At 46.5% G+C, this 71,104-nt stretch overlaps 5 protein-coding genes and 1 non-coding gene across 6 annotated transcripts; 4 read left to right on the forward strand and 2 right to left on the reverse strand.

Annotated features, from left to right (window-relative positions):
• The first annotated feature begins 3,062 nt into the window (after positions 1-3,062).
• LOC109734784 (20 kDa chaperonin, chloroplastic-like) lies at positions 3,063-5,565 on the forward strand. The gene is made up of 6 exons (XM_073503790.1): positions 3,063-3,140; positions 3,264-3,341; positions 3,415-3,458; positions 3,615-3,646; positions 4,761-4,864; positions 5,398-5,565. Exons 1-6 carry the CDS (start codon positions 3,063-3,065, stop codon positions 5,563-5,565), a joined length of 504 nt encoding a protein of 167 aa, XP_073359891.1.
• A 1,008-nt stretch (positions 5,566-6,573) lies between these two features.
• On the forward strand, positions 6,574-6,712 carry LOC120970106 (small nucleolar RNA Z247). Its single transcript, XR_005764852.1, has one exon. It is a non-coding gene; the product is annotated as a small nucleolar RNA Z247 (small nucleolar RNA).
• Positions 6,713-15,360: 8,648 nt separating this feature from the next.
• On the forward strand, positions 15,361-16,237 carry LOC141026913 (uncharacterized). Its single transcript, XM_073503792.1, has one exon. It carries the CDS (start codon positions 15,362-15,364, stop codon positions 16,235-16,237), a length of 876 nt encoding a protein of 291 aa, XP_073359893.1. The 5' UTR covers position 15,361.
• Positions 16,238-28,804: 12,567 nt separating this feature from the next.
• LOC109734778 (uncharacterized) lies at positions 28,805-31,377 on the reverse strand. The gene is made up of 3 exons (XM_020293967.2): positions 31,142-31,377; positions 29,413-29,534; positions 28,805-29,329 (listed from the first exon to the last, which is right to left on the reverse strand). Exons 1-3 carry the CDS (start codon positions 31,284-31,286, stop codon positions 29,009-29,011), a joined length of 588 nt encoding a protein of 195 aa, XP_020149556.1. The 5' UTR covers positions 31,287-31,377; the 3' UTR covers positions 28,805-29,008.
• Positions 31,378-31,415: 38 nt separating this feature from the next.
• Positions 31,416-34,242, forward strand: LOC109734773 (protein GET1). Its single transcript, XM_020293965.3, has 7 exons — positions 31,416-31,641; positions 31,849-31,928; positions 32,044-32,114; positions 32,315-32,385; positions 32,471-32,552; positions 33,598-33,647; positions 33,994-34,242. The coding sequence occupies exons 1-7, from the start codon at positions 31,561-31,563 to the stop codon at positions 34,075-34,077; spliced, it is 519 nt and encodes a 172-aa protein (XP_020149554.1). The 5' UTR covers positions 31,416-31,560; the 3' UTR covers positions 34,078-34,242.
• Positions 34,243-35,548: 1,306 nt separating this feature from the next.
• Positions 35,549-37,034, reverse strand: LOC109734757 (cell number regulator 9). The gene is made up of 5 exons (XM_020293953.2): positions 36,850-37,034; positions 36,588-36,684; positions 36,375-36,498; positions 35,999-36,280; positions 35,549-35,908 (listed from the first exon to the last, which is right to left on the reverse strand). The coding sequence occupies exons 1-5, from the start codon at positions 37,032-37,034 to the stop codon at positions 35,826-35,828; spliced, it is 771 nt and encodes a 256-aa protein (XP_020149542.2). The 3' UTR covers positions 35,549-35,825.
• Between the last annotated feature and the right edge of the window lie 34,070 nt (positions 37,035-71,104).

The raw sequence follows: 71,104 nt of genomic DNA on the forward strand, positions 1-71,104 counted from the left end.
CGCCCCATGCGGGGACCCGGCTCCGCCCGCGTCGCCGCCTCCCCTGCCCAACGCCACTACACCGACAACTGGCGTCAGCACCGACCGTTCCGTGCCGTGGTCAGCAATTCAAGACACATGAAGAAAAACACGAGACATACCCGCGCGGCAGGCGGACGCCGTCGTCCGTCTCCCGCGGCAGACGCCGCGTCGCCCGGAGTTGGGTGATGTCCTCGGAGGTGACATTCGAACCCATCCAGGAGCCCGATGGCAGCGACATGATCGAAGGAAGAAGAAGGAAGATGGACGGCGAAGGAGTTCTGCTCGGAGCAGCGGGCGCCGCAGTGCGTCAGTTGCAAAGAGCGGAGCGAGAGCAAAGGGACAGGAGGGCGCGAGCGAGAATAATGTCCGCCGCCCCCCTGCCCCCCGATTTATAACCCTCGGTTTGAACGAGGGGAAGTGGGGAAGTGGGATCATCTGCATGCGCCCGTTCCACTACCCCGCAATAAGTGCGCACGTACACGCGCAGTAACTGCCCGGGGAAGAGCAACCGGCTCCCGGACGCCGCAATAAATCCGCGCGCTTGGGCCGAGGGCGCGCGGCGGTGGGCCCCAGCCCGTCGCCCGGTCCCATCACGCGCGTGGCCTGTCAGGCCCCTCCGACTTCCGGGCACCACGTGGCGCCCGCGCAAAGCCCGAGGGATTGCCCCAAGATTCGGCGGACTTCTCGATCCCCGCCACGGCCGAGATGCCGCGATCCGGTTTCCGAGAAAACCATCACAAAGTGGGTGTTGCCGGACCCGGCGCTCGCAGAATCCACGTTGCTTAAGGGGGAAACTGCGAAGGCCCACTCATCCGAAGACGGCAGACCTTCACAGCTTCAGGGACTACTGTCTGGGGGATGGACCCCGGGCAGGCAACGGAACCCGGATCCTCTTCAAAAACAACGGGGCTGGCACCGCCCCTCTATACCGGCACGCGCTTGGCCAGGTCGCTCGACCCGGCCAAGCCCCGCAAGCCGGCCAGACTAGCCTACCCAGCAAGACACGTCGACTCGGCCTCAACAACTGGCGCAAGACAGCCGAACCCGGCACGGCCAAAGCCTCCTCAACAAGCCAGCGCCACCCATGGCGTGCTATGCAATCCAGGCGCGGGACAACTCCCGTCCCATCCAGGCCGTATGATGGGGACGAGACTTCAATCAACGATGACCGAGGCAACAGTGCCCCGCCCATGCCTCTGGTCAGCAGGAACGTGGCAACAGCGCCCCTCACCTACCCGCTAACCAGGGCCGGCGAGGCAACAGTGCCCCCGCCCTCGCCGCTGACGACAGCAAGCAGCAACCTGACGGAGAGCACTGTACGCGACTCAACTCGGCCACGCCCTGACGACCGACAAGACGGCGCACAGTCCCCCTAGGCTTGCGGGGCCCGCACCTAGGGGAACCCGGCGAACCACAAGCCCTCAGAGGGACCCAGCCCGGGTCCACGGACACCGACAACACGGACCCACCGACTTATAACATTACCATTGTACCCCCGGGGGGTTGGACTATAAAACCCCCGGGAGCCCACGATCATTGAGGGGCGAGCGAGAGGACTAGCCACAAAACAGCAACACCGGAGAGAAGGAGCAGCCCAAGCCTTGGCCAGCTTCCTTCCTCCTCCATACAGCTCCAGGAGCAACATTGTACTATCGATCATCCAACTATACTCGGCAGGACTAGGGGTATATCTCTCCGGAGAGCCCCAAACCTGGGTATGTCTGGCGTCCCGCGCCCGCTCATGCCAACCTCGCCTCCGGAGCCCACCAGCGCCCTCGAGCCTCCTCCTCTCTTTAGCCATCCCTTGGCATCTGCCGTGCGCCCACCACGATACCCCTCCAAGTCCAATTCGGACCAGAGGGAGAGGGGGCGCGCGGCCTGCCCTGGTCTCCTCTCTCTCTCTCTCCACTATGGCCCAATAAGGCCCATACACTTACCGGGGGGTTCTGGTAACCTCCCGGTACTCCGGTAAAATCCCGATTTCACCCGGAACCATTCCGATGTCCAAATATAGTCGTCCAATATATCGATCTTTATGTCTCGACCATTTCGAGACTCCTCGTCATGTCCTTGATCATATCCGGGACTTCGAACTACCTGCGGTACATCAAAACACATAAACTCATAATACCGATCGTCACCGAACGTTAAGCGTGCGGACCCTAAGGGTTCGAGAACTATGTAGACATGACCGAGACACATCTCCGGTCAACAATCAATAGCACCTGGATGCTCATATTGGTCCCTACATATTCTACGAAGATCTTTATCGGTCAAACCGCATAACTACATACGTTGTTCCCTTTGTCATCGGTATGTTACTTGGCCGAGATTCGATCGTCGGTATCTCAATACCTAGCTCAATCTCATTACCGGCAAGTCTCTTTACTCGTTCCGTAATGCATCATCCCGCAACTAACTCATTAGTCGCATTGCTTGCAAGGCTTATAGTGATGTGCATTACCGAGAGGGCCCAGAGATACCTCTCCGACAATCGGAGTGACAAATCCTAGTCTCGAACTATGCCAACTCAACAAGTACCATCGGAGACACCTCTAGAGCACCTTTATAATCACCCAGTTACGTTGTGACGTTTGGTAGCACACAAAGTGTTCCTCCGGTAATCGGGAGTTGCATAATCTCATAGTCATAGGAACATGTATAAGTCATGGAGAAAGCAATAGTAGTAAACTAAAACGATCAAGTGCTAAGCTAACGGAATGGGTCAAGTCAGTCACATCATTCTCCTAATGATGTGATCCCGTTTATCAAATGACAACTCATGTCTATGGTTTGGAAACTTAACCATCTTTGATCAACAAGCTAGTCAAGTAGAGGCATACTAGTGACACTCTATTTGTCTATGTATTCACACATGTGTTATGTTTCCGGTTAATACAATTCTAGCATGAATAATAAACAGTTATCATAAAATAAGGAAATAAATAATAACTTTATTATTGCCTCTAGGGCATATTTCCTTCAGTATGTTGGGACTGAGGTTGAATACAACAATTCCAAGCATCCCATAATGAAAGAGGATGACATCAAATATATGTATTCTTGAATCTTATGATGTCAAAGACATGAAGCCTCTGAATGATCGCGTTCTCATCAAGGTATTTATATTGAATGTCATGTCACTAGTCAGTAGTGTATATTTAAGGAATTTCTAGTCGATCTTGTACTGGTTGAATGTGCATAACGGTTAACAGTGCGTATCTGTCCGGCATTTGTGCTAGGTTGCCGAGGCTTCAGATAAGACTGAAGCTGATCTTATCCTCACCCAGACAACCAAGGAGAGGCCATCCATTGGAACAGTAGGTTAATTATCATTACGTAGAAATCCATGCTGAACTAGCATGTGTTTAATCAATTCACCTCTAAATGCAGGTTGTAGCTGTTGGTCCAGGCTCCCTCGACGAGGAAGGCAAGAGGTAGCCATTGTCGGTGTCACCAGGCAGCATCGTGCCGTACTCTAAGTACGCAGGCGGCGAGTTCAAGGGAGCTGATGGCACAAACTACATTGTGTTGAGAGTGTCAGATGTGATGGCTGACCTCTCTTAAGTGTGTGGTTTACTGCTTTGTTTCAGTTTTGAGTTCACGATAGAGGCTAGCATGAGTGGTAAGATTGCTATGTGATAACCACTTGATGCTATTTCAGATGATTATAGAATTGTATGAGCAAACAATTACCGAATTTGTTTACAAAGGGAGCTTGATGTGGGTTTCCCCCTACTTCTGCATTATGTATGTACATTAGTGCTTGGCTGATTGCCTATTGTTGTGGCACTATCTATGTGAAATGTTCCTACACACCTATCTTCCTGTGAGTGGGCTAAACATTAAGCAAACCTGGAGGATCTTGCTTATCAGAATGATTGCTCATTCTTCAGTGTTGCTTCTTCGAACCATCTAACAACTATGCAACTTTATTTCCCTACGTGAACCAAACCTAGTATGCTGGTTGCCCAGGAAGACAGGAGAATTTGCTGTATAGGACAGAGGGGTCATGAGCAACTGATGTTTAGTGGAGAGATGAGGCAATCTGTGACCTTTCGTCAGAGGATGAGGACCTTTTAAAGCAGCGGAGTAAGAGGATGATGCGCCTTAGGTGAGTAAGATGTGGAGGCCCCGTGACCTTGTCACCAAAGAGTGCATGTTGTAATTCTAGCTATTCATAGATAATTCCTGGTGCCTTCTATGCCTGTACTATCAAATTCAAATCCCTAGTGAATAGAGAAGTGACAAATGATACACTAGATGTGATTCAAATCCCTATGGAGAACAGAGATGCCTTGCACCTTATAAAAGAGTTGTGTGGCAGACTTGTTCCTTATAAAGAGTTGTGCGGTAGTGGCGTGAAGTCATCATGCCTCTGGTAGGTCAATGGCTAACAATCCTTTGGTTATGAACTAGGTCCTCTGGTTGGTCAGCCACTGTGAGCTTTATAAATCTTTTAAACAAAATGATGAATTTACTCGAAAGTACCCTTTTGCGCCCGAGCTCAAATGAGCTTGGATGAACAGTAAAATCGAAAAAATACAAAAAAAACCAAAACATTTTGATTTTTTTGTGGTAAACTTTGACAAATGTTGTAAGTGTTTGCAAATTTTCGTCATGAGATCACATTCATGAAAGGCGTGGAAAAAAAGAGAAAATCAGTGCTCCAAAATGCTTTCGAAAGTAGCATTTCGGTAATGTAACGTCAACTAATTCAGTTTTTTTTGCGGGTGAAGATTCAGTTAATCCAGCAAAACTCCAAACGTGTGGACTGATGAAATCTTTCCGTCTGTTTGCTCAAGGTGTAACCGGCACCTTGGGTGAGATGGGGATCAGGGAGGTGGTTGTGTTGTAGCCTCGAGATGGACAGGAACGCGAAGGAGAGCCGTTATGGGGGGAAAAGCGCTTACGGATGAAGATGTCGCTTTCCCTTTACACCGGGCACTGAGCGTAATCAATTTTCTAAGCGTATCCCATTACGTTCCTGTCAATCCAAACAGAATTTGAGGTAATTTGTCTTACAAACTGACCAACCAAACACATATATGTATTCTTGAATCTGATGGTGTCAAAGACATGAATCCTTTCAATGACCGGGTTCTCATCAAGGTATTTTTATGGATTGTGATGTCACTAATCTGTAGCTTATATTGAAGGAATTTCTGGTCGATCTTGTACTAGTTGTATGTTCATAACAATTAACAGACCTTATCTCTCCTGCATTTTTGCTAGGTTGCCGAGACTTCAGATAAGACTGCAGCTGGTCACCAAGATAACCAAGGAGAAGACATCTATTGGAACAGAAAGTTGTTACCATTGCTTAGAATCTGCGCCAAACTAGTAGGTGTTTAACCAGTTCACCTCTTAATGCAGGTCGTAGCTTTTGGTCCGGGCTCACTCGACAATGAAGGCAAGAGGAAGCCATTTTCTGTGTTACCAGGCAGTACTGTGATGTACTCCACGTACGCCGGCGACGAGTTCAAGGGCACCGCAAACTACATTGTGTTGAGAGTGTCAGATATGATGGCTGAGCTTTCTTAAGTGTGCGGTTTGTTACTTTGTTTAAGTTTTGAGTTCATAATGGAGGCGAGCATGAGGGTTGAGATTGCTCTGTGGTAATCACTTGATGCTATTCCGGATGGTTATAGAATTGTATGAGCAAACCACTTGTCCGTGTTAAGAACATTTACCGAATATGTTTACAAAGGAAGTTTGATGCCTATTTCCCCTCACTTCTACATTAGGTATGTACATTAGTGCTTAGCTAATGGCCTATTGTTCTGGCATTACTTGTGTGTGTTAAACATAGTGCAATAGGCCCATAGGGCGCACCGGCCGAACCTGGCCTGGCTAGATAGATAGAGTCCATCTTGTTGTAACTTCTTATCTCTCTAGATCTTCCTTGTTTCTCAAGATGTAATCCCAACAACTTTGTATGCTTATCAGGGAGATGCCCCTGCCTATATAACACGCAACCGTCGCCTCTAACGAGGTACGACGTTCTCCGCTCGTTTACATGGTAATCAGAGCCTCCTCTATCCACTACATCTAGCAAAACCTACCACCAGCCATGTCGTCCTCCTCAAGCTCCGCTCAGATCGCCTCCATGGGGCAGGTCGCCGAGAAGCTTACCGCACCAACTATGTTCTGTGGCATGCCCAGGTGACGCCTCAGCTGAGAGGTGCTGGTTACTTCGGCTACGTCGACGGGACGATGCCGCAGCCCGCCCAGTTCATCATCACGAAGGACAAGGACGGGAAGGAGGAGAAAACACCCAACCCTCTCTATCCGATCTGGTTCAGAGAAGGGCAGCAGGTACTTGGATACTTGCTCAATAACCTCACCAAGGAAGTCCTCGTGTAGGTCACATCTATAGCCACGACGCACGAGCTCTGGGCAGCCCTTGCCCACATGTTCTCGTCGCAGTCCAGGGCGCGCGTCAACAACATCAGAGTCGCGCTCTCCACGGCGCAGAAGGGGACGCGGTCGGTAGCCGCCTACTTCGCCCACATGAGGTCCCTGGCGGATGAGCTCGCAGCTGCCGGCAAGCCCATCGATGATGATGAGCTGATCTCCTACATCACCTCCGGCCTCGACATGGAGTACCAACCTCTCGTCTCCGCCAACGACGCCCGCACCGAGCCCATCAGCATCGACGATCTCTACGCCCAGATGAGTAACTTCGATCAGCATCTCGCCCTTTACAGCTCGGCGGGGTCCGGTGGAGGTTTCAAATCCTCTGCTAACGCGGCTGCTCGCGGCCGCAGTGGCGGTGGACGCGGCGGTGGCAGCTCATCTCGCTATCGTGGGCCGCAGCGCACCAAGGGCAAGCCATCAGGCGGCGATGGCAACCCTCCTCCACGCAGCGGCAACGGCGGCGGTGGTCGGCCCTACAACAACAGCAACAAGGGTCGCCGCAGAGGCCGCCCACGAGCTGCTCCTGACGTGCCGCGCTGCCAAATCTGTGGCAAGCCAGGCCACACCGCGCAGGACTACTGGTACCGCTACGAGGAAGATGAAGAATCTTCCCAAGATGAGAAGGTTGCGGGGGCAGCCGACGGCTCCTACGGCGTCGACACGAACTGGTACGTGGACAGCGGCGCGACAGATCACATCACAGGGGAGTTGGAGAAGGTGACCATGCGCGAAAAGTATCGTGGGCAAGACCAAGTCCATACCGCCAATGGAGAAGGTATGAGTATTAGTCATATTGGTCATTCAGTAATAAAAACTCCCCACAAAAATATTCGTCTCAGAAAAATTTTGCATGTCCCTAGTGCATCAAAGAATCTCCTTTCCTTTCATCGCATTGCTCTCGATAATCATGTATTCCTTGAGTTTCATCCATTTTTCTTTTTGATCAAGGATCAGGTCACGAGCAAAATCCTCTATCGAGGTAGATGCGTTCGAGGGCTCTACCCGTTGATTCCGGAGCTTAGGAGATTGAATAAACAAGCCTATGGTGTTACCAAAGTGTCTTCAACACGATGGCACGATAGATTAGGGCATGCATCATTTCCTTTGATTGAGAAATTACTTAGAAAGAATAAGCTCCCGTTTGTTGGTGAGCGTGATTGTGAAACTATTTGTGACTCATGCCAGCGTGCTAAAAGTCACCAGTTAGCTTATCCTATATCTACAAGTGTTTCTACCAAGCCTCTTGAACTCATTTTCTCTGATGTTTGGGGTCCCGCGCCTACTTCAGTTGGGCGCCACACTTATTATGTAAGCTTCATCGATGATTTTAGTAAGTACACGTGGATTTATCTCCTCAAAAAGAGATCTGATGTGTTTCAAGTTTTTCACAACTTTCAAGCACTTGTAGAAAGAAAGTTCAACTGCAAAATTCTAGCTATCCAATCTGATTGGGGAGGGGAATACAGAAACCTCAATTCCTTCTTCCAACAGATTGGCATATCTCACCACATATCGTGCCCTCATGCTCACCAGCAGAACGGGTCTGCTGAGCGTAAGCACAGGCATATCGTCGAAGTAGGTCTAGCTCTTCTTGCAGCTGCCTCTATGCCATTAAAATTCTGGGATGAAGCCTTTCTCACCGTAGTTCATCTTATTAATATTCTTCCTAGTAGAGTCATCAACAATGAAACTCCGGTAGAACGCCTTCTTCACACCAAACCCGATTACAAATCCCTCCGAGTGTTTGGCTGTGCGTGCTGGCCAAATCTTCGTCCCTACAACAATCGCAAGCTCCTTTTCCGGTCAAAACAATGTGTCTTCATTGGTTATAGTCCACAACATAAAGGTGTTAAGTGCCTTGATGTATCCACGGGTCGTGTCTATATATCCCGTGATGTTGTGTTCAACGAGACAGTTTTTCCTTTTGCACATCTCCACCCAAACGCCGGCGCTCTCCTTCAAAAGGAAATTCTTCTTCTTCCATCTCATCTCACCGGTTCTGATAATGGGGATGGTTTTACTACGAGTGATCAATTATTGACTAATCCTCCTACTAATGGTGGTGATGAGTTTTGTGATGAAGCAGAAAAAAATGGGACAGAAAATGATGAAGAAATTGGCCAAAACTGTCATTTTATGCCTCCTGGATGCAGCAGCAGCGCCATCGAGGCAGATCCGCCTCGGGATCGGGGCGCATCAGCCGCAGGATCCGAGCGTGACGGGACAGACGAATCTGCACCGAGCCCCGCGCCACGCCACGACAGCCGCGGTCCGGCCAATCACGGCGCGCCCGCGCGGGTGGACCACGCGCCGCCTGCGTCCGGTCGGTTCGGCCCCGAACCGCGTCACTACACGCGGCGCGCGCCTCGGCAGGATCCGGGCGTGGAGTCCCGCGCCGCATCTGCGGGGGCCCACTCATCATCGCCCCATCATGAGCCGGACGCTGCGGCTGGCGCAGCTGCGGGATCCTTTGTGCCGCCATCCTCCAGTACGTCATGCCCTTTGGCCGCAGAAGATCCCGCCTCGTCACCCGCGCCTGACGCACCCGACAGGTCGTCTTCGGGACCTGCAGCTGATCCAGGCGCTGGATCTTCTGTGCCTGCCCCTTCGCCATCTCGGACCAGACTTCAAAGGGGAGTAATCCAACCGAAAAACTACAAACATATAGCAAAATTTGGCTATGCTTGTAATACACATGATGCAGATACTGTTCCACGTACTGTAGCAGAAGCTTTGAATGATCCACGATGGAAAAGGGCCATGGAAGAAGAGTGTAAGGCGCTTGACAAAAATAAAACCTGGCATTTAGTCTCTGCACATCAAGGGAAAGGTAAAAATGTGATAGATTGTAAATGGGTTTTCAGAGTAAAGAAGAAGTCTGATGGAACCATTGATCGCTACAAAGCCAGACTAGTTGCGAAAGGTTTTAAGCAAAGGTATGGCTTAGACTATGAGGACACATTTAGTCCTGTTGTAAAGGCTGCCACTATTCGCCTTGTTTTGTCTATTGCCATGTCTAGGGGATGGAGTCTCCGTCAGCTAGATGTACAGAACGCGTTTCTCCATGGTGTTCTGGAAGAGGAAGTGTTCATGCGACAACCTCCTGGGTTTGAGGACAAAAGTAAACCCCTTCACATTTGCAAGCTTGATAAGGCTTTGTATGGATTAAAACAAGCTCCCAGAGCATGGTATTCCAGGTTGAGCTCAAAACTTCAGGCACTTGGTTTTGCTCCTTCCAAATCTGACACCTCATTATTTATTTATAATAAGTCAAATACCTCCATATTTGTACTTATATATGTTGATGATATTATAGTCACAAGTTCATCAGATGAGGCTGTCACAGGATTGTTAAAAGATTTAAATTCTGAATTTGCTCTCAAGGATCTGGGAGACCTGCATTATTTTCTTGGTATTGAAGTAAAGAGAGCAGGAAATGACCTCTATCTTACCCAAGAAAAGTATGCAACTGATCTTGTAGCCAAATCAGGGTTGAAAGGTTGCAAGCCAGCATTGACACCTTTGTCCAGCTCAGAAAAATTGTCCTTGTCAGAGGGAGAACTCTTGAACCAAGAGGATAGCACCAGGTACAGAAGTATGGTTGGTGCATTACAATATTTAACCTTGACTAGGCCTGATATTTCTTTTGCTGTGAACAAAGTATGTCAGTTCCTTCATGCACCTACTACAGTACATTTGACAGCTGCAAAACGCATACTTAGATATGTTAAAAATACTTTGAGCATTGGACTGACTTTCAGCAAGTCACCATCAACACTTGTCAGTGCATTCTCTGACTCTGATTGGGCAGGCTGTCTAGATGGCAGACGACCAACTGGTGGCTTTGCAGTGTTCTTTGGTCCAAATCTGATTTCTTGGTGTGCTAAAAAGCAAGCTACTGTGTCTAGATCTAGCACAGAAGCAGAATACAAGGCACTAGCAAATGCTACTGCTGAAATTATCTGGGTTCAGTCTCTGCTTAAGGAACTTGGCATACGCTGCAAACAAGCTCCATGCTTATGGTGTGATAACCTTGGTGCTACATACCTTTCTGCTAATCCAGTTTTTCATGCATGAACTAAACATATCGAAATAGACTTTCACTTTGTCAGAGAAAGGGTTGCTGCCAAGAAATTGGATGTTCGGTTTATTCACTCTCAAGATCAAGTTGCTGATGGGTTTACCAAGGCCTTGCCTACAAGAAGTTTTGAGGAATTTAAGCGTAATCTCAACATGTCCAAGTTGTGATTATGGGAGGATGTTAAACATAGTGCAATAGGCCCATAGGACGCACCGGCCGAACCTGGCCTGGCTAGATAGATAGAGTCCATCTTGTTGTAACTTCTTATCTCTCTATCTCTCTAGATCTTCCTTGTTTCTCAAGATGTAATCCCAACAACTTTGTATGCTTATCAGGGAGATGCCCCTGCCTATATAACACGCAACCGTCGCCTCTAACGAGGTACGACGTTCTCCGCTCGTTTACAGTGTGAAAGGTTCCTAGGCATGTCTCTTCCTGTGAGTGAGCTAAAAAGTAAGCAAACCTGGAAGGTCTGGTCTGTAGGCAAGTCTGATTGCTCATTTTTCAATGTTGCTTCTTCGAACCATCTAGCGACCAAATATATGATGTTGGTTGCTCATGATGGCAGGAGAATTTGCCGTATAGGACAACGTGGTGATGCTGAGCTGATGTTTAGCAGTGAGATGAGGCAAATTGGGACCTTTGGTCAACAGCTGAGTAGTAAGACGTTGACCTTTTGAAGCAGCAGAATAGTGGATGATGCAGGTCAGCAAAGTAAGATGCGGAGGCCGAGCACCATTGCGACCAGCGAGTTGTTGGGAATCGTTGCATGGAAAAAAAAAATTATACGCACACGCAATGATCTATCCATGGAGATGCATAGCAACGAGGAGGAAAGTGTGTCTACGTATCCTCGTAGACTGTAAGCGGAAGCATTTCTCAATGCGATTGATGTAGTCAAACTTCTTTGCGCTTAAACCGATCAAGTACCGAACGCACGGTACCTCCGCGTTCTGCACACGTTCAGCTCGGTGACGTCACTCGCCTTCTTGATCCAGCAAGATGTCGAGGTAGTAGATGAGTTCCGTCAGCACGACGGCGTGATGACGATGATGGTGAATTGATCCTCGCAGGGCTTCGCCTAAGCACTACGAAAATATGACCGAGGGTGTAAACGATGGAGGGGGGCACTGCACACGGCTAGGCAATTGTCTGGTGTGTGCTAGGGGCGCCCCGCCCCCACATATATATAGGTGGGAAGGAGAGGAGAGAGGCCAAGTAGGACCGAATCCTACTTGGGTTCCTCCTAGGGCGCCCCCCCCCCCCCCCCCCCCTCCTTATTTACCGGAGGAGGAAGGAAAGAGGAGGGAGGAGGGAAGGAAGGGGGAGGCCGAATCCCCCCTTTCCTTCTCCCTTCCCCTCTTTCCTTCTCCTCTAGTTCGGCCCATATGGGGGGCGCACCAGCCCCATGTGGCTTGTGTGTTTCCCCTATTGGCCAATAAGGCCCATATCTTTTGCCGGGGGTGCCCGCAACCCCTTCCGGTGACCCGATATGTACCTTGTACCCTCCGGAACACTTCCCATGTCCGAATACTATCGTCCTATATATCAATCTTTACCTCTCGACCATTTCGAGACCCCTCATCATGTCCGTGATCTCATCCGGGACTCCGAACAACATTCGGTCACCAAATCACATAACTCATATAATACAATGTCGTCATCGAACGTTAAGCGTGCGGACCCTGCGGGTTCGAGAACTATGTAGACATGACCGAGACACCTCTCCGGTCAATAACCAATAGCGGAACCTGGATGCCCATATTGGCTCATACATATTCTACGAAGATCTTTATCGGTTGAACCGTTATGACAGCATACGTTATTCCCTTTGTCTATCGGTATGTTACTTGACCGAGATTCGATCGTCGGTATCTTCATACCTAATTCAATCTCGTTACCTGCAAGTCTCTTTACTCATTCTGTAATACATCACTTCGTGACCGACTCCTTAGTCATTTTCTTGCAAGCTTATGATGTGTATTACCGAGAGGGCCCAGAGATACCTCTCTGATACTCGGAGTGACAAACCCTAATCTTGATCTATGCCAACTCAACAAATACCTTTGAACATACCTGTAGAGCATCTTTATAATCACCCAGTTACCTTGTGACGTTTGATAGCACACAAGGCATTCCTCTGGTATTCGGGAGTTGCATAATCTCATAGTCGAAGGAATATGTATTTGACATGAAGAAAGCAATAGCAATAAAACTTAACGATCATAATGCTAAGCTAACGGATGGGTCTTGTCCATCACATCCTAATGATGTGATCCCGTTATCAAATGACAACTCATGTCCATGGTCAAGAAACCTTAACCATCTTTGATCAAAGAGCTAGTCAAGTAGAGGATCACTAGGGACACGGTGTTTGTTTATATATTCACACATGTATTTAGGTTTCCGATCGATATAATTCTAGCATGAATAATAAACCTTTATCATGAATAAGGAAATATAAAATAACAACTTTATTATTGCCTCTAGGGCTTATTTCCTTCACGAGTGCATGTTGTAACTCCAGCTACTCATAGGTAATTCCTGGTGACTTCTATGCCTATGATCCGCTCGTGCTCAAGAAGCAGCATGCAATGCAGAGCCGGCGCAGCCAGATGTGAAGGCGGCGTTGGATACTCATGCGATCAAGGACGAGAATGCCGCTAGCTGTGCATCCTATGCACCGCCACCAAACTATCAGGGGCGCATGTGGCAGGAGGATAGTGCCGCATATCCATCATCGATCCCACTTCCACTAGCGATGGACATGTCACGGACTCCAACAAGAAGGAGTAGACCATGGGAGGCGGCGGGGCATTGTGTCTTAAGTGGGCCGGTTTGTCTCCCATGTTCTACTATTCTTCGCTGGCGACTGCATCTTCACTTCACAATCTTATCCCTGCCGCTCATGGAGACAAGAGATGGAGGATGTGGTCACCATAAGGGAACAACAAGGATTTGGATGATGGGTATCACCGTATGCTAGGTTTAGGTCCAGTCCCTTTTTAAATGAAAACTGTCCAGAATTTAATGAATGTTCTTTAGTTTGTATGAAAATCATCAGGTTTGCGTGTAACTCGTCCATTGAAAGCCTATTTGAAATGCACGTGGATAGCTTTGGATGGTCGACTCCTGCGGCGTCCAGTTTATGGGCCAGCGTTGCAGATGCCCTTAGTAACTAACACATATCAGCAATGACTAGACGGTACACTTACACTAGCCAATTATGAAGGTTTTGATTGCATGGTCTTGAAAAGTATTTCCGGTTTTGCACAAGATAATGCCTATCACCATATCCCAAAAAGGCTCTTGCCTTGCTTGATATATAAAAACAACAACCACCAAACAACCTAGCACATATAACATGGCATGACACCACACCACACGTAGACATAGAAGGATACAACGGTACTGAAACGCAACTACACTACCCCTATACAACTCCAAGCAAATGGCAAGTAGGAAGAATGAGCATCACTTGATGCCTTTGAAGCCCTCAACCTTGAACGAGTCGCCGCAAAGAGACGAAGTCATATGCGATGGACGATGGGCTCCAAGCTGACGCCTTCAGAAAGGGCACGACACACTAGAGCGTCGCCACCGCTCAATCTAGGATCAAAGTTTCTCCTAGAGCAACATGACGGGCCAATGAGTAACCACGATGCCGCCTTCACTAAGGGGACGACGCCAAAGACGTCTCCTCCGCCGGTGGCTTGGCCGAAGCCAGAACGGATTTTCACCCCAGCAAGAAGCCAAGAACTCACCGCCACCAAAACAGGATACGATTGATCTTTCGTACCACCATCACTGAACGCTGTACCCCCGCCACCACACGGCCTGCATGGTCATGGACATCAGCCACCACCCGAGCCACAGGCTTAGCCCACAAGCACCGCAGCTCCCAGGCACGACGAGTTCACTCTCTCCAGATCGACCTCCCCTGTCACACCATGCATCGAACGTAGCCATCGGCCGCGGTGCCCCGCGCGCCTATATATACAGCACGCATCGATCGCACGGTGTCGCCGCCTGCCAGAGTACACTAGCGCTACTCCTAGCACAAGTTCTCAGCTGTGATCACGTAGTACAGGGAAAATAGTTGACGAAGGGCGCCATGGAGCTGGAGCTGGGGCTTGCGCCGCCCAACCACGCGGGCTCGTGTGGGAAGAGGGGATCGGCGGGGGCGTTTGGGATCAAGAAGCCCACGCTGCCACTCTTCCTGCGCGGCAGCGGCGACGATGACGACGGTGACCACGGCAACGGCGACGACGGCACTGGCGACGCCCGCGACCGCGGGAGGAGCAACAAGTGTTAGACAAATAAACCGTGGCTCGGCCAGGGCGAGGCAGGCGCGCGTGCGTGCGGGTGCCAGACGAGCCGGGCATAGTCAGGGCCGTAGCTGCGTGTGTGTAGCAGCACGTGTACGTGCGCGTGTGTGAGCTTGTTGCCGATGGAGCCGGAGGAGAACGCGTCCAGGGCTGTTGGTGGCCGCGTCGTCCGCGTACGGGCGCGACGGGAGCGCAGGTCAGGTATGGCGTGGGACGCGGGATGTGGGCAACTGGGAGCGCCGTATGGAGCGGCGTGGCGTGCGTACGAGCGCACGTATAAAGGCTCGCTAGCCTCTGTGTATCGGCAGGTGGTTTTGCAGCTGAGTTCGTGCTCAGGAAAGAAAGTAAGTGGCCGTTCGTGCGGCCGGCGGCGTTCGTGCGCCGGGCAAAATCCCGCTGTGTCCTTCTCGTTCTTCTTTCTTCTACCTCCGTCCAGCTGTGAGAGAGAGCTAGCTAGGGCTGCGCCAACAATTGATATACAGAGCTTCGGTTCGGGCGATCACCGGCGACCATGGCGCTCGTCCCACATGGCGGAGGCGCGGGCGGATCGGCGTCGATGGCGATGCCGATGCTCACGGTGGACAACTACACCATCTGGGCGATCAAGGCGCAGGCCATCCTCGATGTGCACACCGTGTGGGAGGCGGTGGCGCCGGGCGATGCGGCGGTGAACGCGCGGAAGGACAAGACGGCGCGCGCGTTGCTGCTCGGAGCGCTACCGGAGGACGTGTTGCTGCAGGTGTCGACGAAGCTCACCGCCAAGGAGGTATGGGACTCCTTGAAGGTGAGGTTCGTCGGCGCCGATCGGGTCCGCGCGGCGAGGCTGGCGACGCTGCGCGGCGAATTCGACCGCCTGAAGATGGCGGATGGCGAGGAGCTTGACGTGTACGGCGGGAGGCTCGCGGCGATGGCGGCGAGGTACGCCAACCTCGGGGAGACGCTGGGCGACGCAGCACCTGTCGAGAAGTTGCTGGATACGGTGCCGGATCGCCTCTTCCCCGTCGTCGCCGGCATCGAGCAATTCCACGACGTGACGACGATGGCGTTCGACGAGGCGCTCGGGCGGCTGCGCGCGTTCGACGAGCGTGTTCGGCGCCGTGGACAAGACGGCGGCGAGCGCGGCGGGGAGAAGCTTCTCATGACGGCGACGCAGTGGGCAGCGCGGGAGCGTCGGCACGGCGGAGCTCGGGACGACGACGACATGCCGAGCCGGGCGTCGGGCTTCGGCGGCAATCGGCGCGGGCGCTGTTACAAGTGCGGCGAGCGCGGGCACTTCAAGCGCGACTGCCCCAGCTGCGGAGGGAACCGGCGGCGGAGCGCGCGCTGCTGGCGGACGTCGTCGGGGTCGAAGACGGCGGACTCCTCTGAGCCACGGCTTAGGGGGTGAATGTTAGACAAATAAACCGTGGCTCGGCCAGGGCGAGTCAGGCGCGCGTGCGTGTGGGTGCCAGACGAGCCGGGCATAGTCAGGCCGTAGCTGCGTGTGTGTGTAGCAGCACGTGTACGTGCGCGTGTGTGAGCTTGTTGCCGACGGAGCCGGAGGAGAACGCGTCCAGGGCTGTTGGTGGCCGCGTCGTCCGCGTACGGGCGCGACGGGAGCGCAGGCCAGGTATGGCGTGGGACGCGGGATGTGGGCGACTGGGAGCGCCGTATGGAGCGGCGTGGCGTGCGTACGAGCGCACGTATAAAGGCTCGCTAGCCTCTGTGTATCGGCAGGTGGTTTTGCAGCTGAGTTCGTGCTCAGGAAAGAAACTAAGTGGCCGTTCGTGCGGCCGGCGGCGTTCGTGCGCCGGGCAAAATCCTGCTGTGTCCTTCTCGTTCTTCTTTCTTCTACCTCCGTCCAGCTGTGAGAGAGAGTTAGCTAGGGCTGCGCCAGCAACAAGTGAGTGTTTATCGATGGTGTTCAACGCGATGCACGTAGGTGCGCGCCCTTCTCCTTCGTGAAACTGACCTGGCCGAGCAGGGGCGGAGACGGGGGGGGGGGGGGGGGGGGGGGCGGGGGGGGCGGGGCGAGCAGGGTAAACCGTCTCGCCTCCACCGCACCCATGCGCCATCACTAGCGCCAGTGTGACACCGCGTTGTGGCGCGCCATAACTAGGTTTGGAGCAGCCAGCCCGCGCCAACCCCGGTAGGCAGCGACGAAGGAGCCCTACCACCGCTGGCGGTGACGAGGGAGGAGGTGTAGTTTGGTGGCGGTGGCTAGGTCGCCCTCCCCATCACATGCAGGGCGAAGCAGGAGGGGATGCGGTCACCTGTTCACTTGGAAGAAAGGGGATGTGGCCTACCATCATATGCATGAGCGTCTAAGCTATTTGGTTTGTTTGATGGTTTGTTTCTTGTAACATTTGAAAGTTAGTGCAGTTAGGGCTCATAGGCACAAGGATGCTAAATCCTTTGAATGTTGATGTGCGTGGTAATAGCCCAAAACTCACAAGTTGCAGTACAATTATAGCACAAAGCTTGCTAAGCAGAGTCATGTAACAATAGAATACCATAAAATATGATAGGTTGATGTCGCCAAGTCGCAGATTTTAATGGCATATGTTGGACATAACCAACGTTTTGGCTTGGCATTAACATGCGTAATTTACTTGGCTGGTAAAAGTGCGGCAGGATAAAAGATAGAGAAACATCTCATCATAAGTTTATTGATTAATGTTCATAAATCAGCAGCTCCGCCTTCAAGGTTCAGAAAACCAGGACTAACAGACGAATTTTTCGACAAGAAAAAACAGATGGATTAAAATATTTCCTGGGGACACCAAAGAAGGTTTTCATTTAGAAACATGTAGGCATTAGGTAATCCCATAACTATAAGTTGTAATTTGTAAATGACATATGCCAAGTCTGGGCCATGTTCATGTTATTTCTACAATTTATATTGGAGAAAAGTATGTTTTTGGTCCCTCAAGTTCCCACAAAGTATAGACTTGGTCCCTCAAGATTTTTTGGTATACATTTGGTCCCTCGAGTCTCAAAACCGGATAAGTTTGGTCCGAAACCAGATTTTGAGCACGTTGACCGGTTTTGACCGCCACAAACCCGCTTGATGAACAGTAATTTAAAAAGAAACTTCAAAAAAATCTGAAATTTTTTGGGGTCGAATATGCTTACATGCGCAAGATGGGAACAAAATTTCGGGCTCTTTCAGCACTCGAGGAGCTCGTGGAAAAAAAACAAAAATATCTGCCTGATGAATAATAAATTAAAAAAATCAAAACAAAATCAAAAATTCTGAAATTTTTTGGGGTCCAATATGCTTACGTGCGCAAGGTGCGACCAAAATTTTGTCATGAAATGACATCGGACGGGCTCTAGTAAAATTTTGTCATTTTTTTGAAGTTTTTTTTAAATATAGTATTCATCGAGCGGTTTTGTGGCGGTCAAACCCGGTCAACGTGCTCAAAATCTGGTTTAGGACCAAACTTATCCGGTTTTGAGAATTGAGGGACCAAATGTATATTAAAAAATCTTGAGGGACCAAGTCTATACTTTATGAGAACTTGAGGGACCAAAAACATACTTTTCTCTTTATATTACTACATGGACTACATCACCAAATCTAAATAGCAAGTCTGCTTATATTTTCTCGAGCAAGAATTTATAAGGCATAATAGTACTGGGGTTTGCACATACAAAGGAGTTTGGATCACCCCGAGTCCCTGGTTTATCATTATTGTAGAATATCTTCAGTGTGCATAACTCAAAAATAATGACATGAATAGTTTTTTGAATTAGCACATGAACAACATTTTTTTAACTAGGGGTAATTAAGGGGCAAAAGGTATAGAAGTGGTCAGTGGTGAGTTTCATTTTTCCGCACAACCATTTGATGGAGAAGCATGAAACTGAATTAAACATTTCGAAAGGCTCAGATTTGAGGACTAGCCGCAATTTTCTAGCCAATAAAATGTTGAATTTGTTATCTTCAGTGGATTATACAAGTATACCAGGTAAGAAGGATATCAATGGTAACATTTCACGAGAACCAAGCAATCATGCATCACTCACAAATTTTGGCGCTATTTCCTAATCCAAATCAGATTAATTGCCATCAATTAATCTGAAACCCACTTAACAAAATGGATTCTAGCTGATAACAATCATCGAAAACTCGTGGACTAGTTTCTGCCATTCTTGAAGCTCTTGTCGGAGTGGTCTAACCGAGGAGCACAAAACCCAACGCGAGATCAAAAATCTATGAAAGCGCCTAGAGCCGCAGTGAGGCTAGCTTGCAACAGGATGGGATCGCAGACATGGGGAGCACAACGAAGGGCCCCATTTTCCCATCAGAAAGGCATTATGCTCGCTACATGTGCACGCACCCATGGAGGCATCACCACAAGCTGTCACCAATTGACAAGGTGAAACCTACGGCTAGCAACGTGTGCGTTGTACCGCAAATCTGCAACTATTCGAGGAGGAGAGTCAGAGCACGTGAGGCCATAATAGGCGATAGCTATAAAGCTCATTCATCGTTGCTCTAATTTTTGGTTCACTAGTTATAATATCGAGGAACGTAATAAAAAATTGTTGAAGAAATTATACGCCCTCAGGGCCCAGTCATGTAACTTTTCCCTGAGTTGCTAATTGGTGCCATTTCGACAAGCTGGGCTAAAAAGCAAACAAATCCGGAGGCTCTATTTTGCAACAAACCGATCGCAAATTTGTTGCCCTACTGCAAGGCTTTGAAGTTCTTTCCATCGAGTGACCATGCTGCTTGTTTCTCTCGGCCCTCATCTCCTTCTGACTCTTCTCCCCATACTTATTGACGCAAAACTGATATGAGTGCTGGTTCATCTGAGATGGCATGCAAATGGGGTGTATTGCACAACTGTAGCATGTTGGTCCACTGTTAATTAGAGGGACACCATGCGTAAGGAACACATGAGCCGGCGGAGCAAGAGGAGGAGGCTCGGAGCTAACAACCAGTAAGTGGGTGTTGTTGTTTGAGTTATCCATCCATAATTCCCGTTGCCTTCTATGCCTATGTCTATTGAATTCATTCCCTTTAGTGCGGAGACGCAACAAACAATGCACGAAACAGAGTTCTAAACACAAGTAAACCGAGGAATGAGTTATTCCTTCGGAAGCCTCGCTCTTTATAAAATAGTTGTGCGGGAGACAGTGGGTTGAAATCATTGCTCCACTTGTAGGTCAATAGCTAAGAATCATTTGGTTATGAGCATGGTCCTTTGGTAGGTTAGCCACTATGAGAGCTTCATCAATCTTTTAAACAAATTTGATTAATATTTTCAACCTATACATCTATTGCACATAGCCAACCAACAATTTATAATTAAAAAGTTCATGGAAAATAAATCCTGACAACTTACATTCCATCATCAAAAGAAAAATGCGAGCTAAGTAGGAGTAGGACCGCCTCAGCCCGACCCCCTCAGCACCGCCACCACTGGGCGGCGCCAGGGGGATTAGATCCCAGCGCCATCAGCCCCCCACCCCACAGCGAAAGATCCTGCCGCCGCTACCGGTGGCATTGGCCGCGGTGGCGGTGGCGCCCGGTGCCAAGGCGCTGAGGCAGGAGGAGGCGTTGGCAAACACTCCTGGCGCTGGGGTGCCTCGGGCTGGGGGCTTCGCACCGCGGGCAGGGCGGCTCCCTGGCCGTGTGGCGACAACCGACGACCCCATGGCTGGTGGTGCTAGCGATGGTGGGCATGGAGGCGACTGCGGATCTGGATGCCACCCAGATCCGTCGTCGATTCTTCATGTGGATGGTCGGCGACGCGATTAGGGCTCTGATGAGGGGGTGGAGGATCTCCGCTATAGTACCGGCGGCGGCATCCTTCTTCATGGCGAAGCTCCGCGCGATTCTAGCCAGCCGCGAGATCGGGACGACGCGGCATCTGGTGAAAACCGCACCTGACTGCGGTCTTGGCGGATGATGGTGGCGTCTCTGACGTTGTTTCCTTCTCGAGGCATCATTGTTATAGGTCAAGTCAACTCGATCGAGATGTTCCGGGGGAAACCCTAGATTTGGGTCTACCGGATCGGACGACGACGTCGCCTTCGATGTCGCTCTCCCTCCGCGGGGCGTTGTTTTGGAGGAAGTACTGGCTATAGTGGACAAGAGGAGGAGCGGCATGCTACTTGTGAGCTGTGTTTGGATTTCCTCGAAGAGGAGAGGATGATGAGTACAGTAGAGATGAGTATTTCCCTTAATTATGAAACCTAGGTTATCAATTCAGTAGGAGAACCAAGCAACAGTATGTAACCAGCACCTGCACGCAAACAACAAATACTTACAACCCAACGCATAGAGGGGTTGTCAATGCCTCAATGGTTACGAGCAAGATTAAATTGTATAGGTTTTGATATAGATCTGACAAAAATGCAAAATAAAATAAATAAAAGAAAATTACAGCAAGGTATTTTTAGTTTTAATATATGATAAAAGATAGACCCGGGGGCCATAGTTTTCACTAGAGACTTCTCTCGAAAAAATAGCATACAGTGGGTAAACAAATTACTGTTGGGCAATTGATAGAAAAGCAAATAATTATGACAATATCCAAGGTAATGATCATACATAGGCATCACGTCCGAGATTAGTAGACCAAAAGGATTCTGCGTCTACTACTATTACTTCACACATCGACCGCTATCCAGTATGCATCTAGTGTATTAAGTTTATGGAAAAATGGAGTAATGCTTTAAGCAAGATGACATGATGTAGATAAGATAAACTCACGTATGAATAAACCCCATCTTGTTACCCTTATTAGCAACAATACATATGTGTCATGTCCCTTTCTATTACTGGGATTGAGCACTGCAAGATCGAATCCATTACAAAGCACCTCTTTCCATGGCAAGATAAATCAATCTAGTTGGCCAAACCAAACAAATAAATTGGAGAAGAAATACGAAGCTATATTAATCATGCATAAAAGAGTTCAGAGAAAACCCAAATAATATTTATGGATAGGTCTGATCATAAACTCACAATTCATCGGATCCCAACAAACACAACGCAAAAAAGAATTACATCGGATAGTTCTCCAAGAACATCAAGGAGAACATTGTATTGAAGATCATTGAGAGAGAAGAAGCCATGTAGCTACTAACTATGGATCCGCAGGTCTATGGTAAACTACTCACGCATCATCCGAGAGGCTGCAAAGATGATGAAGAACCCCTCCGTGAAACATTTCCCTCTCCGGCAGAGTGCCAGAAATGGTTCCCAGATGGAATCTCTCGAGAACGGAGGCTTGCCGGCAGTGGTAAAAATATTTCATGGACTCCCTGGTAGGTTCCTGATTTTAGGGTATTTATAGAGGCGGAGTTAGGTCAGACGGAGGCTTGTGGGCCCCACTAGTCCCCAGGGCGCGCTCTGGTGCCTAGTGGGCCACTCATTCGTCTTCTCCTTCCTTCCCGAAGCTTCCAGGGTCTCTTATTGCCAGAAAAAATCTCCAAAAAATTTCATGACATTTGGACTTTGTTTGGTACTGATATTCTGCAAAGTAAAAAACAAGCAAAAAACAATAACTGACATTGGGCACTAAGTTAGTAGGTTAGTCCCAAAAAATGATATAAAGTTGCTTGTAAATGTATATAAAACATCCAAGATTGATACTATAATTGCATGGAATAATCAAAAATTATAGATACGTTGGAGATGTATCACGGTGTTACATCTACCGCAAGGTCGACGGCGGACCCCGGCAGATGGCGCTGCGGTGTTTCGGCGACGGGCACCTGTGGATGGATACGTGCAAGATGTTGGCGTTGTCTGGCGCCATGGTAGTGTCGACGACAGGCCTGGCAAGGTCGGTGCGTTAGTACCTATTCTGGAGATGGATTGGTGGAAGAAGATGGCGGCATCCTCTGAGAGTGCGTCGGACCGGTGTGTGACCCAGTCCCGACATTGTGGCTTGGTTGGGGCATCCGGCTTAAGATGTTAGGCTTTCGTGCGATGTCTGTTTGGTATTCGATTCGGACGTTCGGCACCCTTTCATCAAGGGAATAGGAGTAGCGATAGATGTTGCCAAGATGTTGGCTTAAAGCTTACTGATGTATTACTTTGTAAGAACTTTGTGAATAAATAATAAATGGCTGCATGCATCGTCCAGATGTAGAGGCTGAGGATATATCCTCCTTTTCTATTAAAAAGTAGGAGTAGAACAAACATCACTTGGCAACTTATCATGCGGTGATCACATCAACCATATTTGGGAGTGACGTGAAGGATTCCATTTAAATGTAGGTAGTCCGTGATTCTGTAGAGCAGCACTACTTCATGTCACCAGTCCCATGCTCTTCAGTTTGAAATTAAAAAAGCCACCTACTGAACATAAACTACTCAGAAGAAACAAGAGCAAACCACACTGAACTTCCATACATAGCTAGAGCAACATGATTGCATGAACATCAACTCCCATACTAGGGTATTCTAAGAAGTCAAACAATTGGACATCATATCATACCGCAAGCTAATTTTCAATTATAAGCAGAAAGACGTTGTTCATCACAAACAACACAATGCCTTTTCCAAAAATCACAAACACCACAAGCTACTTGCAGCAGCAATGCACTAAGTCCGAACAAGGCAATTGATGAAAGCTTCCGCGTTAGAGCCAAGATTTTCATGCCGCCGCTTGTGGCCATCACATCGTCCTCGAACTGGAACGCCAGAGAGCATAAAGAATGGTGCAGGTTAGGGTCCCGTCTGGGTGTCTTGACAGGATGCCGTTATCCGTGAAGGACTCCGATGTCGTGGGTCAAGAAGGTGCCAAACCGCATGTTCGGACATGCTCCATCCACCTGCAGCAGGGTACTACATATTCTATTCGGTGGAAATTCACCTCAGACGGATCCTATTCTGCCACCACGGCCTACAACATGCAATTTGTGGACCTCATTGACTCTGCTATGCGACCCGTCGTGTGGAAGATATGAGCCCCTAAAAAATGCAAGCACTTTGCCTGGCTCGCCCTTCGGGGTCGGCTTTGGATGGTGGAGAGGCTTCAGTGTAGAGGGTGGCCTAGTTGTGGCCCTTAAACTGCAAAAGAGAACCAGGGTCCATTTCCCACCTCCTCTCAAGTGTAGACACATTATCAGAGTTTGGAAGATGACACTATCCTAGCTTGGCATTCACGATGTACAACACCCTGAAGATTGGTACATTTCGAGCTCTCGGAAAGCGTGGTGGACGAGTCTCAACTGCCGGCGCCAAGAACTTGAGCTATCCGATGCCAGGAGAGCAATCCTACATGGAAAGTCCTAGTGTGTCATGTTGATGTTCTTTTCATGTTGTCTAGCCATTTTGGCTGATGTGTAGAGACATCCCCTTCCTTTGTCATGCAAATGGATAGAAACATTTTTTCCCCCTCTTGCTTAATTAATGAAAAAGGCAAAGATTTTTTCTTTCTTAATAAAAGAAAAAACAAAGGGAGCTACTAGACCGGAGGCGATGTGGTGATGGAGATGGAGATGTGTGAGTGTGATGGCCCGAGTGGGCTTTATCGGTCGAGTATTTATTATGCCAATTGAATACATTGGGGGATTCTTGTTTCAAAAAATACATTGGGAGATTGGCTTGTAGGCATGTCCTACATACGCAATTTTCGCTAAACCTCTGTATGCCATCTGGCTGTCTAATTTTTGTTTCTATAGTCTAACCTCAATAATTCTAGGAAAACATCTTTCGTGGATTTCACGAGAATACCGCAGACCTCACAAGAAGGAAATCGATTTGCTCACTTCGCAAGTGCCCCCCTAAACCAAAGCAATCATGCATCACTAACAAACATTGGTGTTGTTTCCTCCTCTAAATTGAACTAATCACCACCAGTTAATCGAACCCCACTTCAGTAAATGGATTGCAACTACAAACAAACACTGAAAAGTCCCAGGACTAGTTCATGTTTCTACCGTTCATGAAGCTCGATGCAAGATCAAAGGATCTAGCCGAGCGCCTAAAACGGCAGTGATTGGAGGCGAGCTTTACAGCACAGACATGGGAATGGGATGATGGAAACACAATGGAGGGCCCGTTTATCCATCTGGGCGACACTATGCTCCTGACGCTCCCGGATACCTTGGCTAGCTAGCAGGCACCACCACAAGCTGTCACCAATTGACGTGACGCCACTAACAGCCGTACCGCAAGTACGCAAGTATTCGAGGATTACACGAGGCTGAAGTAGGCAATAGCTACGAACGGCATTCATGTGTGCTCTAATTGCTGGCTCACTAGTTACAGGATTATTCCCGATGCCTTAGAGCTGGCTCAATAGTTACAAGATAATTCCCGATGCCTTCTACGCCTATGTCTATCAAATTCAAATCCTCTTTGAACAGAGAGCCACAACAAATTTGGCATGAAATGGGATTCTAAGATGGACGTAATTGTGGAACGAGTTATTCCTTAGGGAAGCCTTGCGCCTTATAAAGAGTTGTGTGGTAGACAGTGGCAAGAAATCATTGCTCCTCCAGTAGGTCAATAGTAAGAATCCTTTGGTTATGAGTTTGTTCCTTTGGTAGGTTAAGCCACTACAATGAGAGTTTTATCGATATTTTAAACAAAATTGTTTAGCCTTTTCAACCTAAACTTCTTGAGTTGCACCTAGCCAAAGAAATAATGCGTTGTTAGAAAGTTCATGAAAAATGCCCAACAACTAACATTCCATCATCAAAGAGAAAACTCAGGATAAGTAGAACCAACATCGCTTAACAACTTCTCATGCGGTGATCAACCGAACGCTAAATTGGGAGTCACATGAATGATTCCATTCAAATTTTGGTAGTTTACCTTATGTTTCTTCTTATGAGGATCACTAGTTCATGCCTCTTTGTTGTTAAGAGCACCATCCACTGGACATAAACTCAAACAAATATCACCAATGGATGGTATATATTGGGGAAAAACAAGAGCAAACCTTACTGAACTTCCATACTGAACTACTCTCTAAAGTAAAATAACTGGACGTCATATCATACACACTAGTTTTCAATAACTAGCAGATAGAAGATGTTCAACAAGCTACTTGCAGCAGCAATGCACTAAGCTAACAAGGTAATTAATGAAAGCTTCCGCGTTACGAGCCAAAGTTTTCATGTTGTCTCGTCTAGCCATTTCATCATCCTCGAACTGGTAGGACGGAGCACAGGGCACTCCAAAGAAAGAATAGCGCGTGTCAGGGACCTGTCCGGGTGTCTTGACAAAAACATTGCCGTCAGCAGTGGACTCAATGTCGTGGGTCAGGAAGGCGCCAAACCACACATACGGAGAGACCATGTACTGCGGTCTCTGCCCTTTTCGTAGATCGGGACCAACTACTATCATCTTGACTTGCCCATCATCATGCACCTCAAATACCTGAAATGAGTATTATTGGGTAGATGGGCAGTATGCTTAGAGAATGATCAGAGATTTTGTTTTCTGGTAAGTATGCAGACCGTGAGAGGTTCCCCCATGTAGTAATGCCATGTCTCAGCGCGGATGCGGTGCAGCCGAGCGATCTCCCCAGCAGGCAGCCAGAAATAGATTGCCCTACTCACAACACGGTCCACCTTATCTACAACAATTAGACACAAAGTAACGAACTAGGAAAGTACTATTGCTTAACACAGTAGCTTCTTCAGAAACCTCAGCAACCAAGTGATCAACACATAGGTTTCCTGGTGCCAACTTAAGAAACTAACACACATCAGAAATGAAGACACTGCATTCTAGTAGCCAATTATGAAAGTTTTGCATGCATGGTGCTTGAAAAGTATTTATGGATATGTTCAAGATAAGGCTTACTACCATAGGTTTGAGTGTCTATGCTATTCAATCTGTTTCATGGTCTGTTTGTTGTAACATCTGAATGCTAAGGTAGTGATGGCTCATGTGATCTGAGAGATAATTCAATGTCTCTTTGTTCTGACAGTGGGGCTCATAAGCACAAGGATGACAAATCCTTTGAATGTTTATGTGTCTTGTCATAGCCCCAAACTCACAAGTTAAAGCAAAATTATACCACAAAATTGGCTAAGCAGAGTTGTATGACAACACAAGACCATAAACAATTTAATGTTTTAGGCTGATGTCACCAAGTCACAGATTTTGATGGTACTCCCTCCGTTTCTTTTTACTCCACGTATAAGAATTCTCCAAAGTCAAACTTCATAAAGTTTGACCAAATTTATATTAAAAAGTATCAACACCTACAATATTAAAGTTATACAATATGAAAATTAATTCCATGATGCATCTAATGATATTGATTTCATATTGTGAATGTTGATTTTTTTTCTAACAACATGGTCAAACTTTTACAAAGTTTGACTTCGAACAAATCTTATATGCTAAGTAAAAAGAAACATAGGGAGTATATGTTGGAGACAACAAACATTTTGATTTGGTTATGACATGCATAATTTACTTCGCCAGCAAAAAAGCAGAAGTATAAAAGATATAGAAACCTCTCAACATAATTTTATTGATTAATGCTCATAAACCAGCAGATCCGAGGGCAAGCTTCAGAAAAACAAGCACTAACTGATGGATACTTACAAGAAAAAAACTAATGGATTAAAAATATTTGTTGGAGATCCTAGAGAAGATTTTCATTTTACAAACCTGTCATTTGTGACTTACCATTGATGAGAATTCCTAAATGCTCCACATGCGCGGGCACCCACGGTTAGCAGGCATCACCACAAGCAGTCACAAATCGACAGGGCGCCACCTACGGCTAGCAACGTGTGTGCCGTCTCACAAGTCTGCAAGTATTCGAGGAGGAGTGTCAGAGCACACGAGGCAATACTAGGCAATAGCTACAAAGCGCATTAATCGGTGCTTTGATTTTTTGGTTCACTAGTTATAACATCGTGGAACGCGATCAAGAATTGTTGATGAAATTAGACGGCCTTGGGGCCAGTCTTGTAACTTTTGCCTGAGTTAGTGATTGGTGCCATTCCGACAAGTCGGGCTAAAAAGCAAACAAATCTGGAAGCTCTACTTTAAAACAGACTGATCGCAAATGTGTTGCCCTGCTGTAAGGCTGAATGATTAAATCCATCAAGCCATGTTGCATTTTGTATGGCAGGCCCCCCTCTCTCATGCCTCTTCTCTCCATACTTACTGAACTAGAAGCAACGCGAGTGCTGGTACATTAAAGATGGCATGATAATGTGGTGCGTAGCCCAACTGCAGCATGTTGGTCTAATGGCATACACAAAGATATAGCACTGAGGATCCGAGTGCTGGTACGTAAACAATGGCTGCGCCGACAGGCCCGGATCCGAGTGCTGGTACGTAAACAATGGCTGCGCCGACAGGCCCGTAGGATGAGGCTCGGAGCTAAGCACGACTGAGTGGATGTTGCAATTCGAGTTATTCATCAATAATTCTTGGTGCCTTCTATGCCCATGTCTATCAAATTCAAACGCCTTTAGCACAGAGGCACGACAAATATTGCACAAAATTGAATTCTAAAGCAGAAGTAAACTGAGGAACGAGTTATTCCTTAGGGAAGACTTGCTCCTTATAAAAGAGTTATGTGGTAGACAGTGGTATGAAATTATTGGTCCTCTGGTAGGTCAATAGCCATGAATCCTTTGGTTATGAGCTTGTTCCTTTGGTAGGTTATAAGCCACTATAAGAGCTTTATCGATCTTTTAAACAAATTCTCTTAGCCTTTTCAACCTATACATCTAGACGATCCACCTAGACAAAAAAAAACAATGTATTATTACAAAGTTCATGAAAAATAAAGCCCAACAACTAACATTCCATCACCAAAGAGAAAACACAGGCTAAGTAGAACTAGCATCGCTTAACGACTTATCATGCAGCGATCAAATGAACGCTAAATTGGGAGTCACGTGAATGATTCCATTCAAATTTTGGTAGTTTATCCTTATGTCTGTTGTTATGAGCGTCACTAGTTCATGCACTTCTCATTGTTGTTAAGAACAACACCCACCAGGCATAAACAGAAACACATATCACCAGTGGATGGTATTTATTCATGAAAACAAGAGCAAACCTTACTGAACTTCCATACTTGATTAGATGAGTATCAACTTCCATATTGAACTACTCTCTAAAATCAAATAATTGAACACCATATCATACACATTAGTTTTCAATAACTAGCAGATGGAAGATGTTCACCACAAACAACAACCTACTTGCAGCAGCAATGCACTAAGCTGGAACAAGGTAATTGATGAAAGCTTCCGCATTAGGAGCCAAAGCTTTCATGCCGTCGCGTGTGGCCATTTCATCATCCTCGAATTGGTATGCCGGGGCACAGGTCACTCCAACGAAAGAATAGTGCAGGTCAGGGTCCCGTCCAGGTGTCTCGACAAAAACACTGCCGTCATCAGTGAAGGACTCGATGTCGTGGGTCAGGAAGGCACCAAACCACACATTCGGAGGGACCGTGTACTGCGGTCTCTGCCCTTTCCGTAGATCGGGACCCACTACTGTCATCTTGACTTGCCCATCATCGTGCACCTCAAATACCTGAAATGGGTAATATATTGGATAAGATGGGCAGCATGCTTAGAAAATGATCAACAATTTTGTTTTGCGCTAAGTTTGCAGACCGTGAGGGGCTCCCCCATGTAGTAGTGCCATGCCTCAGCGCAAGGGATGCGGTGCAGCCGAGCGATCTCCCCAGCAGGCAGCAGGAAATAGATTGCACTACTCACAGCACGGTCCACCTTATCTAGAAGAATTAAACATGAAGTAACAAATTAGGAAAGACCTATTGCTTAACAGAAGCTATTCTTCAGAAACCTCAGCAAATCAAGTGATCAACGTATGACTTTCCTTTGTTACCAACTTTAGAAAGTAACACATATTAGAAACGACTAGACATTGCACTTATATTAGCCAATTATGAAAGTTTTGAGTGCATGGCGCTTGAAAAAAGTATTTAAGGATATGCAGAAGATAAGGCTTACTACCATAGGTGCGAGTGTCTCAGTTATTCAGTTTGTTTGTTGTAACATCTGAAAGTTAAGGTAGTGATGGTTCAGGTGAGCTAACAGATTGTCTCGTTATTCTGACAAGAGGGCTCATAGTGATGCAAAATCCTTTGAATGTTGATCTGCGTTGTCATAGCCCCAAACTGACAAGTTACGGCAGAATTATAGCACAAATTTGGCAAGCTGAGTTGTATAACAATAGAAGACCATAAAAGAACAATTTAATGTGCTAGGATGATGTCACCAAGTCACATGTTTCGGATGGTATATGTTTCAGACAACCAACAGTTTGGCTTGGTTGTGACATGCATAATTTAGTTGGCTGGCAAAAAGGCAGAACAGTAAAAGATAAAGGAACCTCTCAACATAATTTATTGATTAATGCTCATAAATAAGCAGATCCGCATGCAAGATTCAGAAAACTAGCAATGACTGACGGATTTTTTCAGCAAGAAAATCTGATGGACTAAAATATATGTTGGAGATCCTAGAGAAGGCTTTCATTTACAAACCTTTCGAGCGGTTAGGAAATCTCATAAACGGTAAGCCGCAAATGACATATCCCAAGTCTGGGCCATGTTTATGTTATTTCCACAATTATACTAAAACATGGACAGAATCACCTAATATAAATAGCAAGCCTGCTTGTATTTTTTTCTAGCAAGAAGTCAGGGTTTAGAAATACGAGGGTTTTGCACATCCCAAACAGTTTTTATAACCCCGAGTCCCTTAGTGCTAACTACTTCACTTTCTCCACTAAAAACAACCACTACGGCTTCTAACACTAGCTATAGTGCAGGTACAAAGCATGCTCGACTAACATAAATCAAACACGCAAAATTAGTTGTCTTGACATTCACAAATATAGTTTCTTATTTGTACTTTATTCTTACCTTGAATTCTTTTGATGTGCAAGAAGAGATCAGAATCCATGGAGTTACAAACACAAATATATAAGTCCACGCATTGCTCATTGCTTGAGAACATCAATGTGCATAACTCAGGAAATGATGGCATAAAATATTTCTCTGAATCAAATATCTCGGACGGATCAGATTTGAGAATCAGCAACAACTTCTATATACATACAAAATGCTTGCAACGAAGCAATAATGCAACACTCACAAACAATGGGGCTGTTTCCCGATCTAAATCCAACTAATTGCCATCACCTAACCGAACCCCAGCTCACAAAATGGATGGCAGCAACTAACAAAAACTGAAGAGCCACTGCAACTAGCGCTTCTACAATCCTCCGAGTGTTCTAATCGAAGAGCACACAAGCCCACCGCGAGATCAAGATGAATGCCTAAAGCTGCAGTGAGTAATCCATGGAGAAGCTTACATTGGGGCGGGAGCGCGGACTTGGGGAGCGCGAGGGAGGGGTCGCGGAAGGTCTCCAGGTAGAAGCCGCCGTGGGGGTGGCGGTGCAGCTCCAGCGCCGCGACCACCTCCGCCGCCGTCTTCTTCTCCGAGCTCGACAGCGCCATGGATTCCGCTTTGCCTCTCCGGTCTGGTGGTGCCTTTCCCTTCCTGCGGCTTCCGGCTCCTATCCGGTCTCCTGAAACAATCCGGGCCGTCGAGCGCGATAGATGGCCCAGCAACTAACGGCTCGGATCGCTCCACGCCGAGCACAAGGCACCTTACCTGGCTCGGTCGGGCGCACGCACGCACGCGCACAACGGAGGCCCACCCACGAACCCATCACCACCACCGCCCTGACCCCCACGCGCGGCGGCGCCGCCCCGCTCGCCACCGGCTACCATGGCCCTGGCGGCCATCTTCGTCTTCCTCCTCGTCTGCGCGGTGCACGTGCTCGAAAGCATGCTCGATCTCGCCAAGAAGGTCAGCGCCACGGAAGCTCTTCCTCTCTCTCTCTTCTTCTTTCCCCCCGATGAATTTGGCGCCGATTCCCCCCGGAGAATTCGGTCTCCGTGGAAGAATAGAATCGATTTTCGCGGTGAATTGAGGGGGATTACTGGATCTGCTGCATTGCGCGATTTCGACTGCTATGTTCAGGTAATCTTGTCCTGACCGGTTCGTGTGTTGCAGAGGGGATCAGTGAGCGATGAGCAGGTCAAACTACGGGTGGCAATCACGCAGCTTCTCAAGGAGTCCAGTGCACTGTCAACGTAGGCGATTTCTTTACTGCCTCCCTCTCTTCTCTCTTCTGATTTGGTGATTTTGGTAGAGTTGTTCTTCAGAACTTTATGTTTTGCAATGTCATCGATTCTGTTCATGTTGCAGGCCCTCGACGTTTGCGCAGGCCGCAAAGCTCAAGAGACTGGCTGCTGCTAAAGAGAAGGAACTAGCCAAATGTAAGAGTTGAATTCTTGGCTGCCTACATTGAAACATTTAGTTCCCTTAACATTTGGGTGTGGTTGTGATCTTTCTTCTCATGTTAGCTGACTACCAAAATTATATTTCTTTGGGACGAAAACCCCCACCGGTATTGATATCAAAGCAAATCTCATCCATCAGTATGCAGCACACAAATAAGCTTCTTTCTGTTTTGCAGTGCAACAGTCGGACATTAAGGGGAAGCAGTCTCTACATGAGAAATATGGCAAAGTTCTGAAGGCTACCAAGGTGCTTCATGATTGTAGTTTTTGTTCTCTGTTGTATTTGACATTTATAGCCTCAGGAGTGTCTCATGAAATTGATCTGGTGGTAGGTCCTAGTCTATGGTTTGCTCGTTCTGTCGTTTTGGAGTGCACCTGTAGCTACCGTCCCCAACCATCTTCTACAGCCCTTCGGTATGTTAATGCCACTTATCACTTTGTTAGCTTGTCCAAAGTCTCATTGACTGCCTAATGTCTGCTCATTGTGCTTTAAATTGCCAGGCCTGCTCATCATGATATATTACTATATCATTTTAGAATGTGTACATTCGACATTTTGAAACATTGTGAGCTCATATAAACTAGAACTGGGTGTCGACCAGTTGGCTAGGCAAGAGCAGGAGCAGGCTAAACTGCTCGCAGTCCGCCAACCTACGTTCGAGACTCAGCCTCTGTGCTCGCCTTTCTTCTTCTTACAAAAATGCCACAGAGGGCTAGTCTCGGTTGGTCAAAGTATTTTCAGAGAATTTTTTTAGAACAGTTTTTTCAGAGAACTGGGTGTTGACCAGTTGGCTAGCTAGAGCAGGCTGAAGTACTCACAGCCCGCCGACCTGCATTTGAGGCTCAGCTTCCGCTGGGTTGGTGCTCGCCTTTTTTCTTACAAAAATGCCATCAAGGCTAGTCCTGTTTTTTTTTCTGAGAGCTCATATAAACACAAGTGTTAGAGTTTGTCATATTCAAGTACCGCCATCTCTGTATTTGAAAAAGTAATAGCCAGAGGTGTGAACAGAGATAGACTGTCGATGTCATAAGCAAAGTGGGCAAAAGCTAGAGTGGCAAAAACAAAGTTTTACCCAAAGTAGTGGTGTAGTGATTTCCGATAAAGTAATTCATCAACCAGATACCCCCTCCAGCTCCACCGAAAACAATTAGACAAACTGCCAAATTACCATATCATTCTATCCGTTTTCAGATCATTAATATGTATAATTGCATTTGTATTTGGTATACAGTAATATTTGACTTTAAGATATTGAATGTTGACATACTTTCGACTTCTCTAAAGGCAACATACTTTCGAGTTGGATGTTTGTTCTTGTTTACTCTCTGGGAACGAAACTGGTTCATTGTTCTTCTTCATTTCATGGACACACTATACATGTACAACCATGAAGATGTATCTGACGGAAAAACACATCATTAAGGCATTAAGAATTTACTGATTTTGAATTATTTACAGGAAGGATGTTCTCCTGGAAAGGCGTTGATGCTGCTACAGGACGTGTCGTGGTAAGCATAATCAAAGTTTAGCTTAAGGTTCTCCTTTGCACAGGACAAGTTTGGTTTTATCACAATGCTAAAAATATTCTCCTGGAATACATGAATGGGAATTTCCTTTTGGGGATGCACCCTACTGTGCACATACATAAACTTGCAGGATTGGCAAATACAGTGTGCGGGTGTCCTATTTCATGCTTCCTTTAATCGTTTGCTCCCAAATATCTTGAATGCACATGTTTGGAAAAGATTATCCAAATGTCCTAGCTAATTTGCTGGATATTTTCACAGGAATTAACACAAAAGTTACGCTGTTCTATGTTCTCTAATACCCCTTGTGTTTGTGTTTCTGTTGCAGGTTGGAATTATACCATGGCTATTTTTGACCTCTCGTGTCAGCAAATTATTGTCCCAAAAACTCGCCCCCATATTTCTGCACTAGTAGCTCCTTCTGATGAAGTAAATGTTGTTGGAGCTTTTATCTTCTCTCACACGGTTTTGTACTTGTGACTTTTCTGTCTGATGGTACATCTGCAGCACCATTGTTTCAGATCCTCTCACTTTCTGTAAAAATGTTGTGCTTAATTATCTGACCTACTGATACCTATGGAGGTGTTTGATATCTGGATGCAGTCATATTTATGGTGCAAGCAGGTCCTTTTCCCCCTCAAGATTACTGCAGTGAGCCTCAAATTTTTGGCCCTGCAATGATGTTCTATCGATTTGATTGCACGAATGTGCTTTCAAAATTAGTCTTTTTGGAGCACCGTTTTTGTTTTTCTTTCGCCCGGAGCATTGGGAATGCTTTTTCTTCACGAAATTGTTCATGCCTGTAGAACATTCAACATGTTTGTTGTTAAAAGAATTCGGACTATTTTGATAGGTTTCGCTAGGACAAGCCTTTGACCATCAATAACTCTATAATAATATTGTACTAGCAAGATGCACGTGCATTGCACGGAATATCAAGATGCATTTTTTTTACAAAACACCTGTTGTGATTGACTCATGCAGGAGTAATCCCATGTGTAAAAACTAATGACATCTCGAGAATTTTATCGGAAAAATGATATCTCGAGAATTTCATCGAAAAAATGATACCTCGAGAAAGATGAGAGATAAGGTGAGGAGTGAGGCGTGGTGGTGACTGGTGGTCGGACTGGGCGTAGGCATGGGGATGAACGGCACCGGCAGTGGCCATCATGCCAGATTGTTCCAGAGACTTTCTTTTTTAATTGCTCAGCAATGAGGTTGTGGGAGATAAGGTTGAACGAGGCAAGGCCTTATCTGTAAATGTGGAGAGAGGTGTGGGTATCTTTTGTAAAATTGTCATAGTTTGCTTTCTATTCGTGAGATATAGATCCAACGGTCTATATTACAAGATGGCAGGCACACCATCATCATCAACTCAGTTTTTTATAAGAGTAAAGATGTTATGTGACATAAAATTGATGTCGTGAGATTTGTATTCATAGTACTTATTTGTGACACTGATTTTGTATCACGAAAGCTACAAATTGGTAGTGCAATTGTTTTTCAAAGACTTGTCTCAGTGAAACCTAATCCGTGAGTAATTCGAAATGGATGGATTGGTCCGGAATACATGCCGGGCTTTCCGTTTTAGTTGGGCTTACCAGTCTGGTTAGAATTGCAGGGCCGGCTTCCTGTCCCATAATCTATATCTATACCTATATCTATCTATACCTACTATTAAAGGGAGGTGATATTTTTGGTTTGATCCTATTTTGTTTGGTCCCGCTTCAATTAATTTCACCTATATTTTTTGGTTTCATTACTTGCCACCCGTTTTGGCCCAACGGAGAAAGCCCATCTGATGGTGCACTGTGCCCAGGTCCGGAGAGCTGGCAAAAAATAAAATAGCCCATGGGAGGGTTCATCTCACGACACGGACGGAACAGGGAAACTGCATTCTCATTACGAGTACACTAATAACCGCACATAATTAAGTGACAATGGCATTACAGCCCTGCAGGCCAAGTACAATCGCCACACCACACAGTACATGGCAGTAGCAAAGATGCCGGCCAGAGCAAACCAAAAGCTATGGCCATGCATGCACACACGCGCACGGCCACGCTGGGTTATTAAGGATTTAAGGTAGTGGGCTACTTCACTAAGCATGACCGAGCTGGTTCGTTCGACGGTCCCACGTTGCGCTTGATCGGTCGCTCATAGCCTGGTCATCGGCACCTGCACCCGGGGCACGGTGGTCGCCGCCGGTGCAGTCGCCGGCCGCGGCCGACCCTCCCAGCCTGCACGCACGCAAAAGCTAAACAGTTATAGATTCACTGCAATGCTACTAATGTAAGTTAGCATGGTGCACGCGCGCGCGTAGTGTGTACCCTGGTCGACGTTGAATCCCCGTCTGGCGAGCTCCCGGTACTCCTGAGCGAGGGCGCACCAGTGGCAGAGCAGGTGGGTGAGGCAGTCCGGCAGCGGCGTCTCCGGCAGGCCGTACTGCTCCCGCAGCTTGCGCCGGTACCACCCCGTGTACACCCACCACAGCCCGAAGTAGGCCGCGCCGAGGTAGCAGGTGAAGTGCACGCACCGGCCGTCCGAGCCCTGGTCCACGATGTCGGCGACGCAGGCGAACGCCGCGCAGGGGAACCACACGCTGCAGCAAACTGCATGCATGCGCGTGCGTACCGCGTACGCTATGTAAGCGCATTCGAGCATTGCATACTGAGTAGTATTAGTTTCACTACGTAGTATACGTACATGCGTCGCAGCCGTCGTCTTCGCAGTCGAACAGGCCGGTCTGCCACCCCTGCCGGACAGGCACGGCCTCCACGCTCTGCCTGATGACCACTCCGGTGTCGTGGCCGTCGCCTTGCACCCTAGCCTGAACGTACCAGCACGTACGTACGTACGTACATATAAGCTGCTCACTCTCTTATAACCAAACAATGTGCGCGGCTAGGTGTTACTCACAGGCAGTTGCAGGTCCTGCGAAGCATCGACTCCGAAACTCATCTTCTTGGTCGTCGATGGAGGGAGTCGTAATCCGGCCGATTCAGATTTGCTCCAACTGCATGCATGCAAGAATAACCTACTCGTAAGTGACACTGTTAGTTCCAATATAAATGGAGTAGCTTAATTTGGCATGATTGAACCCGGACTACACTCCTAATGCCGGCCGGCGGCCGAGCCAGAGAACCCAATGCTTGCACGAATAAGCCACGAGCCACAATACCTCAAGGAGCCAGCCAGCCGGCGCCTCTCCTCAACGGCCGCCAAAGGAACTAGAAGCACATATATTGGTCGATCAGCACTACGCATCTCATTCTTAAGTAAAGACCGGGAGCGGCACGCGTTGACCTGAGGTCTACGCGCGCGGGGCCGGCCGGTGCACGTCACGCCACTCACGGGGCACGCCATGTGGGTGGGTGTCATTCACCTGAGGCGCACGTCTCGTTGCTCGCATGCATGCCACCGATGCATCTTTCGTGCCGGCCACTTCGCACATGTCCAGGCCCCTCGGGACTTGGCCTATTAAACGACAAAGTGCTTTGTGCTTTCACTGCTCAGACATCTGGACAGAATAGGGACTTGACTCTGTTGTGTATTTTGTTGTATTATTTATTTTCAAATAAAACACAAAATAAGGTTTCAACGTAAGAATGAAATATGAAATGATTACCAGCTAGACAAGATTGGATAAAGCAAATTGTGCAGAGTGGGGGTGTAGCTGTTATGATGAACGCAAAGTTAGGGCATCTTCAACGTGGTGCATGAAACCGGACATGCTGGATGTCCACGGACAGAGGGTAGGGGGTGGCCATCCAACCCGATCCAGCAAATATCCGCCCATTTTTCATAAGAAAAAAAAAAGAATAATCAATAGTCCGCCCATTTTCAATAAGAAAATCAAATTTCTGCCATGCAGTCTTACTTTGAATCATGATTGATAGCAATTCAACTATACATTTAAATCTAAATATAAGTGTCGGATGTTCAATAAATTTAAATCCACCACCACATAAAAGCATCGATGTTCAACAAGTTTAAATCCCAAATTCAACCATACTCCTCGAAAGCGGCCTTCATAGCAAGCTTTCTCACCTCGAGTTTGAACTTCTTCATCGACACATGTTGTTTATCAAGATGGATTCTCCCTCGAGCTCCATCCAACAATGAGTCAGTATGTAGCGCTTGCCCTCCATCCTTTGGTGCATCATGACAGCGTGTCCGGGCTATAAAATAATGTGATCATGAAGTTGCAACATTGAGTGAACCAATGAATTGACTGATGACCCACAAGTGTAGAGGATCTATCGTAGTCCTTTCGATAAGTAAGAGTGTCGAACCAAACGAGGAGCAGAAGGAAATGACAAGCGATTTTCAATAAGGTATTCTCTGCAAGCACTGAAATTACCGGTAACAGATAGTTTTGTGATAAGGTAATTTGTAACGGGTAACAAGTAATAAGAGTAAATAAAGTGCAGCAAGGTGGTTGTCGGGGATATACCCCGCAGTATGACCCGGCTGGAGATATAACCCGGCTGGGATTGGGTGTTTCATTGATGACCCGGCAGACTATAAGCCGGCAGGAATAGTTAAGTAGGTTAAGCTCGCGGGAACCGTTGAGCATTGTAACCCGGCAGACATGGTCATGTAACCCGGCAGACACAGTCATGTAACCCGGCAGACACAGTCATGTAACCCGGCAGACACAATCATGTAACCCGGCACATGTTAAGCCAGACGGTAAGTCAGGTGGTAAGCCAGATTGTAAGAAGCCCAAGACGTTAAGAAGCCCATGGTGAGACGTCAAAGTAAGGTTAAATCTTAAGTCCGAGTTGGACTCTACATGTAACCCGCCCCTTCAGCTTATATAAGGAGGGGCGGGGCACCCCAAAAGGGACAAGAAACAATCTCTAGGGCTAGACACCGAGAGCCGGTTCCCGGCGACTCTCCCGTGATCATAATGAGACCTAACCTCAAACAGCATGTAGGGTTGTTACCGGATGATGTTTCCCGGGGCCCGAAGCTGTCTAAATCCTTGTCTTGTGTTGCGTCTCTCGATTCCGATCAACCCCTCTCAAGCTACCGCATAGATGCGTTGGCCTCACGACTAAGTCCTCACATTAGGACATCTGCCGTGACAAATCCACGACAGTTGGTGCCCACCGTGGGGCGAGCGCACGGTGGTGTTGAGTTCTTGAAGGGATCTTTTTTAGGGTTCGAGGGGCTCATAGTTCTTCGGATAAAGAAGAGCTGGTTTGAAAGGATTTGCATCAGTGTCAAGTTCATCAGTCCAGATTTGAAGATTTGTGAGATTTAAGGTTCAAAAAAGTTAGGGTTGCGAGCTGTTCCGCCACCGTTTATTGAAAAGTCGCCGAGACCGAGAGAATTTTGATCAGGCGCATCAAACGTCCAACCGGTTCAAGTGCTTGGATAGATTTATTCCGCCGGTGGCTCAAGTTGTTTTCGCCAAAAAGTCAAACATGACCCAGAGGAGTCAATGATGCCTGTCCGATCCGGCTTCGTTTTCCTCTGTTCCGCTTCTACCACGGCCTTTATCGGCCTCTGTGCTACGAACCGCTGCCCTGTGCTGTGAGGCGCCGACGGAGAGTTGCCAAGCATCGTGAGCCGCCCGGTCGCCCGCCGGGTCGTCCCGCGTCATGCACTCGTTGGAGTCGTCTAAACCGCCTGCACCCCTGAGCAGTCCATGCTGGCGCGGCCTCGTCGTCGCGGACTCGTCTACTTTGCCGCCAGGCCGACCTTGTTCTGTTCTCAAACAGCTTCCACTTCGGGCCTCGACTCCAAGTCGTTGTCGCGATTTTGTGCCGGTTCCGAGTCACCTGAGTCGCCCCTGCCTCCAAACCGCTGTGCTAACCCGCTTTAGTCTCGGATGGCCGGTGCAGCTCCGAGCCGCTGCGACTGTTATCAGTGGCACGTCTCCACCTTAAATTGCTGCATCGAGCCACCTCCGCCCCGAGTCGGGTCCGCGCGTTGAAGCCGGCCTGGCCTCTGCTGTGAATCGCCGTGTATCGCCCCTAATGATGGGGAACTAAGCCAAGCGCCTCGGCCACGCTGCTTTCGCACCTCCACGTGAAGACTTAATCAGTCAAAACAGTTGCTGGTTGTTTTCAACTACATGTCATCAAGTGTTTCAATTGAGCCGCTCTTAGTTCATCCTCACGTCAAGACAAAAGAAGTCAGACCAAAGACATGAACCGGATAAGGACGACTCCGATCGAATCGCCTCGTCTGGTTTCCGCCTGACGGTCTGCCAACCGTGGCCGCGGCCTTTCCTTGCTGCTCGGCCACGGCCTCCAACCTGCCTCTGCCGCCGGGTCAATGGCTGCTTCGCACCAATCCGGATCATCGATGCAGGCTCGTTTCAGCCACCTTGCTGTGTTTTTCCCTTTGAGTCGCCGTAACCTGCCTTCAGTTTCTGCTGAAAGTCGCCATGGCCATGAGCCGCCGGCCTCAAGTCAGCCACCGCCGTTGCCGACGCACATAAGCTACCTCAGCCGTCTCCGTTTCAAGTCGCCGCTTTCCACCTCGATTGAGTCGCCGCCGCGGCTGAGAGGCCGCTGGCGCCGCCTTCACTCCACCTCCGCCGGGGTTTGCCCTCCGAGCTGACACCTCGGTGCCACCTTGAGCCGAAGGCCACCTCGAATCGACCCCTCCGGCTGTCGTTGACCCGCCGCCTTGAGCCATCACCTGTGAGCACGTCTGAGACGCCACCGCCTCACGCGATGAAGAGAGCCGTTGCTACCTCCGCGAAACGCCAGCACCAACGCCTCAAGTCGTCGCCTTTATTGCCGCGGCGTGTTAGACACACCACGTCGCCGGCTCACTTCACTTCCTCCGCGACCCCGTCACATCGCTGAGTCGCTGACCCGCCCTGCAACCCGCCGGGCGCCTAGTCATCGCCATCTCATCCTTGTGGTGAGCCGTCAACAGCCATCGACCGCACCAGCAACTGCCGCCAAGTCGCCGCCGTTTCCACTGCCGCAAACTGCCGCCACGCCTTGAGCCACCGCGCCGTGTCTCGGCCGCGCGCCCCGCCTCCACCGGTGCTTCTTAGAGTCGGGCTCGGGGCTGACCCGGCGTCTCTGAGCCACCGTGTGGCCTCGCCTTGGTCGTCGCCCCGTCAGCTCCGCCTGGGGCGTTCCGGGCCGCCTTGTCCTGTTGGAGCCCAACTGAGCTGCCTGCATCGGCTGCCCGCTGGATCGCTGCCCTCGTCGGCCGCCGCTTTATCGCTCCTCTGTTGTCAAATCGGTGTCGCCATTGCGCTGAGCCACCCTATCGCACATTGAAACCGCCGGATGATGCGGCCAGTGTGGCGTCACGGGTGATCAAATGCACGCTCAAAGACCGGGCGAAGTCTGGTGCGCCACGGCTCGCGCTCACCTCTGGATATCTCACTCTTTCCAGGCGGATTAGTGGACCAGAATACATGGCTTGTATTTGACCAGACCGGACTGAATTTTAAAGACAGATGACTGACAAAACTGATATAGGGAAGACTGCCATGAACCGCCGTCGTGGTTGACCCGCCATGGTCGATCCATCGTGGCCTTGACCCGCCGTCGTTGACCCGCCGTGGCCTGCCTCTATTGTGACCCGTCGTGTCGAGCCGCCTCGCTGTGAGCCTCTGCGACCCGCCGGCCTCGTGACCGTGGCCTGCCTCTGAGGTGCTGCCCCAGAGCCGGCCTCGCTCTGCCCCCACCAGGTGCAGCCTCGAGCCGCCTCGCTGTTACAGACGCCTCCGCTACTGCGAACCCGCCGAGCTTGTCTGAAACACCTGAGAAACTGAAACTGTGAAAAATCATTGTTTGAGGACACAACGAGGAGTTGCTAGTGTTATTCAGGAAGGGCTACGTGATGGCCCATATTGTAGGCCAAGAGTTATTGGAGATGATTTCCAACAGGAGTATGGACTGTGCTTAAATTACTCACAGGTTTGGTGTGGAAGGTCAATGGCTCAGAAAGAAGTTTATAGCACACAAGAGGAGGCATGCATCCAGCTACTAATGGAGAAGGGATTACGGAATGAAATACCATTGGTGTTCTCTGATAGTCATCATGGATATTGCATGGACCTTTTTATTGAAGCAGTTAAAAGGTAAATGGACAAAGCGTGGACTAGCAAGAGATGCTATGTTTGAGCTGGGCCGTATTTTGATACACAGATAATGCCGGCTCAATGGAAGTGGTTCAGAATTATCCCACAAAAAACAAGGTGCTATCCCTCTTATATATTTTATCAGTACATTTTAATTCCTCTGATCACCATTATACTGCCCTATGGTGTTTTTATATATAGATAAAATTATTGTTCTACTGCGGGTATAGAGCACGTACTGGCAATGTTCTACAATGGCGTTTTCCTCCGTGTCACGTTACCCGTTGAACGGACGGCCGGTTCACGCGTCCGCACCGGTTTACAATGCGGAGGACAACTTGCTCGTCCGCACCCGTGTACAACGTCGCGGCCGATTCATTTGTCTGTTCCCACGGCCGACTTGGCCGTGATTGATTTCAGCTTTACCGGGGTAATCATCAACTCCGCGGTGGATAATTTCTGGCCTGATATGTCAAGTGAGATCCATCCAGTATATTTTTTATTGTTTTCTTTAAAAGAGCAATTACTCTGGCTTGCGAGTTCTCCAGTGCAGGACAAGTTATATCACTGAGATGTTGAATGACTCATACCGGTTTATATCACGGTTAAATATGGGGAATCTCAAGCCAACTCCTCGAGTCGTCTTGAGACTCGGGGGCTACAATGACATGACTCGGGAACTCCGGGTCATTGGAGGGAAGGATAACCCGGTTCCGGAGGCCACCACCATATTGATGAAAATTTAAAGGCCGTCAGAAAATTGCCGGTTCAAATTGAAGATTCTGGTTTAAAATCCGGTTCAAGAGACATCTTTCTCCCGCAAAGTTTTGAAGCTCTCAAATCCGGTTCAACATCCGGTTCAAGGGAAATTTATCTGCCACAAAGTTTTGAAGCTCTCAAATCCGGTTCAAAATCCGGTTCAAGGTAAATTTGTCCATCACAAAGCTTTGAAACTCTCAATATCCGGTTTTTCCGGTTCAAAAAGAATTTATCTCTCGCAAAGTTCGAGTTCTCAGGAAAAATTAAAGGGACCAAAAATAGTCTTTACAAAGCATAACCCAAACATAGGTACCCTACTTTAATGACCATTGGGAGCTGATCGTATTCGAATTTAGCTTAACCTTTTTGGTGTGACCCTGATCGTATTCGAATCAGAGTCGTTAAATATTCTTATGATCACTAGGGGGCTTCTTGTTCAAACATAGGTCGTATTCGAACCAAAGAAAACATGGCTGGATTTCTATTATGGTTATCAATAGCCAATATTTTGATGGAGGTCATCAAAGTCGCTTTAGCGCAATGATTATTATTTTATTAATGGACATGATTTATTTTCACAATGGAAGGAATAGTCCCGAGTCGCTGCAGGCTTACGACCCGGCACTTGGGGGCTACATTATTCAAATTGAGATCACATCAAATATGCAAGTCCCATGTCACTGCCAGCGTGCACCATGGCACTTGGGGGCTAATGTAAAGTCATTTTTTGACCAACTTATTGAAGACCCGACTCATCCCATTGTAATGAGACGGCCCTTGGGGGCTACCAATTGCTCATGTCAAAAATTCAAGGTACACAAGCCTCAGTTCATTATATTGAAAGGTCCACTACTCAGTTGGTAGAGTACAAAGCTCTTAACCTTACGGATGTGGGTTCAAGCCCCATGGTGGAAATTACATCATATGATGTTATCATTAATGAATTATATACAAAGTCCCAGCTCGGTATTATCTTACTGAGCCGGCCCTTGGGGGCTACACGTTGCTGCTCAAATTTACATGATCATATTTACAAAGTCCCTGCTCATTATACCATAATGACCCGGCACTTGGGGGCTACAAATGATATGAATATGATGGAGTTCTACATCTTTAAGCCGGTTGAAGGTCACATGAGTATTTCAAGACCTATATTTTTAAAACATTGGGAGCTGAGTCAAATGAATTATTCTTCAGTCTTTCTCTGTGAGAAACCAACGTCGGCAAATTGATTATGAAGTTGGCTTATTGACCCGGATTTTCTAGAAGAAGGGAATACCAAGGAATTAAGGATGATCAGGTGCCGGCTTACAAGAGCTTTTTAACCCGGAGCATAATCTGTCAAAATTGTTCTTATGTTGTTTTACAGGATCAGTTTAACATGGATGAATCCAAATTAAACTGGGGGCTAATGTCGGGGATATACCCCGCAGTATGACCCGGCTGGAGATATAACCCGGCTGGGATTGGGTGTTTAATTGATGACCCGGCAGACTATAAGCCGGCAGGAATAGTTAAGTAGGTTAAGCTCGCGGGAACCGTTGAGCATTGTAACCCGGCAGACATGGTCATGTAACTCGGCAGACACAGTCATGTAACCCGGCAGACACAGTCATGTAACCCGGCAGACACAGTCATGTAACCCGGCACATGTTAAGCCAGACGGTAAGCCAGGTGGTAAGCCAGATTGTAAGAAGCCCAAGACGTTAAGAAGCCCATGGTGAGACGTCAAAGTAAGGTTAAATCTTAAGTCCGAGTTGGACTCTACATGTAACCCGCCCCTTCAGCTTATATAAGGAGGGGCGGGGCACCCCAAAAGGGACAAGAAACAATCTCTAGGGCTAGACACCGAGAGCCGGTTCCCGGCGACTCTCCCGTGATCATAATGAGACCTAGCCTCAAACAGCATGTAGGTTGTTACCGGATGATGTTTCCCGGGGACCGAAGCTGTCTAAATCCTTGTCTTGTGTTGCGTCTCTCGATTCCGATCAACCCCTCTCAAGCTACCGCATAGACGCGTTGGCCTCACGACTAAGTCCTCACACTAGGACATCTGCCGTGACAAATCCACGACAGTGGCCCAATCCTTTTTGTAGCAAAGGACAAGCCTGGACAAACTCTTATATAAAGCAAAACGCTCCCGAGGACACATGTGAATTATCGTCAAGCTAGTTTTCATCACGCTCATATGATTCGCGTTTGTTACTTTGATAATTTGATATGTGGGTGGACCCGTGCTTGGTGCTGTCCTTCCTTGGACAAGCATCCCACTTATAATTAACCCCTCTCGCAAGCAGCCGCAACTACGAAAGAAGAATTAAGGTAAACCTAAAATGAAAGAAGTGAGGTATGTTCGGTGATGTAGTTTTAATATGCATAAAGGATCTGAACATATGATCTTCCACCGAATAAACCAACTAGCATCAACTACATGTTAGGTTTAGAAGTGAGGTATGCATAAAGGATCTGAACATATGATCTTCCACCGAATAAACCGTCGTTGGTGATCAACAAGCGGACGCCGATAACGATAAATATGTCCACATGTTTAGAGATAGAGGTGTAGATAAAATAAATACGGACATGAAGGCATCATGATCATTCTTATAACAGCAACATATATAAATATTGTCATATGATTTCTTATGCTAAAGTAACAATCTATTCACAATGTCAAGTATGAATCCGAAACTTCATTGAAAACTAACAAACTATAATCTCGGTCATTGAAGCAATTGCATTTTATCATAACATCGGAAAGAGTCTATGTAAGAGCTTTTCAGCAAGCCCACATACTCAACTATCATTTAGTCTTTCACAATTGCTAACACTCACGCAATACTTATGGGTATGGAGTTTTAATCGGACACAGAGAAAGATAGGGGCTTATAATGTTGCCTCCCAACCTTTTACCTCAAGGGTAATGTCAACAATAATAGTTCATGATAGCTTACATCCCATTGGATTTATATATCAGGATCTTTCCAACACAATGTGCTTTCCAAAGGATAAAATGTAAAAAGGAAAGGTGAAGATCACCATGACTCTTGCATAAGGTATAAGACAAGAATAAAAGATAGGCACTTCGCAGAGGGAAGCAGTGGTTGCCATGTGCTTTTATTGTTGGATGCACAAAATCTTAATGCGAAAGAACGTCACTTTATATTGCCACTTGTGATATGGACCTTTATTATGGAGTCTGTCGCTTTTATTTCTTCCACATCACAAGATCGTATAAAGCTTATTTTCTCCACACTAATAAATCATACATATTTAGAGAGCAATTTTCTATTGCATGCAACAATGACAACTTACTTGAAGGATCTTACTCAATCCATAGGTAGGTATGCTGGACTCTCATGGCAAAACTGGTTTAAGGGATGTTTGGAAGCACAAGTAGTATCTCTAATTGGTGCAAATAATTTGGCTAGCTTGAGAGGGAAAGGCAAGCTCAACATGTTGGATGATCCATGACAATATACTTTATTTCGGATATAAGAAAACATAACCCATTACGTTGTCTTCCTTGTCCAACATCAATTCTTTAGCATGTCATATTTTAATGAGTGCTCACAATCATAAAAGATGTCCAAGATAGTATATTTATATGTGAAAACCTCTCTTTCTTTATTACTTCCTATTAATTGCAACGATGACCAAAACTATGTTTGTCAACTCTCAACAACTTTTATTCATCATACTCTTTATATGCGAAGTCATTACTCTCCATAAGATCAATATGATCTCTTTATTTCTTTTTATTCTTTCTTTTATTCACTCAAGATCATAGCAAGATAATCAAGCCCTTGACTCAAAACTAATCTTTATTATATATAGCTCACGGACTCGATTACATAGAGGGATCATAAAGCAAAACTCAAAACTATATCATACTAGACTTTTATTCTACTAGATCAAGATATTACCAAAAAGATCAAACTAAGAAAAACGGTAAAGATAGGAGTGTGATGGTGATACGATACCGGGGCACCTCCCCCAAGCTTGGCAGTCGCCAAGGGGAGTGCCCATACCCATGTGATTATGTCTCTTTCTTCAGAGGTGAGGAAGGTGGTGGTGATGACGGATAGTAGCACATCGAGCGTAGGAGATCCTCCAATTTGCGGATAATGCCCTTGAGTGCGGTGATATGCTCCTTCAGCAAAATATTTTCACGTGTGAGATACTTGTTTTGTATACGAGCTAACTCAATAATCTTGAAAGCTTCAATCTCAGTTGGGGTAAGAAGATTGTGATGAGGTTGAAGGATGTCTTCTTCTTCTACTCCCGGAGCTTGATCCTCCATGGCCTTCTTGATCCCATCATCCTTGTCGATCTCCCCAGGTTCTTGTCTCTTCAGCTCTATCTTCATTAGCCAAGCATCATTGCCCTCATTGTTGGAGGAGGGGGACGACATGATGCCTGGCCTTGACAACTCTGAGAGAAAATAGCCCGAAAGAAAAACAGAGGATATTTGCGTGATACGAGGATCAAAACCTTCGGGAGATTATATAATGAATTTTTACCGACCAAAAGAAGTATTGTGCAAGAAAACGGAGTCCAGAGAGCACACGTGGTGCCCATGAGGCAGGGGGCGTGCCCAGGGGGGTAGGGCGCGCCCTCCACCCTCGTGGACGCCTCGTGTCCTTCCCGGACTACTTCTTATTTTCCTATTTTCTTAAATATTCCAAAACGGAGAAAAATTGCCATCAGAACTGTTTTGGAGTCGGTTTACTTACCGTATGATACGTCTCCAACGTATCTATAATTTTTGATTGTTCCATGCTATATTATATTCTATTTTGGATGTTTAATGGGCTTTATTATACACTTTTATATTATTTTTGGGACTAACCTATTAACCGGAGGCCCAGCCCAAATTGCTGTTTTTTTGCCTATTTCAGTGTTTCGCAGAAAAAGAATATCAACCGGAGTCCAAACGGAATGAAACCTTCGGGAACGTGATTTTCGGAACAAACGTGATCTAGAGGACTTGGAGTCCACGTCAAGAAATCAACGAGGAGAGCACGAGGCAGGGGGGCGCGCCTACCCCCCAGGCGCGCCCTCCACCCTCGTGGGGCCCACATTGCTCCACCGACATACTTCTTCCTCCTATATATACCTACGTACCCCCAAACCATCAGGGGCATCCACGAAAACCTAATTCCACCGCCGCAACCTTCTGTACCCGTTAGATCCCATCTTGGGGCCTTTTCCGCGTCCTGCCGGAGGGGGCATTGATCACGGAGGGCTTCTACATCAACACCATAGCCTCTCCGATGATGTGTGAGTAGTTTACTTCAGACCTTCGGGTCCACAGTTATTAGCTAGATGGCTTCTTCTCTCTCTTTGGATCTCAATACAAAGTTCTCCACGATTCTCGTGGAGATCTATTCGATGTAATCTTCTTTTGCGGTGTGTTTTTTGGGACCGATGAATCGTGGGTTTATGATCAAGTTTATCTATGAACAATATCTGAATCTCATCTGAATTCTTTTATGTATGATTGGTTAGCTTTGCAAGTCTTTTCGAATTATCAGTTTGGTTTGGCCTACTAGATTGATCTTTCTTGCAATGGGAGAAGTGCTTAGCTTTGGGTTCAATCTTGCGGTGTCCTTTCCCAGTGACAGTAGGGGCAGCAAGGCACGTATTGTATTTTTCCATCGAGGATAACAAGATGGGGTTTATATCATATTGCATGAGTTTATCCCTCTACATCATGTCATCTTGCTTAAAGCGTTACTCCGTTCTTATGAACTTAATACTCTAGATGCATGCTGGATAGCGGTCGATGTGTGGAGTAATAGTAGTAGATGCAGGCAGGAGTCGGTCTACTTATCACGGACGTGATGCCTATATACATGATCATACCTAGATATTCTCATAACTATGCTCAATTCTATCAATTGCTCGACAGTAATTTGTTCACCCACCGTAATACTTATGCTCTTGAGAGAAACTAGTGAAACCTATGGCCCCCGGGTCTATTCTCCATCATATTAATCTTCCAACACTTAGCTATTTCTATTGCCTTTTATTTTACTTTGCATCTTTATTTCTCTTTATCATAAAAATACCAAAAATATTATCTTATCATATCTATTAGATCTCATTCTCGTAAGTGACCGTGAAGGGATTGACAAACCCTTTATTGCGTTGGTTGCGAGGTTCTTATTTGTTTGTGTAGGTGCGAGGGACTTGAGCGTGGTCTCCTACTGGATTGATACCTTGGTTCTCAAAAACTGACGGAAATACTTACGCTACTTTACTGCATCACCCTTTCCTCTTCAAGGGAAAAACCAACGTAGTGCTCAAGAGGTAGCAAGAAGGATTTCTAGCGCCGTTGCCGGGGAGATTCGCGCCAAGTCAAGTCAAGTCAAGACATACCAAGTACCCATCACAAACCCTTATCCCTCGCATTACATTATTTGCCATTTGCCTCTCGTTTTCCTCTCCCCCACTTCACCCTTGCCGTTTTATTCGCCCTCTCTTTCCCGTTCGCTTCTTTTCCGCTCGCTTTGTCGTTATGGCTAGTACTTTATCTACTCCCTTATCTCCCGAGAATGAAGTTCTTAATTTCAAACAAAGGGAGGGAGAAAATCTAAAATATGCTTGGTACAGAATTTGCAATGCGCAAAATAGATCTACTAGGAAGCAATCTACTTCCGTTCTTCTTCGCAATTTTTATGTAGGCATCACTCCTTGGAATAGATACATTCTTGATACCATTACCGGAGGAAATTTCTTGGGTAGCCATACTTTTGATTCTTATAATGCTATGATAGATTTGTTTGGCCCACCACCTCTTTTGGTTAATGGAACTATGTTAACTTTGGAGCATGTGATGCAAAGACTTGAAATTATTGAAAAAAAGTTGCTACCGTAGAGTTAATCGAAAATTTGGATAAAAAGATCCACAACCAAATTACCCAATATGGATCTAAGGTAGGAGTCACTTTGAAATTTTTTAAAGAAAAGGAACCCATGGTTAATGAAAAAATAAATCAAGATTCTACTAGAATCGATAAACTTGAGGGTATCATTACCAACTTGGGGACCGCCTTTTCTTCTATAAAGAACACTTCAAATCCTCCTACCAAAATTGCCAAGCTTATGTATTTTCCTAAAAATAAAGGTGGATCCTCTAATAAGGAAACCGCAGATCTCAAATCAATAAGTGTTCATCCCAATCCTTTTGCTATCATTAAGGAACCATTTGCTACAAATGATTTTTTTGATTTCGTGCCTAGAAGTTTGATAATTAATAGAAAGAAAGAAACTCCTAAGGGTTATAGGTGTCTTATTGAAGAATTGCCTACCAAAGATGGCAATACCTAGATCTATCCTTGCTTTTATGCCTAGCTAGGGGCGTTAAACGATAGCGCTTGTTGAGAGGCAACCCAATTTTATTTTTAGTTTTTTGCTTTTTGCTTCTGTATAGGAATAAATATTTGATCTAGCCTCTGGTTAGATTTGTTTTTATGTTTTAATTAGTGTTTGTGCCAAGTTAAACCTATAGGATCTTCTTGGATGATAGTTATTTGATCTTGCTGAAAATTCCAGAAACTTTCTGTTCACAAAAACAATTGTTAAAAATTACCAGAACGTGATAAAATATTGATTCCAATTGCAGCAGATCAATAAACAAATTATTTAGGTCTTCCTATTTTTTCTGAATTTTTTGAGTTCCAGAAGTTTGCATTAGTTACAGATTACTACAGACTGTTCTGTTTTTGACAGATTCTGTTTTTCGTGTGTTGTTTGCTTATTTTGATGAATCTATGGCTAGTAAAATAGTTTATAAACCATAGAGAAGTTGGAATACAGTAGGTTTAATACCAATATAAATAAAGAATGAGTTCATTACAGTACCTTGAAGTGGTATTTTGTTTTCTTTCGCTAACGGAGCTCACGAGATTTTCTGTTAAGTTTTGTGTTGTGAAGTTTTCAAGTTTTGGGTAAAGATTTGATGGAGTATGGAACAAGGAGTGGCAAGATCCTAAGCTTGGGGATGCCCATGGAATCCTAAGATAATCTAAGGACACCTAAAAGCCAAAGCTTGGTGATGCCCCGGAAGGCATCCCCTCTTTCGTCCTCATCCATCGGTAAATTTACTTGGAGCTATATTTTTATTCACCACATGATATGTGTTTTGCTTGGAGCGTCTTGTATTATTTGAGTCTTTATTTGTTAGTTTGCCACAATCATCCTTGCTGCACACACCTTTTGAGAGAGACACACTTGATTCGGAATTTGATAGAATACTCTATGTGCTTCACTTATATCTTTTGAGCTATATAGTTTTTGCTCTAGTGCTTCACTTATATCTTTTAGAGCACGGTGGTGGATTTGTTTTATAGAAACTATTGTTCTCGCATCCTTCACTTAGATTATTTTGAGAATCCTACAAAACAGCGTGGTAATTTGCTTTAATTATGATAGGCATTCAAGATTAGTAATTTTTTTATGAGTGTGTTGAATACTATGAGAAGTTTGATGCTTGATAATTGTTTTGAGATATGAAGATGGTAATATTAGAGTCATGCTAGTTGAGTAGTTTTGAATTTGAGAAATACTTGTGTTAAAGTTTGTGATTCCCGTAGCATGCACGTATGGTGAACCGTTATGTGATGAAGTCGGAGCATGATTTATTTATTGATTGTCTTCCTTATGAGTGGCGGTCGGGGACGATCGATGGTATTTTCCTACCAATCTATCCCCCTAGGAGCATGCGCGTAATACTTTGTTTTGATAACTTGTAGATTTTTGCAACAAGTATATGAGTTCTTTATGACTAATGTTGAGTCCATGGATTATACGCACTCTCATCCTTCCACCATTGCTAGCCTCTCTAATACCGTGCACCTTTCGCCGGTATCATAAACCCACCATATACCTTCCTCAAAACAGCCACCATACCTACCTATCATGGCATTTCCATAGCCATTCCGAGATATATTGCCATGCAACTTACCACCGTTCCGTTTAGTATGACGCGCTCCATCATTATCATATTGCTTTGCATGATCATGTAGTTGACATCGTATTTGTGGCAAAGCCACCGTTCATAATTCTTTCATAATGTCACTCTTGATTCATTGCATATCCCGATATTCCGCCGGAGGCATTCACATAGAGTCATATTTTGTTCTAAGTTTTGAGTTGTAATTCTTGAGTTGTAAAGTAAATAAAAGTGTGATGATCATCATTATTAGAGCATTGTCCCAAGTGAGGAAAGGATGATGGAGACTATGATTCCCCCATAAGTCGGGATGAGACTCCGGACTAAAAAAAAGAGAAAGGCCATAAAAAAAAGGGGAAGGCCATATATATAAAAAAATGAGAGAAAAGGAGAGAAGGGACAATGCTACTATCCTTTTACCACACTTGTGCTTCAAAGTAGCACCATGATCTTCATGATAGAGAGTCTCTTATGTTGTCACTTTCATATACTAGTGGGAAATTTTCATTATAGAACTTGGCTTGTATATTCCAATGATGGGCTTCCTCAAAATGCCCTAGGTCTTCGTGAGCAAGCGAGTTGGATGCACACCCACTTAGTTTCTTTTGTTGAGCTTTCATATACTTATAACTCTAGTGCATCCGTTGCATGGCAATCCCTACTCACTCACATTGATATCTATTGATGGGCATCTCCATAGCCCGTTGATACGCCTAGTTGATGTGAGACTATCTTCTCCCTTTTTGTCTTCTCCACAACCATCATTCTATTCCACATATAGTGTTATGTCCATGGCTCACGCTCATGTATTGCGTTAAGATTGAAAAAGTTTGAGAACATCAAAAGTATGAAACAATTGCTTGGCTTGTCATCGGGGTTGTGCATGATTTAAATATTTTGTGTGATGAAGATAGAGCATAGCCAGACTATATGATTTTGTAGGGATAACTTTCTTGGCCATGTAATTTTGAGAAGACATAATTGCTTAGTTAGTATGCTTGAAGTATTATTATTTTTATGTCAATATTAAACTTTTGTCACGAGCGGCATAAATAATAACATCCTCAGAAGAGTGTGTCAATTGAATTTCCCTAGCAGCACAATCAAGTTGAGCCTCATGCTTAGAAAGCCAGTCCATCCCGAGAATTAGATCAATATCCGAGTCACCAAGAACAATTGGAGAAGACATAAATTTATAGTTTCCCATCTTGATGGAAACATCTGGAACCATGGAGCTTGCATTCATGAATTTACCCGGAGAGACAACTGATAACGGTCTAGGCAAATCTTGAAAAACCAACTCATGCTTGGATGCAAAAGGTCTTGAAATGAAAGAAAGCGATGCACCAGTATCAAAAAGAACTTTTGCAGGAATATCATTAACTGGAAGATTACCCATTATCACATCAGTAGACTCCTCTGCTTGAGCTGCATTCATCATGTTCACCTTAGCAGACTTTGGATTATGCTTGACCACTGCATTGCTGGAAGATCTGACAGGAGGAGGAGGCGGAAGGCGCCTTTGATTGAAGCACTTGTTAGCATAGTGACCTTTCTGCTGACACTTGTTGCAAGTCACCTCTGAGAGTGGACGATGATAAGGAGCATCCGACTTTGGAGCTTGATTCTGAGACTTGTTATGATAGCCCGGGTTGGAAGAGTGGGAAGATCCATGGCCACCTTTGTTCTTCTGCTAGTAAGGCTGACGAAACGGAGGAGGAGGAGGCAACCAGAACTTCTGTTGCTTAGCAGCCACAAGTGAGGAAGAAGAAGATTGAACTGCGTCCCTGACTCTCTTCTTAGAAGCCTCACACTTGAGCCGAGCAGCCTCTTGCTTCAGTGCCATGTTATAGAATTGATCAAACTGAGTAGGCTCAACAAGAACGCGAGCTAACTGCAGATCCTCTCTAAGGCCACCTCTGAAGTGATAGATCATGCTCTTTTCATCAGGAACGTCTTGTTTAGCGAAGCGAGCAAGTTTGCGAAACTGGATGTTGAATTGATACACAGACATGTTGCCTTGCTTGAGATTGCGGAACTCCTCACGCTTGCTCTCAACAACACTTTGTGGAATGTGGTGCGCTTTGAAGTCCCGACAGAAGTCAGTCCAAGTGATCACACGACCTCCTCTAGAATCTTTGTATTGTTGATACCAATCAGCAGCTTGGTCCTTGAGCTGAAAAGAAGCGAACTTGACATAGTCCTCAGGCCTGACATTGCTACATTCAAAATGGTTGTTGATGTCCACGAGCCAATCATCGGCATCCGTGGCCTCGGCACAGTAGCTGAAAGACTTGGGCTGATTTGCGAGAAACTGGTTGAGAGTAGCAAAGTGAGGCTGATTGTTGCCTTGGCCTTGATTTCCTTGATTGCCTTGCCCTTGGGTGCGTTCTTGCAAGAGTTGCAGAATCATCTGAGCATTGGCGTTGCTGGCTGCCATGATAGCTTGCCATGCCTCCGAAGGCGGAGGTGGTGGTGGAGGGTTCGCTTGACTCCCTTCATTGCGTTCCAGATTCTGACGCGTTGGCGGAGCCATCCTGAAGAGGGTGACATCCGTTAGCATCTTGATAGACAAATAGACAAGTAGAATCAACGGATAGAAATTGCAACATATAGTCTTCACAATAAACATTCGAACGAGGATGAACGAATGAATTCCATAGTAAATCATCACACTTCCATTAGTTGAGAAGCCACTTAGAAAAAAAGGTATGGAATCAACATTTGACTCCGAAGCAACTCGAATACCACAATTGAAAACAAAACAAAGTATTGGCTTGCAGAATAAGCTGGAACAAACATATGATAGAGATTTCGTCCGAAGTTTTCGTGGTGGGGCCCACACGGGCTCGATCGTACAGCACCATCATGTACAAGGCAGTGCACATGACATACGAAGCGTCCCCGAGTCGGCATAGCCAAGGACTCTTTAAGACACTACGAGACCACTGTAAAACCAACCGTGGAAAGGTGGACCACTAGACGTCGAACCCCAATCTCATATCATGCGTCTGTCGGAAAGATATCCTAGGAGCTACTTGAATTCCCACTTATAAACTCCTGAAACTTTCTGGTTATGCAATCTAGTGTTGGGGATACAGGGGACACAAAATATATCACCCAAACTAGCAATCCCTAGATCCAGCTGTATCCATCCGTCAACACATAACCAAGAAACCTTCGGAAATCGTGTACCTCAACCTTCGAAAAGCATCCGTTATACGAGTTATGGCAATACTCCCGAACTCCCGCCCCAGTACTGGGTGGCGTCAAGGTGATCTCACCAACAACTGCATAAAAGAGATTTCGATGTCGGCGAAACTCAGGTATTCCAGAACTGCAACGATAAAATTGTGACGACAACACCTCGGAGCTCAACTCCCCGGGACACTGCCACAACCCCTAAATGTCAGGAGGCACCAAGAACAATGTTCTCGTGACAAAACCATCGGAACGATTCTAAGATACCCGCGAGATCCTAAATTTTTTTAGTGAAATTTGAGGAGAGAAGAGTCAAAATTTCTACGTCAGGAGGCCTCACCAGAGCGACGAAGGGACTGAGGAGTAAAAAGAATCCTACTCTCCGATATATATAATCCTAAGACTCAAAACATTTTTGTTCTAGACTCAACAACGCCAGCGATTCGATCAAGCAGGGGGCTCCTAAGTCGGGGATGGATTTGATTATCAACTTGTCACGCCCACGATGCGGCTATATCTCCCACGTGTCGAGGCACGACTTAGAGGCATAATCGCATTGTGGTTTTGTCGCAAGAAGGGTCATCTTCACACAATCCCATGTAATGAACAAGAATGGGATAACGAAAGTTGGCTTACAATCGCCACTTCACACAATACATAAAATATAATTCATACATCATAAAAAATCCACACATAGACCGACTACGGCCGAAATCCAAATGAAAATAAGATAACCCCAAATGCTAGATCCCCGATCGACCCAACTGGGCTCCACTACTGATCATCAGGAAAAGACACATAGTAACGACCACGTTCCTCATCGAACTCCCACTTGAGGTCGATCTCATCATCTGCACTGGCATCGTCGGCACCTGCAACTATTTTGGTAGAATCTGTGAGTCACGAGGACTCAGCACTCTCACACCCGCGAGATCAAGACTATTTAAGCTTATAGGAAAGGATGGTGTAATGAGGTGGAGCTGCAGCAGGCACTAAGCATATATAGTGGCTAACATACGCAAACGAGAGCGAGAAGAGAAGCAACGGAACGGTCGTCAACTAGCAATGACCAAGAAGTGATCCTGAACTCCTACTTACGTCAATCATAACTCAAACCGTGTTCACTTCCCGGACTCCGCCGAGAAGAGACCATCACGGCTACACACACAGTTGATGTATTTTAATTAAGTCAAGTGACAAGTTCTCTACCACCGGACATTAACAAATTCCCATCTGCCTCATAACCGCGGGCACGGCTTTCGAAAGATAATACCCTGCAGGGGTGTCCCAACTTAGCCCATCATAAGCTCTCATGGTCAACGAAGGATAAACCTTCTCCCGGAAAGACCCGATCAGTCTCGAAATCCCGGTTTACAAGACATTTCTACAATGGTAAAACAAGACCAGCAAAGCCACCCGAATGTGCCGACAAATCCCGATAGGAGCTGCACATATCTCGTTCTCAGGGCACACCGGATGGGCAAGACGTCGGGTTGGCATAGACCCTGGTTGCCCAGGGGGCGCCGGACATCGCCCAGTTTGGGCCAGCACTCGAAGGAGCACTGGTCCGGGGGTTTAAAATAAAGATGACCCTCGGGCTCACGAAAACCCGGGGGAGAAAGGCTTAGGTGGCAAATGGTAAAACCAAGGTTGGGCCTTGCTGGAGGAGTTTTATTCAAGGCGAACTGTCAAGGGGGTCCCATAAATCACCCAACCGCGTAAGGAACGCAAACTCAAGGAACATAATACCGGTATGACAGAAACTAGGGCGGCAAGAGTGGAACAAAACACCAGGCATAAGGCCGAGCCTTCCACCCTTTACCAAATATATAGATGCATTAAATAAATAAGAGATATTGTGATATCCCAACATATCCATGTTCCAACATGGAACAAACTTCATCTTCACCTGCAACTAGCAACACTATAAGAAGGGCTGAGCAAAAGCGGTAACTTAGCCAAACAACGGTTTGCTAGGAAAGAATGGTTAGAGGCTGTAATGGCAATATGGAACGCATGATATAACAAGTGGTAGGTAGCGCAGCATGGCAAATAGAGCGAACAACTAGCAAAGCAAAGATAGAAGTGATTTCGGGGGTATGGTCATCTTGCCTGCAAGGTTCTCAAAGTTGTCGAAAGCTTGATCCTCGTAAGCGTACTCAACAGGTTCCTCGTTCACGAACTCGTCTCCCGGCTCTACCCAACACAAGAACACAAGCAAAGGAACCACAATCAATCACGGAAAATGCACAAGCAACATGATGCAAAACATGAATGATATGCGAGATGGGATATGCGATGCATATGCGTGCTCCGGAAGAAAAATGATGAACAAAGCAGTACCTTGGCAAACCAAGCATGCCACTGGAAAGATGAGATGATTTCGGTCGAAATCGATATAAAGATCACCGGAAACGGATGCACGGTTTGCAAATGGCAAGCAAAACAAGAATGACACGAATCTGCGATTAACAGCATGATAGCACTTAGAGTGCAACAAGTAACAAGGCTACAACACTTCGACGTAGCAACAAAGCATATGGCTGTAATCTACAGGAGATGCTTGACAAAATATGAACACTGAGCTAGGGCTAGATCATAACATAACAGGCTCAAACAAGCATGGCAAAAGTGCAAAAGATAACAGGTTCACAGACTTGGAGAAAATTACTGGACATGCCTGAAACTGCATCAGGTAGCAATGTCCAGAGCACGAAATCAACATGCTACAGGAAATTAACATGTGAAAACAAGGCATGGAAGTATTCTACTAAATGCATATGACAAAAGTCCCTTACTGACCATAAGCCAAAAAGGAGCAGAAGATATGATGGCAACCATGTAAACATAGCAAGTTTCGTTATCAGGTTTCAGACTTAGCAGAAAACAGAGCATGGCAGAAACAATAATATGAAGGGATCTTGGTGAGCTTGATGCACTCACCCCAAAGCAATGCATGACAAAAAACGCATACCTACAGCAATATGGCAAGTTTATGAAGCTATCCATGGCAAGATCAAAGACATAGCATGTATGAAACAACTATAACAAGCTTGGCAATATTGAATATCATGTAAACAATCCGCCAGAAATATTTAATAGCAAAAATAGAGCAAGATTGAGTCATGCTATGGCACTCCATAATTGCAAACAAGGGCATGAATGGATCAATTACAACAATATCTACAAAACATCCTTACTGAACATCTCCGAAATAAGCATGGATCTCTCTGTAGACACATGGATACATAGCAACAAAATAACAGCAGTCACGGACAGTAAATTTACTGTCCCTGAAATCAGAAACATTACGAAGCCTAGTTTGCATGCTTGTGCTAGTCACCACAGAGATCAAAAAATACATGGAATACACCTCTGTATAGATGGCATGGCATACATCAAGACACATGTAGAGCTCATGCCCATAAGATGCACATATTAAATGCAACAAAAATAACAAATCCTCAAGTTCTGATAAGTAACAGCAGATAACAACAACTAGCACTCTTGCACCAGAGATTTGGGCATCAAGATCGACTCTAATGAACATGCTGCAATGGAACAAAATGAAGAGCATCACGAGACAAACATTTCAATATATTACACGCGCGAAACAGAGCTATATGCAGAGAGTTATGATGCAATGAACAGGGGCATATCTCGTAAAAATCACAGGACTTGCAGATTTCGGGTAGAAGGAGAAGTCAACCTCGGCGTTGACTGGATCGAGATCTGGAGCAGTTCGCCGGGGCCGCGGGCTCGCCGGAGTCCTTGCTGGCCGGAGCTCGACCGGAGGTAGAGGGAGGAGGGAGAGGGCGGCGCTCGGGGGCGACCGTCGTCGGGAGGAGGCGGAGGAGAGGGGCGGCGACCCCGGGCGGCGCGGCATGGGTCCCGCGGGAGCGGGCGGCGGCGCCGGCGATGGGGCGGCAGGCGGCGCCGGCGGAGTCCGGCAGGCGGCGGGGGAGCTTCGGCGGCGCGGGAGGAAGAAGGAGGCGGGACGCGGGGAGCTGCGGGCTCGCGGCGAGGAAGACGGGCCCGGCGGGGGCCGAACGCAGGCTTCCCGGGCCGCGGCAGCACGGCGTACGGAGGCGACATGTGTCGCCCTCAGAGTGGCTGGGGCGGCGGCGGCGATGTGTCCGTCCCCGGGCAGACACGTCCGGCGGCGCGGAGGAGCGGGTTAGGGTTTGGACTGCGAAATATTTCGGGAGGGGAGGTGTATATATAGGTAGAGGGAGCTAGGAGACTCCAAATGGAGTGCGGTTTTCGCCCACACGATCGTGATCGAACGACCGAGAGCATGGAGGTGAGTTAGACGTGTTTTGGGCTGTTTGGAGGGGGTTTTTGCTGTAACACACAAACGGCCTTTGCGGTTACCCGGTTAACCGTTGGAGTACCAAACGACCTCCGAATGGAACGAAACTTGACCGGTGGTCTACTGGTGGTATACCAAGGCCACTTGACAAGACTCGGTCCATTCCGAGAATGTTCAACACCCGCTCACGAAAAGAAAACAAGAGGGGTGCGCCGGAGGAGGTGGGAGTGCCGGATTGCAAAACGGACAACGGGGAAGATGCTCGGATGCATGAGACGAACACGTATGCAAATGCAATGCACATGATGACATGATATGAGATGCATGACATGAACAAAAATACAAAATGAAAGACAAAACCCGACCACAAAGGAAATATCATAATACATAGCCGAAAATGGCAAGAGTTGGAGTTACAAAAATGGAAAGTTACATCCGGGGTGTTACAACACTCCACCACTACGAGAGGATCTCGTCCCGAGATCTAGGACTGAAAGAACTCCGGATATTCAGAACGGAGATGGTCCTCGCGTTCCCAGGTGGCTTCTCGGTCGGAATGGTGCGACCACTTCACGTTCAGGAATTTGATTGACTTGTTGCGAGTCTTGCGCTCAGTTTCTTCAAGAATAGCAACGGGGTTCTCATGATAAGACAGATCTACTTGGAGGTCAATCTCTTCGAAGTTGATGGTGCGCTCAGGCGTCTTGAAGCACTTGCGGAGCTGTGACACGTGGAACACATCGTGCACGTTCGCGAAGTTGGAAGGAAGCTCAAGTTGATAGGCGAGGTCGCCTCTTTTGCCAATGATCTTGAAAGGACCCACGTATCTAGGGGCAAGCTTCCCTTTGATACCGAAGCGACGAGTGCCTTTCATTGGAGAGATGCGGAGGTAGACATGGTCTCCGATCTCGAAAGCCAAATCACGGTGCTTACTATCATAGTAACTCTTCTGGCGCGATTGCGCGGCTTTGAGATTTTCACGGATGACTTTACACATTTCTTCAGCCTCTGTGATTAAGTCGTTGCCAAGAAGTTGGCGTTCACCAGTCTCTGACCAATTGAGAGGAGTACGGCACTTTCTGCCATAGAGAATCTCGAATGGGGCCTTGCCCGAACTCACTTGGAAGCTGTTGTTGTAGGAGAATTCGGCATATGGAAGACAATCTTCCCATTTCATGCCAAAGGAAATGACATAAGCCCTGAGCATATCTTCAAGAATTTGATTGACTCGCTCGACTTGGCCACTAGTTTGAGGATGGAAAGCTGTGCTGAAGCGAATATTGGTGCCCATGGCCTTCTGAAAGGAGTCCCAGAACTTAGAGGTGAAGATGCTTCCACGATCTGAAGAAATCAATTGTGGAATGCCGTGCAAGGAGACAATCCTGGAGGTGTATAGCTCTGCCAACTGAGCTGCTGTGATAGATTCTTTGATTGGAAGGAAATGAGCCACTTTAGAAAGCTTGTCGATGACAACGAAGATAGCATCATTTCCGCGCTTGGACTTTGGAAAACCAGTCACGAAGTCCATTTCGATATGATCAAACTTCCACTCTGGGATAGCAAGAGGTTGAAGGAGACCAGCTGGTCGTTGGTGTTCTGCTTTCACTCTTCGACAGACATCACATTCATTCACGAATTGAGCGATTTCTCGCTTCATTCGAGTCCACCAATACGACTGCTTGAGGTCATGGTACATCTTCGTACTTCCAGGATGAATGGAAAGAAGAGAATTGTGCGCCTCGTTCATAATGACTTTCCTTAGATCACCTTTAGGAACCACAATCCGGTCCTCGAAGAATAAAGTGTCTCTGTCATCAATGCGATAGCACTTGTATTTGGAAAGACCCTTGTCGATACCACGTTTCACCTTCTTCACCATGGCATCAAGAAGTTGTGCCTCACGAATTTGATCTTCCAAAGTAGGAGAGACTATGAGGTTGGCAAGAAAGCCTTGAGGAACAACTTGGAGATTCAGCTTGCGGAAAGCTTCACAAAGATCCGGTTGGAATGGCTTGAGAATTAAGCTGTTGCAATAAGCCTTCCTGCTCAAAGCATCTGCAATGACATTGGCTTTTCCTGGAGTATATTCAATACTCGGATTGTACTCTTGAATCATTTCGACCCATCGAGTCTGCCTGAGATTGAGGTTGGGCTTAGTGAAGATGTACTTGAGACTCTTGTGATCGGTGAATATGTCCACTTTTCTTCCCAACAAGAGATGTCTCCATGTTATTAATGCATGGACAACTGCCGCCAACTCAAGATCGTGAGTGGGGTAGTTCTTTTCGTTGGGCTTCAACTGACGAGAGGTATAGGCCACAACTTCCTTCTCTTGCATTAACACAGCACCGAGACCTTGGAGAGAAGCATCACAGAAAACTTCAAATGGCTTGGATTCGTCAGGAGGAGTTAAGACAGGAGCTGTGACGAGTTTCTCTTTGAGAGTGTTGAAAGCAACGTCACACTCAGGAGACCAGACATACTTCACATGCTTCTGGAGGAGGTTGGAAAGAGGCTTTGCAATCTTTGAGAAATTCTCAACGAATCTTCGGCAATAGCTTGCAAGACCAAGAAAAGTGCGGAGCTGCTTGACATTCTGAGGAGGTTCCCAATTCACAATTGCGGACACCTTCTCGGGATTAACAGCGATGCCCTTGGCAGAGATGATGTGACCAAGGTAAAGAAATTCATCGAGCCAAAACTCACATTTTGAGAACTTCGCATAGAATTGATACTCTCTGAGCTTGTCGAGCACCAACCGCAAATGTTTGGCATGGTCCTTCTTATTCTTGGAGAAGACCAAGATATCATTGAGATACACCAGGACAAATTCATTGGTATAGGGGTTGAAGATGAAATTCATCATCCGAGAGAATGTTGGAGGAGCATTGACAAGGCCGAAAGACATGACAGTATATTCATAAGAACCAAAGCTTGTTATGAATGCTGTCTTGGGAATATCCTCTTCACGAATGCGAATCTGATGATAACCCATATGAAGGTCAAGCTTGGAGAATACTTGAGCACCTTTAAGTTGCTTGAATAGCTCATTGATGTTGGGAAGTGGATACTTGTTCTTGATTGTCTTCTTGTTCAATGGACGGTAGTCGACACAAAGTCGTTCCATGCCATCCTTCTTCTGGACAAAAAGAACACCACAACCCCATGGAGATGAACTTGGTTTGATCAAACCCAGACGCTCTTGTTCATCGAGCTGTTTCTTCAATTCCTTCAGCTCCTTGGGTCCAAGCTTGTATGGACACTTGCAAACGGGTTCAGTGCCGGGCTCAAGATCGATAACGAACTCAACTGGCCGGTGAGGAGGCATACCCGGAAGCTCTTCTGGAAAGACATCTTGATACTCACAAACGATTGGAATTTGAGAGATGGCATTCAATTCGCCCTTCTCATTGAGAGAAAATAACCGAATGGTTTCATCACGAGCGGCATTAATAATAACATCCTCAGAAGAGTGTGTCAATTGAATTTCCTTGGCAGCACAATCAAGTTGAGCCTCATGCTTAGAAAGCCAGTCCATCCCGAGAATTAGATCAATATCCGAGTCACCAAGAACAATTGGAGAAGACAGAAATTTATAGTTTCCCATCTTGATGGAAACATCCGGAACCATGGAGCTTGCATTCATGAATTTACCCGGAGAGACAACTGATAACGGTCTAGGCAAATCTTGAAAAACCAACTCATGCTTGGATGCAAAAGGTCTTGAAATGAAAGAAAGCGATGCACCAGTATCAAAAAGAACTTTTGCAGGAATATCATTAACTGGAAGATTACCCATTATCACATCAGTAGACTCCTCTGCTTGAGCTGCATTCATCATGTTCACCTTAGCAGACTTTGGATTATGCTTGACCACTGCATTGCTGGAAGATCTGATAGGAGGAGGAGGCGGAAGGCGCCTTTGATTGAAGCACTTGTTAGCATAGTGACCTTTCCGCTGACACTTGTTGCAAGTCACCTCTGAGAATGGACGATGATAAGGAGCATTCGACTTTGGAGCTTGATTTTGAGACTTGTTCTGATAGCCAGGGTTGGGAGAGTGGGAATATCCATGGCCACTTTTGTTCTTCTGCTAGTAAGGCTGACGAAACGGAGGAGGAGGAGGCAACCAGAACTTCTGTTGCTTAGCAGCCACAAGTGAGGAAGAAGAAGACTGAACTGCGTCCCTGACTCTCTTCCTAGAAGCCTCACACTTGAGCTGAGCAGCCTCTTGCTTCAGTGCCATGTTATAGAATTGATCAAACTGAGTAGGCTCAACAAGAACGAGAGCTAACTGCAGATCCTCTCTAAGGCCACCTCTGAAGTGATAGATCATGCTCTTTTAATCAGGAACGTCTTGTTTAGCGAAGCGAGCAAGTTTCTGAAACTGGATGTTGAATTGATACACAGACATGTTGCCTTGCTTGAGATTGCAGAACTCCTCACGCTTGCTCTCAACAACACTTTGTGGAATGTGGTGCGCTTTGAAGTCCCGACAGAAGTCAGTCCAAGTGATCACACGACCTCCTCTGGAATCTTTGTATTGTTGATACCAATCAGCAGCTTGGTCCTTGAGCTGAAAAGAAGCAAACTTGACATAGGCCTCAGGCCTGACATTGCTACATTCAAAATGCTTGTTGATGTCCACGAGCCAATCATCGGCATCCGTGGCCTTGGCACAGTAGCTGAAAGACTTGGGCTGATTTGCGAGAAACTGGTTGAGAGTAGCGAAGTGAGGCTGATTGTTGCCTTGGTCTTGATTTCCTTGATTGCCTTGCCCTTGGGTGCGTTCTTGCAAGAATTGCAGAATCATCTGAGCATTGGCGTTGGTGGCTGCCATGATAGCTTGCCATGCCTCCGGAGGCGGAGGTGGTGGCGGAAGGTTCGCTTGACTCCCTTCATTGCGTTCCGGATTCTGACGAGTTGGCGGAGCCATCCTGAAGAGGGTGACATCCGTTAGCATCTTGATAGACAAATAGACAAGTAGAATCAACAGATAGAAATTGCAACATATAGTATTCACAATAAACATTCGAACGAGGATGAACGAATGAATTCCATAGTAAATCATCACACTTCCATTAGTTGAGAAGCCACTTAGAAAAAAAAGGTATGGAATCAACATTTGACTCCGAAGCAACTCGAATACCACAATTGAAAACAAAACAAAGTATTGGCTTGCAGAATAAGCTGGAACAAACATATGATAGAGATTTCGTCCGAAGTTTTCGTGGTGGGGCCCACACGGGCTCGATCGTACAGCACCATCATGTACAAGGCAGTGCACATGACATACGAAGCGTCCCCGAGTCGGCATAGCCAAGGACTCTTTAAGACACTACGAGACCACTGTAAAACCAACCGTGGAAAGGCGGACCACTAGACGTCGAACCCCAATCTCATATCATGCGTCTGTCGGAAAGATATCCTAGGAGCTACTTGAATTCCCACTTCTAAACTCCCGAAACTTTCTGGTTATGCAATCTGGTGTTGGGGATACAGGGGACACAAAATATATCACCCAAACTAGCAATCCCTAGATCCAGCTGTATCCATCCGTCAACACATAACCAAGAAACCTTCGGAAATCGTGTACCTCAACCTTCGAAAAGCATCCGTTATACGAGTTATGGCAATACTCCCGAACTCCCGCCCCAGTACTGGGTGGCGTCGAGGTGATCTCACCAACAACTTCATAAAAGAGATTTCGATGTCGGCGAAACTCAGGTATTCCAGAACTGCAACGATAAAATTGTGACGACAACACCTCGGAGCTCAACTCCCTGGGACACTGCCACAACCCCTAAATGTCAGGAGGCACCAAGAACAATGTTCTCGTGACAAAACCATCGGAACGATTCTAAGATACCCGTGAGATCCTAAATTTTTTTAGTGAAATTTGAGGAGAGAAGAGTCAAAATTTCTACGTCAGGAGGCCTCACCAGAGCGACGAAGGGACTGAGGAGTAAAAAGAATCCTACTCTCCGATATATATAATCCTAAGACTCAAAACATTTTTGTTCTAGACTCAACAACGCCAGCGATTCGATCAAGCAGGGGGCTTCTAAGCCGGGGATGGATTTGATTATCAACTTGTCACGCCCACGATGCGGCTATATCTCCCACGTGTCAAGGCATGACTTAGAGGCATAACCGCATTGTGGTTTTGTCGCAAGAAGGGTCATCTTCACACAATCCCATGTAATGAACAAGAATGGGATAACGAGAGTTGGCTTACAATCGCCACTTCACACAATACATAAAATATAATTCATACATCATCCAAAATCCACACATAGACCGACTACGGCCGAAATCCAAATAAAAATAAGATAACCCCAAATGCTAGATCCCCGATCGACCCAACTGGGCTCCACTACTGATCATCAGGAAAAGACACATAGTAACGACCACGTTCCTCATCGAACTCCCACTTGAGGTCGATCTCATCATCTGCACTGGCATCGTCGGCACCTGCAACTATTTTGGTAGAATCTGTGAGTCACGAGGACTCAGCAATCTCACACCCGCGAGATCAAGACTATTTAAGCTTATAGGAAAGGATGGTGTAATGAGGTGGAGCTGCAGCAGGCACTAAGCATATATAGTGGCTAACATACGCAAACGAGAGCGAGAAGAGAAGCAACGGAACGGTCGTCAACTAGCAATGACCAAGAAGTGATCCTGAACTCCTACTTACGTCAATCATAACTCAAACCGTGTTCACTTCCCGGACTCCGCCGAGAAGAGACCATCACGGCTACACACACGGTTGATGTATTTTAATTAAGTCAAGTGACAAGTTCTCTACCACCGGACATTAACAAATTCCCATCTGCCTCATAACCGCGGGCACGACTTTCGAAAGATAATACCCTGCAGGGGTGTCCCAACTTAGCCCATCATAAGCTCTCACGGTCAACGAAGGATAAACCTTCTCCCGGAAAGACCCGATCAGTCTCGGAATCCCGGTTTACAAGACATTTCGACAATGGTAAAACAAGACCAGCAAAGCCACCCGAATGTGCCGACAAATCCCGATAGGAGCTGCACATATCTCGTTCTCAGGGCACACCGGATGGGCAAGACGTCGGGTTGGCATAGACCCTGGTTGCCCAGGGGGCGCCGGACATCGCCCAGTTTGGGCCAGCACTCGAAGGAGCACTGGTCCGGGGGTTTAAAATAAAGACGACCCTCGGGCTCGCGAAAACCCGGGGGAGAAAGGCTTAGGTGGCAAATGGTAAAACCAAGGTTGGGCCTTGCTGGAGGAGTTTTATTCAAGGCGAACTGTCAAGGGGGTCCCATAAATCACCCAACCGCGTAAGGAACGCAAACTCAAGGAACATAATACCGGTATGACAGAAACTAGGGCGGCAAGAGTGGAACAAAACACCAGGCATAAGGCCGAGCCTTCCACCCTTTACCAAATATATAGATGCATTAAATAAATAAGAGATATTGTGATATCCCAACATATCCATGTTCCAACATGGAACAAACTTCATCTTCACCTGCAACTAGCAACACTATAAGAAGGGCTGAGCAAAAGCGGTAACTTAGCCAAACAACGGTTTGCTAGGAAAGGATGGTTAGAGCCTGTCATGGCAATATGGAACATACGATATAACAAGTGGTAGGTAGCGCAGCATGGGAAATAGAGCGAACAACTAGCAAAGCAAAGATAGTAGTGATTTCGGGGGCATGGTCATCTTGCCTGCAAGGTTCTCAGAGTTGTGGAAAGCTTGATCCTCGTAAGCGTACTCAACAGGTTCCTCGTTCATGAACTCATCTCCCGGCTCTACCCAACACAAGAACACAAGCAAAGGAACCACAATCAATCACGGGAAATGCATAAGCAACATGATGCAAAACATGAATGATATGCGAGATGGGATATGCGATGCATATGCGTGCTCCGGAAGAAAAATGATGAACAAAGCAGTACCTTGGCAAACCAAGCATGCCACTGGAAATATGAGATGATTTCGGTCGAAATCGATATAAAGATCACCGGAAACGGATGCACGGTTTGCAAATGGCAAGCAAAACAAGAATGACACGAATCTGCGATTAACAGCATGATAGCACTTAGAGTGCAACAAGTAACAAGGCTACAACACTTCGACGTAGCAACAAAGCATATGGCTGTAATCTACAGGAGATGCTTGACAAAATATGAACACTGAGCTAGGGCTAGATCATAACATAACAGGCTCAAACAAGCATGGCAAAAGTGCAAAAGATAACAGGTTCACAGACTTGGAGAAAATTACTGGACATGCCTGAAACAGCATCAGGTAGCAATGTCCAGAGCACGAAATCAACATGCTACAGGAACTTAACATGTGAAAACAAGGCATGGAAGTATTCTACTAAATGCATATGACAGAAGTCCCTTACTGACCATAAGCCAAAAAGGAGCAGAAGATATGATGGCAACCATGTAAACATAGCAAGTTTCGTTATCAGGTTTCAGACTTAGCAGAAAACAGAGCATGGCAGAAACAATAATATGAAGGGATCTTGGTGAGCTTGATGCACTCACCCCAAAGCAATGCATGATAAAAAAAGCATACCTACAGCAAGATGGCAAGTTTATGAAGCTATCCATGGCAAGATCAAATACATAGCATGTATGAAACAACTACAACAAGCTTGGCGAAATTGAATATCATGTAAACAATCTGCCAGAAATATTTAATAGCAAAAGTAGTGGAAGATTGAGTCATGCTATGGCACTCCATAATTGCAAACAAGGGCATGAATGGATCAATTACAACAATATCTAAAAAACATCCTTACTGAACATCTCGAAAATAAGCATGGATCTCTCTGTAGACACATGGATACATAGCAACAAAATAACAGCAGTCACAGACAGTAAATTTACTAAGTCCCTGAAATCAGAAACATTACGAAGCCTAGTTTGCATGCTTGTGCTAGTCACCACAGAGATCCAAAAAATACATGGAATACACCTCTGTAAAGATGGCATGGCATACATCAAGACACATGTAGAGCTCATGCCCATAAGATGCACAAATTAAATGCAACAAAAATAACAAATCCTCAAGTTCTGATAAGTAACAGCAGATAACAGCAATTAGCACTCTTGCACCAGAGATTTGGGCATCAAGATGGACTCAAATGAACATGCTGCAATGGAACAAAATGAAGAGCATCACGAGACAAACATTTCTATATATTACACGCGCGAAACGGAGCTATATGCAGAGAGTTATGATGCAATGAACAGGGGTATATCTCGTAAAAATCACAGGACTTGCAGATTTCGGGGAGAAGGAGAAGTCAACCTCGGCGTTGACTGGATCGAGATATGGAGCAGTTTGCCGGGGCAGCGGGCTCGCCGGAGTCCTTGCTGGCCGGGGCTCGACCGGAGGGAGAGGGAGGAGGGAGAGGGCGGCGCTCGGGGGCGACCGACGACGGGAGGAGGCGGAGGAGAGGGGCGGCGACCCCGGGCGGCGCGGCACGGGTCCCGCGGGAGCGGGCGGCGGCGCCGGCGATGGGGCGGCGGGCGGCGCCGGCGGAGTCCGGCAGGCGGCGGGGGAGCTTCGGCGGCGCGGGAGGAAGAAGGAGGCGGGGCGCGGGGCGCTGCGGGCTCGCAGCGAGGAAGACGGGCCCGGCGGGGGCCGAACGCGGGCTTCCCGGGCCGCGGCGGCGCGGCGTACGAAGGCGATACGTGTCGCCCTCTGAGTTGCTGGGGCGGCGGCGGCGATGTGTCCGGCCCCGGGCGGACACGTCCGGCGGCGCGGAGGAGCGGGTTAGGGTTTGGACTGCGAAATATTTTGGGAGGGGAGGTGTATATATAGGTAGAGGGAGCTAGGAGACTCCAAATGGAGTGCGGTTTTCGCCCACACGATCGTGATCGAATGACCGAGAGCATGGAGGTGAGTTAGACGTGTTTTGGGCTGTTTGGAGGGGGGTTTTTCTGCAACACACAAACGGACTTTGCGGTTACCCAGTTAACCATTGGAGTACCAAACGACCTCCGAATGGAACGAAACTTGACCGGTGGTCTACCAGTGGTATACCAAGGCCACTTGACAAGACTCGGTCCATTCCGAGAACGTTCAACACCCGCTCACGAGAAGAAAACAAGAGGGGTGCGCCGGAGGAGGTGGGAGTGCCGTATTGCAAAACGGACAACGGGGAAAATGCTCGGATGCATGAGACGAACACGTATGCAAATGCAATGCACATGATGACATGATATGAGATGCATGACATGAACAAAAATACAAAACGAAAGACAAAACCCGACCACGAAGGGAATATCATAACACATAGCCGAAAATGGCAATAGTTGGAGTTACAAAAATGGAAAGTTACATCCGGGGTGTTACAATATACCTACGTACCCCCAAACCATCAGCGGCATCCACGAAAACCTAATTCCACCGCCGCAACCTTCTGTACCCATGAGGTCCCATCTTGGGGCCTTTTCCGGCATCCTGCCGGAGGGGGCATTGATCACGGAGGGCTTCTACATCAACACCATAGCCTCTCCGATGATGTGTGAGTAGTTTACCTCAGACCTTCGGGTCCATAGTTATTAGCTAGATGGCTTCTTCTCTCTCTTTGGATCTCAATACAAAGTTCTCCACGATTCTCGTGGAGATCTATTCGATGTAATCTTCTTTTGCGGTGTGTTTGTCGGGACCGATGAATTATGGGTTTATGATCAAGTTTATCTATGAACAATATCTGAATCTCATCTGAATTCTTTTATGTATGATTGGTTATCTTTGCAAGTCTCTTCGAATTATCAGTTTGGTTTGACCTACTAGATTGATCTTTCTTGCTATGGGAGAAGTGCTTAGCTTTGGGTTCAATCTTGCGGTGTCCTTTCCCAGTGACAGTAGGGGAAGCAAGGCACATATTGTATTGTTGCCATCGAGGATAACAAGATGGGGTTTATTTCATATTGCATGAGTTTATCTCTCTACATCATGTCATCTTGCTTAAAGCGTTACTCCGTTCTTATGAACTTAATACTCTAGATGCATGCTGGATAGCGGTCGATGTGTGGAGTAATAGTAGTAGATGCAGGCAGGAGTCGGTCTACTTGTCACGGACGTGATGCATATATACATGATCATACCTAGATATTCTCATAACTATGCTCAATTCTATCAATTGCTCGACAGTAATTTGTTCACCCACCGCCACTAGTGAAACCTATGGCCCCCGGGTCTATTCTCCATCATATTAATCTTCCAACACTTAGCTATTTCTATTGCCTTTTATTTTACTTTGCATCTTTATTTCTCTTTATCATAAAAATACCAAAAATATTATCTTATCATATCTATCAGATCTCACTCTCGTAAGTGACCGTGAAGGGATTGACAACCCCTTTATTGCGTTGGTTGCAGGTTCTTATTTGTTTGTGTAGGTGCGAGGGACTTGAGCCTGGTCTCCTACTGGATTGATACCTTGGTTCTCAAAAACTGAGGGAAATACTTACGCTACTTTACTACATCACCCTTTCCTCTTCAAGGGAAAAATCATCGCAGTGCTCAAGAGGTAGCACCGTACCACATACCTATTCCTTTCCGGAGTCTGAAATGTTCTGGAAAGTGTCCCTTATGTATTCCTCCGGAGTTACGGTTTCAATAACATTAGTTTTGTAACATCCCAAAATTCTAAATTTTGGAATGTTATATTAAATAGATAGTTATGATTGATTGTCTGATTGATTGTGTGAAATTGAGTGGAATTTGAAACTTTTTGAAAGTTAAATGAGAGGGAATAAAAGGACTTTCCCAAACTTTCATTTTTTTTATTTTATGATCTCCATGAATTCAAATTCTTTTCATCGCAAAACCCTGGAGAGAAGATGACATGACTTCTTTCATTTAAATAAATGAAAAGGGTTTAGAAAAGATTTGAATTTTATCTGGAAATATTTTCCGATTCAGAAACTTTAAGCAACTCAATGATTTTCATGAGAGAAGATAAAATGACTTCTTGAAAACATATGAAATATGAGTTGGAAGTTTAAAAGAATCAAATTTAAAGTCTCTTTGAAATTATTTTCAATTTGCAGTTATTTAGTTTTTATTCAAATTATTTTCTCCAGAAATTAAATATGGAAAATAGGGTAAAATGATTCC

The sequence above is a fragment of the Aegilops tauschii genome, chromosome 7 (genome assembly GCF_002575655.3).
Source record: "Aegilops tauschii subsp. strangulata cultivar AL8/78 chromosome 7, Aet v6.0, whole genome shotgun sequence".
Taxonomy (NCBI): Eukaryota; Viridiplantae; Streptophyta; class Magnoliopsida; order Poales; family Poaceae; genus Aegilops; species Aegilops tauschii.

Bases quoted from the DNA above. Each gene is read 5' to 3' on its own strand.
- LOC141026913 (XM_073503792.1), top strand. From the start codon at position 15,362: ATGGCGCTCGTCCCACATGGCGGAGGCGCGGGCGGATCGGCGTCGATG.
- LOC109734773 (XM_020293965.3), top strand. From the start codon at position 31,561: ATGGCCCTGGCGGCCATCTTCGTCTTCCTCCTCGTCTGCGCGGTGCAC. The intron at 31,642-31,848 runs GTCAGCGCCACG...CGTGTGTTGCAG, and splicing joins TGCTCGATCTCGCCAAGAAG to AGGGGATCAGTGAGCGATGA. The intron at 32,115-32,314 runs GTAAGAGTTGAA...TCTGTTTTGCAG, and splicing joins AGAGAAGGAACTAGCCAAAT to TGCAACAGTCGGACATTAAG.
- LOC109734778 (XM_020293967.2), bottom strand. From the start codon at position 31,286: ATGGCGCTGTCGAGCTCGGAGAAGAAGACGGCGGCGGAGGTGGTCGCG. The intron at 29,535-31,141 runs GTAAGCTTCTCC...TAATTCTTCTAG, and splicing joins GTCCGCGCTCCCGCCCCAAT to ATAAGGTGGACCGTGCTGTG. The intron at 29,330-29,412 runs GTCTGCAAACTT...TACCCATTTCAG, and splicing joins ACATGGGGGAGCCCCTCACG to GTATTTGAGGTGCACGATGA.
- LOC109734757 (XM_020293953.2), bottom strand. From the start codon at position 37,034: ATGGCGTGCCCCGTGAGTGGCGTGACGTGCACCGGCCGGCCCCGCGCG. The intron at 36,281-36,374 runs GTACGTATACTA...GCATGCATGCAG, and splicing joins AGACGACGGCTGCGACGCAT to TTTGCTGCAGCGTGTGGTTC. The intron at 35,909-35,998 runs GTACACACTACG...GCGTGCGTGCAG, and splicing joins GGGATTCAACGTCGACCAGG to GCTGGGAGGGTCGGCCGCGG.
- LOC109734784 (XM_073503790.1), top strand. From the start codon at position 3,063: ATGACATCAAATATATGTATTCTTGAATCTTATGATGTCAAAGACATG. The intron at 3,459-3,614 runs GTAGCCATTGTC...GCTTTGTTTCAG, and splicing joins CTCGACGAGGAAGGCAAGAG to TTTTGAGTTCACGATAGAGG. The intron at 3,647-4,760 runs GTAAGATTGCTA...TTGCGGGTGAAG, and splicing joins GATAGAGGCTAGCATGAGTG to ATTCAGTTAATCCAGCAAAA.